This window comes from Coregonus lavaretus, assembly GCF_964263955.1.
Source record: "Coregonus lavaretus genome assembly, chromosome: 1".
NCBI classification, from domain to species: Eukaryota; Metazoa; Chordata; class Actinopteri; order Salmoniformes; family Salmonidae; genus Coregonus; species Coregonus lavaretus.
Window position 1 is genome coordinate 57,603,511 of NC_139988.1, and position 59,050 is coordinate 57,662,560.

General features: G+C 43.7%; 1 pseudogene across 1 annotated transcript; it reads left to right on the top strand.

Annotated features, from left to right (window-relative positions):
* Positions 1–1,721: 1,721 nt before the first annotated feature.
* LOC311133567 (heparan-alpha-glucosaminide N-acetyltransferase-like) lies at positions 1,722–47,407 on the top strand (annotated as a pseudogene). The gene is made up of 8 exons: positions 1,722–1,827; positions 4,376–4,454; positions 8,825–8,901; positions 22,079–22,165; positions 22,449–22,524; positions 31,356–31,464; positions 40,799–40,860; positions 47,287–47,407. The product of its transcript is annotated as a heparan-alpha-glucosaminide N-acetyltransferase-like (transcript).
* Positions 47,408–59,050: the final 11,643 nt, after the last annotated feature.

Genomic DNA, 59,050 nt, shown 5'->3' on the forward strand with positions numbered 1-59,050 from the left:
AGGGGGCTGAGCCAATAACATGGTGTCATTAGAATATGTCAAAATAGTGACATTTAACCTTTGCAGTTATACAGTATGTCACCTAAGATGACATGTCACATAGTGTGGTTAGGGTTAGGGACAGGTTAATGATTAGGGTTAGGGTTAGGGCATACAACTACAATGTTTAAAGTCACCATTCTGACATATTTCGAATGAGGTACAGTATGTGTGTAGTGAACCCTGTCAATTAAGTACTTCTTAATTGTTACAAAATATGATGAACAACTTAGCACATTGTGTGTGCCAATGTTATTGATAAAATCGGAAAGGGTGATGTTTATTGAGAGGACAGTCTATACTTTTCATTCTGACATGCGTCCATGTTTGGCCACTGAAATAAGCAGCATGACATTTCCTCTCAAGTACATGACATTGGTTATGACTAGGTTGGGTTTCCATGTACTTGATGTGGCTAGCAATAATGTAAGTAACTGAATACTCAATAGTGATTGAGTGTAGCCATCCATTTGCTTTAAGGCTAAAGAGGCGGTGTATTGAATTTAAAGCCTAATTGCTGATGCATGTAAAGAGATCAAAATCCAAGAAATGGGATGGTATTATCGTCCAAAAGCATCTATTAGTCATGACGTTGTGTCTGTGTTTTGTATAGAAGCTAGGTGGTGTTTTGTGTTCATTCACCTGTATCTGTCTGGTGTTCATAGAACTGTTTATCATCAAAAAACTTTATTAGAATGCTGAGAGGCTTGACCTATTCAATTTGCTGATAAAGTGGTAAAAATGAGTCGTATGATATTTGGGACAACAATCAAGTCTATTCAAATGAGGTGCTTTACACTGACAATCTTTTGAATTTGAACTAAGTGTATATTTAGTTTTGTATTGTAAAGTATCTTAATAAATCACAATCTGTGTCCCTCTATCAGGTCAATTTCATAAGGCAACGGAAGGTTTAAGAATTGGTAATTTAGTCTGACTAAGATGGTTCTCTCATAGAAGTAGGCCAGAGAGTCGGACACCAAAAGCTTTTAATTAAAAAGATTGGCTAGTTACTATATTGCAGCAATTTACACACCGCTCATCTGGAAAATGACTTAACCTTTGTCTCTGTTTCTATGATGACTAATGGACGTATTTGTTACAATCTGAATGAGGATGCACAGGACGTGTGTGTGTGTGTGTATGTGTGTGTGTGTGTGAAAGAGTGTGTCACGACTTCCGCCGAAGCTGCCTCCTCTCCTTGTTCGGTCAGTCTTCGGCGTTCGTCGTCACCGGCCTTCTAGCCACTGCCGCTCCTCTTTTCATAATTCCATTTGTTTTGTCTTGTTTTCACACACACCTGGTTCATATCCCCTCATCAGTGTCTGTATAAGTATTCCCTCTGCTCCCCATGTCTTTGTGAATTATTGTTTCCATGTGGAGGTGTCGCTAGCTCGGTGGAGCATATTGTACTTTATCGCCGGGATATTTACCCGTGTTTTGTTTTTCCCAGTGCGCCGTTAAGTCGCACTGTAGTTGTTTTACGCATTGCTGCGAACCGCTGTATTGGCCGAATAAACCATAATTCTGTGATTTACACCTCCTGCGCCTGACTCCGTCCAAATCACCCGCTACAGAACAACACACCCAACAGCATGGAGTCAGCAGGAGCAGGGAATATGCCTGGAGTCTTTGAGTGGGTCCGGGTGCATTTCAACATATTAGCCAGCTTGGGCGAAGCGATGGATCGGGTTCTCCAGGCCGTCCAGCGCCTGGATAAGAGAGGACCCGACCCTGCGGAACCAGCTGAGCGACCGGATCCAGCCACCCACAGACCAGCACCCAGAGGTATTCACCTGTCTCGACCGAGGGAATACGACAGGACAGCGGCCCGCTGCCAGGGTTTCCTCCTGCAGCTGGTCCTCTATTTCAACACCATCAGCCCTGCTCCATCGGCTCTGGAGAAGGTGTCCGCCCTCGTCTCCTGTCTCTCTGGGAAAGCCCTGGAGTGGGCCAATGTGGTCTGGAGTGAAGGAGGAGACGCGTTGGACAACTACGGAGAGTTCGCTCGCCTCTTCCGGGCAGTCTTCGATCATCCCCCCGAAGGAAGAGAGGCGGGCGAGCGTCTGGTCCATCTGAGGCAGGGTCCGGGTGGAACGAGTGGGCCCTCATCGACCACTTCCAATGCAGCCTGCGTGAGGACGTCCGAAGGGAGCTAGCCTGCCGAGATACCACGTTGACCTTCAACCAACTGGTGGACATGGCCATCCGGTTGGACAACCTGCTGGCTTCGAGAGGACGTCCTGGAAGGGGCCTGCCCGTTTCACCCCCCTTCAACCCGGATCACGTTCCGATGGAGCTGGATGGTGCAGCGTTCCGGGAGAACGGAGGACGACAGATCCAGTGTCACTCTTGTGGCAAGAGAGGACATTCTGCTGCACAATGTCGTCAGAGTTCTTCTGGTTCTGGAGGCGGCAGGCAGGGCACTCTCGCGTCACCCCAGGTAGCGCAAACCCACACTCGTTCAGAGCCCTCTGCTGTGCATTACACCATCCACGTCAACTTCCCTTATTACACGGTAGTTCCCCAATGTAAGGCGCTGGTAGATTCAGGCGCAACTGGGAACTTTATGGACAGGTCTTTAGCTCTTAGTCTATGTATTCCATTGGTTCCCCTGTCCATTCCATTACCCATCAAAGCCCTTGACAATCGACCATTAGGGTCAGGTTTTGTTACGGAGGTTATAGCACCAGTCACTATGATTACGCAGGAGACCCATAATGAGCAAATCACGTTTCACATTATTGAGTCCCCTGATTTCCATGTTGTGTTGGGCCTTCCCTGGCTAGCACTACATGACCCCACCTTTTCATGGCCACAGAGGGCTCTCACTGGGTGGTCGCGAGATTGTCATGGTAGGTGTCTAGCTGTTTCCGTTGGTGCGACCACGGTGGAAAGTCCAGACACTACCTCCACCGTGCGCATTCCGCCTGAATAACTAGATTTGGCGCACGCGTTTTCCAAAATGCAGGCGACCAAATTACCACCCCATCGAGGGGGGGATTGCGCAATAAACCTCCTGTTAGATGCTGTTTCTCCCAGGAGTCATGTATATCCCCTGTCGCAGGCTGAAACGGAGACATACGTCTCCGAGTCCCTGCGTCCGGTATTCATACGTCGCTCCACTTCACACGCCTCCTCAAGTTTATTTTTCGTGAAGAAGAAAGACGGGGGTCTTGCATTGATTACCGTGCACTTAATCAAACTACCATTCGCTATAGTTACCCTCTACCCCTCATTTTCTCTGTTATCGAATCAATGCATGGGGTGCGCTTCTTCACGAAATTAGATCTCAGGAGTGCGTACAACCTGGTGCGTGTCTGGGAAGGATAGCATTTAGCACAACCACGGTGCATTATGAATACCTGGTGATGCCGTATGGTTTGATGAATGCTCCATCAGTCTTCCAGTCCTTTGTGAACGAGGTGTTTCGGGACATGCTTGGTCACGGTGTGGTGGTCTACATCGATGACATCCTGGTGTATTCTGCTACTCGCGCCGAGCATGTGTCCCTGGTTCGCAGAGTGCTTGGCCGACTGTTGGAGCATGACCTGTATGCTAAGGCTGAAAAATGTCTGTTCTTCCAACAATCCGTATCCTTCCTCGGATACCACATCACCACCTCAGGTGTGGAGATGGAGAGAGACCGCATTTCAGCCGTGCGTAATTTGCCGACTCCAACCACGGTAAAGGAGGTGCAGCGCTTCATTGGCTTTGCCAATTACTATCGGAGGTTTATCCGGGGCTTCGGCAAGGTCACAGCCCCCATCACCTCTCTGTTGAAGAGTGGGCCGTCCCAGCTCCACTGCTCTGCTGAGGCTGACAGGGCTTTCAGTAACCTGAGGGCTCTGTTCACCTCAGCCCCGGTACTGGCCTATCCCGATCCATCATTACCGTTCGTAGTGGAGGTGGACGCGTCCGAGGTAGGGGTAGGCGCTGTCCTATCCCAACGCTCGTGTATGCCAGCCAAGCTCCGCCCCTGTGCCTTCTTCTCTAAGAAGCTCAGCCCGACAGAGCAGAACTATGACGTGTGGTGATCGGGAGCTGTTGGCTGTTGTCAGAGCCTTGACAGTGTGGAGGCACTGGCTCGAGGGGGTGAAACACCCTTTCCTCGTCTGGACTGAACACCGTAACCTGGAGTACATCCGGGTAGCGAGGAGGCTGAACCCCCGCCAGGCCAGGTGGGCCTTGTTCTTCACCCAGTTTGATTTCACGCTGTCCTATATACCAGGCACGAAGAACGTGAACGCAGACGCACTGTCACGGCTGTACTACACAGAGGAGAGGCCCATTGACAACACCCCCATACTCCCGGCCTCCTGCATTGTGCTGCTAGTTGTATGGGCGGTGTACGCAGACACAGAGTGGGCGTTACGCACAGAGCCATCTCCACCTCAGTGCCCCGCTGGGCTTCGGTACGTGCCGTCTAGTGTCCGTGATCGTCTTATCTATTGAGGCGTCGGGTGGGGGGCCTTCAGTACCTCGTGGAGTGGGAGGGGTACGTTCTGGAGGAGTGGTGCTGGGTCCTGGTGAAGGATGTCCTTGATCCCTCCCTGTTGCTGGATTTCCACCGTCGCCATCCGTATCGCCCTGCTCCGCGTCCTCCTGGCCGTCCCCGAGACCGGTGTCGGCGCACTGCTGGAGCTGCGTGTCAAGGGGGGGTACTGTCACGACTTCCACTGAAGCTTCCTTCTCTCCTTGTTCAGGCAGGCTTCGGCGTTCGTCGTCACCGGCCTTCCAGCCACTGCCGCTCCTCTTTTCATAATTCCATTTGTTTTGTCTTGTTTTCACACACACCTGGTTCATATCCCCTCATCGGTGTCTGTATAAGTATTCACTCTGCTCCCCATGTCTTTGTGTGTTATTGTTTCCATGTGGAGGTGTCGCTAGCTCAGTGGAGCATATTGTACTTTATCGCCGGGATATTCACCCGTGTGTTTTGTTTTTCCCAGTGCGCCATTAAGTTGCACTGTAGTTGTTTTACGCATTGCTGCGAACCGCTGTATTGGCCGAATAAACCATTATTCTGTGATTTACACCTCCTGTGACTGAATCCGTCCAAATCCCCCGCTACAGAGTGTGTGTGTTTGTGTGCATGTGTTTGCAAAAGTGCATGCATGTATTCATGTATGTGTGTGTGTCTGTGTATATGCATGTGTGAATGCATGTGTATGCATGTGTGTGTATGCAACAGAGTTTGCTCGGCTTTAATATCCCTTTTGAGGTGATAGTGCCAGATTAAAATCTTGAATCAGCAGGATACGGCTAAACAGAGCTGTACTGGCTTCTGGTGTACTTCTTAATTGAATCTGGACAGAAAAACAAGGGGAGGCTCAAGCTTAGGTAGACACAGTGCAACTTACAGTGCTATGAAAAAGTATTTGCCCCCTTTCTAATTTTCTCTACTTTTGCATATTTGTGATGCTGAATGTTATCAGATCTTCAACCAAAACCTAATATTAGATAAAGGGAACATAAGTGAACAAATAACACAACAATTACATATTTATTTCATTTATTTAATGAACAAAGTTATGCAACACCCAATTCCCCTGTGTGAAAAAGTAATTGCCCCCTTACACTCAATAACTGGTTGTGCCACCTTTAGCTGCAATGACGCCAACCAAATGCTTCCTGTAGTTGTAGATCAGTCTCTCACGTCGCTGTGGAGAAATTTTGGACCACTCTTCCATGCAGAACTGCTTTAACTTAGTGACGTGTGGATTTTCAAGCATGAACTGCTAGTTTCAAGTCCTGCCACAACATCTCAATTGGGATTAGGTCTGGACTTTGACTAGGCCATTCCAAAACTTCCAATTTGTTGCTTTTTAGCAATTTTCATGTAGACTTGATTGTGTGTTTTGGATCATTGTCTTGCTGCATGACCAAGCTGCGCTTCAGCTTCAGCTCACAGACGGATGGTCTGACATTCTCCTGTAGAATTCTCTGATACAGAGCAGAATTCATCACCCCAAACCATCACACCACCACCACCATGCTTGACCTTTGGTATGATGTTCTTACTGTGGAATGCAGAGTTTGGATTTCGCCAGGCATTACTGGAACCATGTCATCATAAAAGTTATACAGTGAGGGAAAAAAGTATTTGATCCCCTGCTGATTTTGTACGTTTGCCCACTGACAAAGAAATGATCAGTCTATAATTTTAATGGTAGGTTTATTTGAAAAGTAAGAGACAGAATAACAACAACAAAAATCCAGAAAAACGCATGTCAAAAATATATTAAATTGATTTGCATTTTAATGAGGGAAATAAGTATTTGACCCCCTCTCAATCAGAAAGATTTCTGGCTCCCAGGTGTCTTTTATACAGGTAACTAGCTGAGATTAGGAACACACTCTTAAAGGGAGTGCTCCTAATCTCACTTGTTACCTGTATAAAAGACACCTGTCCACAGAAGCAATCAATCAATCAGATTCCAAACTCTCCACCATGGCCAAGACCAAAGAGCTCTCCAAGGATGTCAGGGACAAGATTGTAGACCTATACAAGGCTGGAATGGGCTACAAGACCATCGCCAAGCAGCTTGGTGAGAAGGTCACAACAGTTGGTGCGATTATTCGCAAATTGAAGAAACACAAAATAACTGTCAATCTCCCTCGGCCTGGGGCTCCATGCAAGATCTCACCTCATGGAGTTGCAATGATCATGAGAACGGTGAGGACTCAGCCCAGAACTACACGGGAGGATCTTGTCAATGATCTCAAGGCAGCTGGGACCATAGTCACCAAGAAAACAATCGGTAACACACTACGCCGTGAAGGACTGAAATCCTGCAGCGCCCGCAAGGTCCCCCTGCTCAAGAAAGCACATATACAGGGCCATCTGAAGTTTGCCAATGAACATCTGAATGATTCAGAGGAGAACTGGGTGAAAGTGTTGTGGTCAGATGAGACCAAAATGGAGCTCTTTGGCATCAACTCAACTCGCCGTGTTTGGAGGAGGAGGAATGCTGCCTATGACCCCAAGAACACCATCCCCACCGTCAAACATGGAGGTGGAAACATTATGCTTTGGGGGTGTTTTTCTGCTAAGGGGACAGGACAACTTCACCGCATCAAAGGGACGATGGACGGGGCCATGTTCCGTCAAATCTTGGGTGAGAACCTCCTTCCCTCAGCCAGGGCATTGAAAATGGGTCGTGGATGGGTATTCCAGCATGACAATGACCCAACAACACACGGCCAAGGCAACAAAGGAGTGGCTCAAGAAGAAGCACAATAAGGTCCTGGAGTGGCCTAGCCAGTCTCCAGACCTTAATCCCATAGAAAATCTGTGGAGGGAGCTGAAGGTTCGAGTTGCCAAACGTCAGCCTCGAAACCTTAATGACTTGGAGAAGATCTGCAAAGAGGAGTGGGACAAAATCCCTCCTGAGATGTGTGCAAACCTGGTGGCCAACTACAAGAAACATCTGACCTCTGTGATTGCAAACAAGGGTTTTACCACCAAGTACTAAGTCATGTTTTGCAGAGGGGTCAAATACTTATTTCCCTCATTAAAATGCAAATCAATTTATAAAAATGTTGACATGCGTTTTTCTGGATTTTGTTGTTGTTATTCTGTCTCTCACTGTTCAAATAAACCTACCATTAAAACTATAGACTGATCATGTCTTTGTCAGTGGGCAAACGTACAAAATCAGCAGCGGATCAAATACTTTTTTCCCTCACTGTACTTTTGAATCATCTGTCCATAGAACGTTCTTCTAAGAGTCTTGATGATCATCCAGGTGCTTTTTGGCAAACTTGAGTCAACTTTTTGGACGAGATGGGTCCCATTATGCCTGGCGAAAAAAAAGACTGATCAACAACTACAGGAAGCATTTGGTTGGAGTCATTGCAACTAAAGGTGGCACAACCAGTTATTGAGTGTAAGAGGGCAATTACTTTTTCACACAGGGCAATTGGGTGTTGCATAACTTTGTTTATGAAATAAATGAAATAAATATGTAATTGTTGTGTTATTTGTTCACTTATGTTCCGTTTATCTAATATTAGGTTTTGGTTGAAGATCTGATAACATTCAGTATCACAAATATGCAAATGTAGAGAAAATTAGAAAGGGGGCAAATACTTTTTCATAACACTGTATCTGACCACCTCTACTGGGAGCTTGCTTTAATCTCTTTATGGTCCTTAAAGACAGCCTAATGTTTTATTTCTTCCATTAAAATGACTCTTGAATCAAAAGCAGAAATGGCATTTTATAGCTGAGGAAAGGAGTCAAGCTGCCATAGAGAAAGCCACCGCACTATACCTTCCACTGGGCATTTTGTATTCCACATAGCAAATCTGTGCAATGTAATGCAAATACACATTTTCTGACACGTGAAGCAAACACCCATCTCCCGTAGCAGCTGATTCAGTGTAGTATTCCATCATGCATGCTGTGTTTCAGTGGCTCTATCGCGAGCACTAAGTTATAAGTGTATCATAAATTAGAGCCAAAGTCTTAAGTCAGCAGTCCTGCACGAGGAGATCTGGAGGACAAGTGTTCATTTCCTGAGTGATTCATAATGCTTGGATTGCATTACCTTGTATTGCGTTTCCTTTTGTGACAGAATATATGCCCCACCCTTGGCCTTTTGATCTTTGATTTAGAAGTTATGTCTTTATTAAAGGATGGAAACTGAGTGGTGTTCTAAAACCGTTATACAGTATACAGTAAATACATTTTCTTTATAATTTCATGTTAGGTGTCAAAGTCAAATAATAACAATGTTCGCCTACCAACTGAAATCTATATTTTCCCAATATTTTATAGACTTTCCCTGACAATCATGTTTTTTGTAAACTATGGAGGTGTAGGGTACTGGAGATTTGAACATGGACCATGGAATGGTTAGTATACAATTCTAACATACAGTGGGGAAAAAAAGTATTTAGTCAGCCACCAATTGTGCAAGTTCTCCCACTTAAAAAGATGAGAGAGGCCTGTAATTTTCATCATAGGTACACGTCAACTATGACAAACAAATTGAGAAAAATAAATCCAGAAAATCACATTGTAGGATTTTTAATGAATTTATATGCAAATTATGGTGGAAAATAAGTATTTGGTCACCTACAAACAAGCAATGGCACCTGTTTGAACTTGTTATCAGTATAAAACACACCTGTCCACAACCTCAAACAGTCACACTCCAAACTCCACTATGGCCAAGACCAAAGAGCTGTCAAAGGACACCAGAAACAAAATTGTAGACCTGCACCAGGCTTGGAAGACTGAATCTGCAATAGGTAAGCAGCTTGGTTTGAAGAAATCAACTGTGGGAGCAATTATTAGGAAATGGAAGACATACAAGACCACTGATAATCTCCCTCGATCTGGGGCTCCACGCAAGATCTCACCCCGTGGGGTCAAAATGATCACAAGAACGGTGAGCAAAAATCCCAGAACCACACGGGGGGACCTAGTGAATGACCTGCAGAGAGCTGGGACCAAAGTAACAAAGCCTACCATCAGTAACACACTACGCCGCCAGGGACTCAAATCCTGCAGTGCCAGACGTGTCCCCCTGCTTAAGCCAGTACATGTCCAGGCCCGTCTGAAGTTTGCTAGAGTGCATTTGGATGATCCAGAAGAGGATTGGGAGAATGTCATATGGTCAGATGAAACCAAAATATAACTTTTTGGTAAAAACTCAACTCGTCGTGTTTGGAGGACAAAGAATGCTGAGTTGCATCCAAAGAACACCATACCTACTATGAAGCATGGGGGTGGAAACATCATGCTTTGGGGCTGTTTTTCTGCAAAGGGACCAGGACGACTGATCCGTGTAAAGGAAAGAATGAATGGGGCCATGTATCGTGAGATTTTGAGTGAAAACCTCCTTCCATCAGCAAGGGCATTGAAGAAGAAACGTGGCTGGGTCTTTCAGCATGACAATGATCCCAAACACACCGCCCGGTCAACGAAGGAGTGGCTTCGTAAGAAGCATTTCAAGGTCCTGGAGTGGCCTAGCCAGTCTCCAGATCTCAACCCCATAGAAAATCTTTGGAGGGAGTTGAAAGTCTGTGTTGCCCAGCGACAGCCCCAAATCATCACTGCTCTAGAGGAGATCTGCATGGAGGAATGGGCCAAAATACCAGCAACAGTGTGTGAAAACCTTGTGAAGACTTACAGAAAACGTTTGACCTGTGTCATTGCCAACAAAGGGTATATAACAAAGTATTGAGAAACTTTTGTTATTGACCAAATACTTATTTTCCACCATAATTTGCAAATAAATTCATAAAAAATCCTACAATGTGATTTTCTGGATTTCTTTTCCTCATTTTGTCTGTCATAGTTCAATCAATTTTCAATCAATCAATTTTATTTTATATAGCCCTTCTTACATCAGCTAATATCTCGAAGTGCTGTACAGAAACCCAGCCTAAAACCCCAAACAGCTAGTAATGCAGGTGTAGAAGCACGGTGGCTAGGAAAAACTCCCTAGAAAGGCAAAACCTAGGAAGAAACCTAGAGAGGAACCAGGCTATGAGGGGTGGCCAGTCCTCTTCTGGCTGTGCCGGGTGGAGATTATAACAGAACCATGCCAAGATGTTCAAAAATGTTCATAAGTGACAAGCATGGTCAAATAATAATCAGGAATAAATCTCAGTTGGCTTTTCATAGCCGATCATTAGAGTTTAAAACAGCAGGTCTGGGACAGGTAGGGGTTCCATAACCGCAGGCAGAACAGTTTAAACTGGAATAGCAGCAAGGCCAGGCGGACTGGGGATAGCAAGGAGTCACCACGGCCGGTAGTCCCGACGTATGGTCCTAGGGCTCAGGTCTCTCAGTTGGCTTTTCATAGCCGATCATTTAGAGTTGAAAACAGCAGGTCTGGGACAGGTAGGGGTTTCGTAGCCGCAGGCAGAACAGTTGAAACTGGAATAGCAGCAAGGCCAGGCGGACTGGGGGCAGCAGGGTGTCATCATGCCCGGTAGTCCTGACGTATGGTCCTAGGGCTCAGGTTCTCAGAGAGAAAGAGAGAACGAGAGAATTAGAGAGAGCATACTTAAATTCACACAGGACACTGGATAAGACAGGAGAAGTACTCCAGGTATAACCAACTAACCCCAGCCCCCCGACACATAAACTACTGCAGCATAAATACTGGAGGCTGAGACAGGAGCGGTCCGGAGACACTGTGGCCCCATCCGAAGAAACCCCCGGACAGGGCCAAACAGGAAGGATATAACCCCACCCACTCCGCCAAAGCACAGCCCCCGCACCACTAGAGGGATATCCCCAACCACCAACTTACAATCCTGAGACAAGGCCGAGTATAGCCCACAGAGGTCTCCACCACAGCACAAACCAAGGGGGGGGGGGGGCGCCAACCCAGACAGGAAGATCACGTCAGTAACTCAACCCACTCAAGTGACGCACCCCTCCCAGGGACGGCATGAAAGAGCACCAGCAGGCCAGTGACTCAGCCCCTGCAACAGGGTTAGAGGCAGAGAACCCCAGTGGAGAGGGGAACCGGCCTGGCAGAGACAGCAAGGGCTGTTCGTTGCTCCAGCCTTTCCGTTCACCTTCACAAGTTGACGTGTACCTATGATGAAAATTACAGGCCTCTCATCTTTTTAAGTGGGAGAACTTGCACAATTGGTGGCTGACTAAATACTTTTTTTCCCCACTGTACATCACCACACCAAACTCTCTCCATTATCAATGCTACCGTAAATTCAGGCTCAAACCAACAAGAAGGGCTGTGATGTAATTTCTTATCTGGGCCATATCAAGGACCCTCCCAATGGATCAATAACACTAACAACCTAGGGGGAGATGAGGAGGGAGGCTTGCACGTTACATTTGAATGGGGACTATTACCAAATACATCTCCAACAGTATTTAATAAAGGTGAACTCAATTTAAGTTTTATAATAGCCCCTTCATCACATCCGTTGAATCGTATTGATTCGAGAGGATAGTTGATGGATTTTGACATTACGACAAGGCTCCTACTGTCATGGAGGTTTGGACGTTTATAAATCACTCAGTCTGAAAATCCAACTATAATAAGAAAAGCAATATTTTAGGGGCATTGAATAAATTATTATTAATCACACGCCCAGGCGGTTTTGGAGTGTAGCCTAGTTTGTACATAGCAAGCCCTGATTATCTGGATATAAGACCAATAACTATACTGTATACCTGTAGGAATATAGTATTGTAGATATACCGTATGTTTTGTTTCTCACCAGTATACAGTGAGGGAAAAAAGTATTTGATCCCCTGCTGATTTTGTACGTTTGCCCACTGACAAAGACATGATCAGTCTATAATTTTAATGGTAGGTTTATTTGAACAGTGAGAGACAGAATAACAACAAAAAAATCCAGAAAAACGCATGTCAAAAATGTTATAAAATATAAAGAAATAAGTATTTGACCCCTCTGCAAAACATGACTTAGTACTTGGTGGCAAAACCCTTGTTGGCAATCACAGAGGTCAGACATTTCTTGTAGTTGGCCATCAGGTTTGCACACATTTCAGGAGGGATTTTGTTCCACTCCTCTTTGCAGATCTTCTCCAAGTGATTAAGGTTTCGAGGCTGACGTTTGGCAATTCGAACCTTCAGCTCCCTCCACAGATTTTCTATGGGATTAAGGTCTGGAGACTGGCTAGGCCACTCCAGGACCTTAATGTGCTTCTTCTTGAGCCACTCCTTTGTTGCCTTGGCCGTGTGTTTTGGGTCTTTGTCATGCTGGAATACCCATCCACGACCCATTTTCAATGCCCTGGCTGAGGGAAGGAGGTTCTCACCCAAGATTTGAAGGAACATGGCCCCGTCCATCGTCCCTTTGATGCGGTGAAGTTGTCCTGTCCCCTTAGCAGAAAAACACCCCCAAAGTGTAATGTTTCCACCTCCATGTTTGATGGTGGGGATGGTGTTCTTGGGGTCATAGGCAGCAGTCCTCCTCCTCTAAACATGGCGAGTTGAGTTGATGCCAAAGAGCTCGATTTTGGTCTCATCTGACCACAACACTTTCACCCAGTTCTCCTCTGAATCATTCAGATGTTCATTGGCAAACTTCAGACGGCCCTGTATATGTGCTTTCTTGAGCAGGGGGACCTTGCGGGCGCTGTAGGATTTCAGTCCTTCACGGCGTAGTGTGTTACCGATTGTTTTCTTGATGACTATGGTCCCAGCTGCCTTGAGATCATTGACAAGATCCTCCCGTGTAGTTCTGGGCTGATTCCTCACCGTTCTCATGATCATTGCAACTCCACGAGGTGAGATCTTGCATGGAGCCCCAGGCCGAGGGAGATTGACAGTCATTTTGTGTTTCTTCCATTTGCGAATAATCGCACCAACTGTTGTCACCTTTTCACCAAGCTGCTTGGCGATGGTCTTGTAGCCCATTCCAGCCTTGTGTAGGTCTACAATCTTGTCCCTGACATCCTTGGAGAGCTCTTTGGTCTTGGCCATGGTGGAGAGTTTGGAATCTGATTGATTGCTTCTGTGGACAGGTGTCTTTCATACAGGTAACAAGCTGAGATTAGGAGCACTCCCTTTAAGAGTGTGCTCCTAATCTCAGCTCGTTACCTGTATAAAAGACACCTGGGAGCCAGAAATCTTTCTGATTGAGAGGGGGTCAAATACTTATTTCCCTCATTAAAATACAAATCAATTTATAACATTTTTGACATGCGTTTTTCTGGATTTTTGTTGTTGTTATTCTGTCTCTCACTGTTCAAATAAACCTACCATTAAAATTATAGACTGATCATTTCTTTGTCAGTGGGCAAACGTACAAAATCAGCAGGGGATCAAATACTTTTTTCCCTCACTGTATGCACTGAATAGTTTAGTCCTATGTTTATTTGACACAAAAGGCTATTGTGCAGTCTAATTGATCTCATTAGATGTGGAGCTTCATAGTCAGGAACTTTATATGGGCGGTGTATCACTGTAACAGTATAGCCTATCGAGCAGACCAATAAGTATGTCAGTGCAATTTGGATAAACATTACAAAGAATACAGGGAATTATAGATTGATATTTGATATCAGGAAATGCTATTAGACCCTTTATCCAGCATGATTCTCCTTTATCCTTCAGTATTGTGACTAATTAAAGGGATATTACACTCCAAAATCAAAGTTTGTCAGGTGTTGTTTTTTTACCTGAAGATTGGTCTGTTAAGAAGTCCACAGCCTAGGTCATTTGTTTTGAAGATTCAGCTATATGTCACAATCCAAAATGAATGTACAAGATAAGCACTATGTAACTTCCATTCATTTGGGGTTGAAGCATAGCTGGACATACACAAGTAAAGCTGTGGGACGTAGATTTATCTTGATATTACACTACTTTTGAGGTCAGAAAACATCTGTCAACCATTGATTTTGGAGTGCAATGTCACTTTCATTTCATTGTCTATGAGTACTGTAATGTTACCCTGTGTGTTTCATTCAGGTTTGTGTTCATCATTGGGGCGTCTGTGGTATTGGCCTTCCCCTCTATGTGGAAAAAGGAAGTTAGACGTTGGCGCTCATACACAACCATCCTTATCAGCTTTTGTTTCATGAACTCCTCTCCAAGGGATGGATTATGTAGGTACACACTTTTTTACATTACATAAAGAAAGAAAGAAATGTTCACACTATATATGCAGTATAAATACAGTGCATTCGGAAAGTATTCAGACCCCTTCACTTTTTCTACATTTTGTTACGTTACAGCCTTATTCTAAAATGGATTTAAAAAAAGAAATCCTCATCAATCTACACACAATACCCCATAATACAAAGCGAAAACCGGTGTTTAGACATTTTTGCACATTTGTTAAAAATAAAAAACAGAAATACCTTATTTACATAACTATAAAAACCATTTGCTATGAGACTCGAAATTGAGCTCAGGTGCATCCTGTTTCCGTTGTTATTTTTTTATTTTACCTTTATTTAACTAGGCAAGTCAGTTAAGAACAAATTCTTATTTACAATGACGGCCTACAATCCTGTTTCCATTGATCATCCTTGAGATGTTTCTTGATTGGAGTTCATCTGTGGTAAATTCAATTGATTGGACATGATTTGGAAAGGCACACACCTGTCTATATAAGGTCCCACAGTTGACAGTGCATGTCAGAGCATTATTATTAGGCTATTTGTAGCCTAATAACAAGTGATAAGTATGACTATTAGGCATAGGCAACATTTGAAGCGTTTGGAGTGCTCTTCGTGGTGCTGAAAGGACAGTGCCAAGATCGTGCAATGATGTTAAAGAAGTTGAACCAACTTGTGGTTCTGAAGGATAGCTGAAGGATAGTTCTGCGCATTCGGTCAGTTCAGGAACAAACCTTGTATCGCTATTTGTAGTCTATAGCCTAATGTAATTACAAATACATTTAGCTTAATACCGTTGCACTGTTTGCGAGGAGAGCTTTATTGCGACTAGGCATTTCATTGTATTGATTTGAATAGCTTGAACACATGGTTATTATACAGTGCCTTGCAAAAGTATTCATCCCCCTTGGCGTTTTTCCTATTTTGTTGCATTTCAAGCTGTCTTTTAAATAGATTTTTATATGGATTTCATGTAATGGACATTTACACAAAATAGTCCAAATTGGTGAAGTGAAATGAAAAAAATAACTTGTTTCAAAACGTTCTAAATAAAATAAATAATGGAAAAGTGGTGCATGCATATGTATTCACCCCCTTTGCTATGAAACTCCTAAATAAGATATGGTGCAACTAATTACCTTCAGAAGTCAAATAATTAGTTAAATAAAGTCCACCTGTGTGCAATCTAAGTGTCACATGATCTGTCACATGATCTCAGTATATATACACCTGTTCTGAAAGGCCCCAGACTCTGCAACACCACTAAGCAAGGGGCACCACCAAGCAAGCGACACCATGAAGAACAAAGAGCTCTCCAAACAGGTCAGGGACAAAGTTGTGGAGAAGTACAGATCAGGGTTGGGTTATAAAAAAATATCAGAAACTTTGAACATCCCACGGAGCACCATTAAATCCATTATTTAAAAATGGAAAGAATATGGCATCACAACCAAACCTGCCAAGAGAGGGCCGCCCACCAAAACTCACAGACCAGGCAAGGAGGGCATTAATCAGAGAGGCAACAAAGAGACCAAAGATAACCAAAGATAACCCTGAAGGAGCTGCAAAGCTCCACAGCGGAGATTGGTGTATCTGTCCATAGGACCACTTTAAGCCGTACACTCCACAGAGCTGGGCTTTATGGAAGAGTGTCCAGAAAAAAGCCATTGCTTAAAGAAAAAAATAAGCAAACACGTTTGGTGTTCGCCAAAAGGCATGTGGGAGACTCCCCAAACATATGGAAGAAGGTACTCTCGTCAGATGAGACTAAAATTGAGCTTTTTGGCCATCAAGGAAAATGCTATGTCTGGCGCAAACCCAACATCTCTCATCACCCGAGAACACCATCCACACAGTGAAGCATGGTGGTGGCAGCATCATGCTGTGGGGATGTTTTTCATCGGCAGGGACTGGGAAATTGGTCAGAATTGAAGGAATGATGGATGGCGCTAAATACAGGGAAATTCTTGAGGGAAACCTGTTTCAATCTTCCAGAGAATTGAGACTGGGACGGAGGTTCACCTTCCAGCAGGACAATGAACCTAAGCATACTGCTAAAGCAACACTCGAGTGGTTTAAGGGGAAACATTAAATGTCTTGGAATGGCCTAGTTAAAGCCCAGACCTTAATCCAATTGAGAATCTGTGGTATGACATAAAGATTGCTGTACACCAGCGGAACCCATCCAACTTGAAGGAGCTGGAGCAGTTTTGCCTTGAAGAATGGGCAAAAATCCCAGTGGCTAGATGTGAGAAGCTTATAGAGACATACCCCAAGAGACTTGCAGCTGTAATTGCTGCAAAAGGTGGCTCTACAAATAATTGATTTTGGGGGGGTGAATAGTTACGCACACTCAAGTTTTCAGTTTTTTTGTCTTATTTCTTGTTTGTTTCACAATAAATAATATTTTGCATCTACAAAGTGGTAGGCATGTTGTGTATATCAAATTATACAAACCCCCAAAAAATCTATTTTAATTCCAGGTTGTAAGGCAACAAAATAGGAAAAATGCCAAGGGGGGTGAATACTTTCGCAAGCCACTGTTTACCCTGTTACAGAACAAAAGAAAACAGAGGTGAACTTTCATTTCATATAATTAATTTGCTTAGATTAAACATTCTATCAAATCAATTGACTAAGTATTGAACATAAGTCATTACTATGTAGAATTGCAGGAAATTCATTTAGAACAACCATAAAATCAATATTTTGGTGTGCTGTATTCATGCATTTCAATAAACTATAACCTAAATGCATTATTACCTCCAACTTGGCCCAATTAACATTTCCAATCGCCCACCCTGACATACCAATCTAAAACGGGCCCTGCGTCTCAACAAATAGCCAATGTATGCTAAATATCCCAAGCAGGGCTACAGCAACTTCCACTTCCAGAGAGGGTCAGGCTCCTTGGGCTTTGCTTGGCCACTCCGGTTTGGTTGTCCTCAGCAGAGTGGTGTCGCCGTAACCAAGTGGTCACATATCGTTCTGGGTTCCGTGGAGTTTTATGAACATCAAGGCAGACACACTGAATGATGATTTTTTTTCAACATTCTGATTGGCCAAAGTGGTCAAGCTTCCGACGAGCCTCCGCAGTGCACACATGTAGCCTATATAGTTCATCATTCTCCCCACCGCCAGAGAAGACATGGAAGAAACCACCATCTACCTACCTCTAGGCTGCTATACATATTTATTTGGTTTGTCATTGTATCGTTTTTCCATGGAAATGTTGTGGTAATTAAATATGATTTATTTAGAATGTATCAGAATTAATTTTCCAGGAATAGTTTTACCAGCTCTGTGTACTCTCAAATTGAAAAAAAGTGAGGGAGAGCCGCTCCTCCGCACTCTGGCAGCACTACACCCCTGCACTTAATCAAGAGTTGTGCAACACTTTGCAGAAGATAGGGAACAGTAACCCATATGGTGTGCTGATAAACTCCTCATTGGTAATTCCAAAAGGTAAAATGTACAGTATTATACTCAAACAAAGTATACGAGGAAATATAGTTTTGTGAAAATAAAAATGTATAAATCTGTCCAGGATAATAATTAATGAGTACAAAATTACTTTTTCAAGACATGATTTTGAAGCTACAAATGCTTTATATTTTCTTTGCAAATCATCAAATGACAACAAAACATTAACAGGTTTTTGACATTTTTATATTGATAAAATAAGACAGTTCAAAGATCTGAAAGGTATTTATCATATTAATATTCTTCAAAATCAAGGGAAATATTGCAATATATTTCAAATTCCTAGAAAAAAAAATACAGGCAATGACTGCAAATGTTAACAGTAGCACTCATACAAAACTTGTACAAAACTTCAGTCGTCTAATTATGCTAATGTATCTGACCTGAGTCTTTAAATTCAGAAATGTCTAAAATGTCATTGGCTATTTAGTGTAGCATATAGCATGTGGGGCAAGCGTCGAATAAAATATAAAGCTCATAAAGCTGGTAGGCAAACAAACCTGCAGTATTAACTCCAAAACAGGCCTTAATTTGCATAAAAAACAAGTACACAAACAGTGCAAACCATGACGTGTTAATTAACAACTACATGTAGCATCAAGAAAACTGATCAATTAATCAAAATGGATGTTTGACTTGGACTATAAGCATACAGTGACCATTGGCAGCCGAAATGCTACACAAAATAAATGTTCTTGTTGAGTGAATTCCTTTTCTGTTTCCTTCTTCAGTGTAATAACATGTTATACTCACGTTGTCATTGACGCATACTTTCTGGAATTGTTTTGGAGTGTTTCACCTTAGCATTTTACATGCTGTTTACTGTCTGAGTTTGTGAAGGCCCTGAATACAGGGGAGGCGCCCGCAAACTTGCCTGTTTTTATACTTGACCATAGAGTTTGCTAGAAGGCACACCTGACACGAATGCCCTCTCTCCACCTCCATGCCCCAGACTGGGGGAATTCTGAACAGTACGGCAGCACAATGTTTGAAGTTCACATTTTGCCTGTAATCAAAACATTTGTCTTCTGATATGGGGGCCCAAATTCTTCACACAATGTTTTGTTGAGTGGGTAAAATTCCAAATAAATTTGCCATCTTACTGCCCCAAAAGTAATGGGTTAAATTCCTGCTTCCGCCTGTCCCACTTTCACTCCTTCTCTGTGTCCTCCTGCTTCTAATCTGTCTAAACAAAGCATAGAAAAAAATAAAGGTGGAATTCTTATTGAGATTTTAGTTGATTTAGCATTTAATATTTTTTACTTAAGTCCGTGTTTTATTGAGTCCCATGTTGTCTACTTATCTAAAGTCTGAATCTGATGCTGCCTATTACATGCACTGAAACACCAACAATGGTTTTCACATGACTCTCTTAAAAATGCCAATATTCAGATTGAAGGACCACGGTGTTTCAGAGTACTTCCATTCTGTTTAAAAATAAATTCAGTGTATTATAACACTTACATTGGGTTTAGATTCAAACACCCTCCAAACACCAGATCTCAGCTTAGGTGCACTACTTTTCACGGTTTCACTACACAATGATGGTGTTTTGAGTCTTTCTATTTTAACAGTGTACAAGAAGGTAGCAATGCGTTTCTCTGTGACATAGAATTGGTGAGCCTACATGTCTCCATTTGGAATCATGGTAGTGCTATTTTAATGCTAAAGCATTGTAAACCATGCATTTCAATAATGCCTGCATGCAACAGAAATATACGGGAGTAATGTAACATGCAATAATTAATTAAAGTTATACTGTATATCTAAACCTTACTATTCAAGTAGGTCAGGAGCTGAATCTGTGGCAAGTCATTACAAACTTTCACCACTAGCATCTTCCTGTTTCCATTTGACCTTAAAGTGATGAGTGTGGAAGACTATTATTTAGCTCCCATTAGATAACTTAATAACCATTCCAATTATTCCTGCTTTTTGCCTGGCAACCAAAAACAAGAGCTAGGATGGATTGAACTCTACAGTTTGTAATGAAGTCTGGCAGCGTGGGGTGGCGGGCAGCAGCTGACTGCCAGAGACGTGACAGGGTTAAATGAGTGAAGCTGTCAGGACGGCGTGGAGTTATTGCTGTCCACCGAGGACCAGAACAGGCGCCCTTCACACATTAGCCAACCCCTGCGCTAATGTACTTTCCTGGGTGGATGTCTCTGTAACCGGTTTAACAAAAATATTGTTATTCCTTGCAGTGGCGAAACACAGCATCAGGGGACATTTAACAAAGACGGATTTGAGCAAAAACAACCAGTGTTGCAGTAATAGACAATTACAACAGATAGTGTTACATGGTACCAGCTGTAGCCAGTGGATGCTGTATAGTGTAAAACCTCTCATAATAGGATGATGAGTTTTACCATCAACCACTGCAGACAGTGTTGTTTTGCCCCTGTCTCTCTCCCTCTCTTTCCATGATGCCCTTGCTAGTCTAACCCTGGATTTGATCTAATAAGGAAATGGAGGTGCTTCGCTCTGTTCAATATGTTGAACTGCTCTTGTGGTCACATGTGTCACATGAAGATGTTATGACCTTTGACGTGTTTTACCCATTAGAAATGGCCAGTCCCTTGTTGAAATGCCAAGGTCAGCTTTACTGCCCATATACAGGTTGGTTTTAGTTTTGGAGCGTAAGTCAGCTAATAGCTGTTATGAGGTGATTGCATGTACAGCAATAGCTTATTGCAGGGTTTGGATTAATTTCTGTATTCAACTTTGATTCAAGTCCCACTCCATAAAATGTCCTTCTGTTTGATTCTTTATCAGGATGCTTTATTGCAGGACACCCATTTATTTCCACTTTGCAATATATCGCCACTTCCAACTGTAAAAACTTTCTTGACCTCCTATATAATATTGAGCTTTAACAGTCAAAATTATAGGTTACTACCCAGAAGACTCATTACAGTTATTTATCTTGATCAAAGCCATATGCCACCAGAAAATGAACAAAAAAGTGTGTAATTCTTATATTGATGCATGACTCATTCAGGTAAAATACAAGCAGTAGCCATAATTATTCATTTCAAAGTAACTTTCGTAGATGCTTGCATATTGAACTTGATAATGATGAATGTCGTGAGAGATAGCAGAGACAAGGGACCAATCTCGGAGAGGTGTAATTTACGGACTTAACAAACGTGTCATTAGTCACCCAAAGCGTTTCCTCCTTTCCTGTGAAAAAATAAATTTCCGCTTCTTATTTGATTTGTCCAGATCAATGATTGGGATTATATTGTTTTTTACAGCACTTTGTGCCGCCAAGAGGTTTTCAATTAACTAATGTGGAGATTACCATCAATCTCTGAACTGAAGGCCATTCCCATCTTCCCCAATTTGCCTGGGCCTGGAGATAACTGGGAATCTTTGATGAGCTTTCCACCTCCCTGATAGACACATCGACATCCAAAGACTGACACCCATTTCCTCCCATATCCTCCCATAATGCATCCTGTCATCCTCCCTCAGGGAAAAGTATTATTGTGGTCTCCCAGCTGTCGGTGGGTGATGCTATTAATTTCCTTGGCAAAGATTAGCTTAAGTCATCAGAAATAGTTTTGCACCATTTAAAGAACTTCAGTATTTCATTTTCTCATTACATCTATGCTCAGTGTATAGTTTATAACCTCAGTATAAAATTATAACTCTAGACAGCCATACAGTTGGAGCTCTTGTACTGTACATGTATTTGTTGCAGGTCTATGTGATGGGTCATTTTTGTGTCCAGAATATCACCTTATTCCCTATATAGTGCACTACCTTTGACCAGAGTAGTTCCTTGTGAGAATATGACCAAAAGTAGTGCCCTATTAGCGAAATAGGGTGCCATTTCAGACACAGAATGCAGCCATTCTCTCTGTGTTGGCTATGCTGACTGTATTACAGTGTTCTGGTCGATGTTCTGATCTATTACCACAGGTACAGTATGTGTGAAGGGTCATTCTCTTTGTGTTACAGTATCTTGGTCTTGGCTGAGTATCCCTGGAGTCCTACATCGTCTGGGATTCACCTACTTCATACTGTCTCTGATGTAGACTTTCTGGGGCCAGAGAGAGATCCTGCTGAGCGGGGAGAGACACTGACTTAGTCAGGTTCATTTTAATCTGTAATTACACACTGGAAAGCAACCTTATAAGACCATAGTGTAGCTGGTTGCCAAGCACAGGTTTATGCAATATATAACTCCAGGCAAACTAGGGTGCTACTCCCTAACATAGCATCCTGCTGACTAAGCCAAGTTTAACGTGACAATTACATGGATTATGCTTGATCTCACTATAGGATTGCTGGTGGAACCCTGTCCAGGACATGGTCTTTTATTGGCCAGAGTGGATCTTCATTATTCTCTTGGAGACATTATGGCTGTGTCTCACCTTTCTATTGCCCGTGCCTAACTGCCCCACGTAAGTCAAATCTGCCTGAACACACTCAACGGGCATTTTAGTTTATCATGTGATTATCACCATAAAGATCAACTACTGGTCGGGTGAGGTGAGGTTGTGTTTCTCTAGCGGGAGGTAAGCTTCTTATATGGTGTCGAGTAAAGCTTAAACCATGTATTTAGATTGTAGGTAGGTATTATAGTTAGGTATTGTAGGTCGTTTATCTAGGTAGTTATTGTAGGTTATTGTAGGTAATTATTGTAGGTAAGTATTGTATTTGGCTGTCACACCCTGACTCAGAGGACGCTTGTATGTTGAGTGAGGGTGTGTATTTTCCTTGCTGTGTTTGTCCATGTTGTACATTCTAGTATGTATAGATCTATGTTGGCCTGTGTGGTTCCCAATCAGAGGCAGCTGTCGCTCGTTGTCTCTGATTGGGGACCATACTTAGGCAGCCTATTGGCACTAGTGGGTTGTGGGATCTTGTTCCGTGTTAGGTATGTTGTTTGTGTACCTTGGACTTCACGTTTCGTTTCTTGTTTTGTCGTTGTGTTTAATATTCAAATAAACATGTATGCATATCACGCTGCGCCTTGGTCTGACCCGTCGATGAACGAACGTGACAGAAGATCCCACCAAACGAGGACCAAGCAGCGTGCCCAGGAAGAGCGAATTGCCATGTCACAGGTGGGCAAATGGTGGTCATGGGAGGAGATATTTGCGGGGAAAGGGCCTTGGGCAAAGGTAGATGCCCAGGCAGGAGAGGAGCAACGGCAGCACAGAGGAAGCCATGAAAAAAAAAAAAAAAAAAAAGGAAGCCGGTCGAGGAAAAAGCCAGAGAGACAGCCCCAAGAGAATTTGGGGGGGGGGGGGGGGGGGGGGGGCTAAGAGGGTGGTTGGCGGAGCCTAGGGTTAGAGCAGAGCCAACTCCCCGTACTCACGCGAGAAGGCGTATGACTGGGCAAGCTTCATGTTATGCGGAGCTACGTACTGTGTCGCCAGTGCGCCGGCACAGTCCTGTACGTCCTGTGCTTGCACCACGCACGTGCCGTGCGAAGATGGGCATCCAGCCAGGACGGGGTGTGCCGGCTCAACGCTCCTGGTCTCCAGTACACCTCCTCGGTCCCGCGTATCCTGCGCCAGTTCTACGAGCTGTATCGCCAGTGCGCGTGCACAGCCCAGTGCGTCCTGTGCCAGAGCCCCGCACGTGTAGTGCGAAAGTGGGCAGCCAGCCAGGACGGGTTGTGCCAGCTCTCCGCTCCAGACCTCCAGTCCGCCTTCGCAGTCCGGTCCGGCCCGTTGCTGCTCCTCGCACCAGGCCAGTGGTGCGCGTCGCCAGCCCGGTCCGGCCTGTTCCTGTCCCTCAACCAAGACAGTGGTGCGCGTCGCCAGCCCGGTCCGGCCTGTTCCTGACCCTCGCACCAAGCCAGTGGTGCGCGTCGCCAGCCCGGCCCGGCCTGTTCCTGCCCCTCGCACCAAGCCAGTGGTGCGCGTCGCCAGCCCGGCCCGGCCTGTTCCTGCTCCCCGCACCAGGCCAGTGGTGCGCGTCGCCAGCCCGGCCCGGCCTGTTCCTGTCCCTCGCACCAAGCCAGTGGTGCGCGTCGCCAGCCCGGCCCGGCCTGTTCCTGCCCCTCGCACCAAGCCAGTGGTGCGCGTCGCCAGCCCGGCCCGGCCTGTTCCTGCTCCCCGCACCAGGCCAGTGGTGCGCGTCGCCAGTCCGGTACGGCCCGTTCCTGCTCCCCGCACCAAGCCAGTGGTGCGTGTCGCCAGCCCGGTCCGGCCCGTTCCTGCTCCCTGCACCAAGCCAGTGGTGCGTGTGTCCAGTCCGGCACGGCCCGTGCCTGTTCCACCGGTGCCTGGTCCGGCACCGGTCAGCTGCTCCACTCCGGAGCCAGAGCAGTCCGCTCCACCGGTGCCCAGTTCAGCTCCGGTCAGCTGCTCCACTCCGGAGCCAGAGCAATCCGCTTCATCGGGGTCCAGTCCAGCTCCGGTCAGCGGCTCCACTCCGGAGCCAGAGCAGTCCGCTCCACCGGTGCCTGATCCAGCTCCGGTCAGCTGCTCCACTCCGGAGCCAGAGCAATCCGCTTCACCGGGGTCCAGTCCAGCTCCGGTCAGCGGCTCCACTCCGGAGCCAGAGCAGTCCGCTCCACCGGTGCCTGATCCAGCTCCGGTCAGCTGCTCCACTCCGGAGCCAGAGCAGTCCGCTCCACCGGGATCCAGTCCAGATCCGGTCAGCGGCTCCACTCCGGAGCCAGAGCAGTCCGCTCCACCGGTGCCCAGTCCAGCTCCGGTCAGCGGCTCCAGTCCGGAGCCTGTGTAGTCCGCTCCACCGGTGCCTGGTCCAGCTCCGGTCAGCGGCTCCAGTCCAGACCCAGACGTCAGCCCCTCTCCAGGTTCGGGGTCTCCCACACCAGGGTCCAGACAGGGCTTGGTACTTCGTGGGAGGAAGGAGAGGGGAAGCAGCGCGCCGAGGTCCAGACCAGTCCAGGGGCGCAACAGGGAGGCGGAGAGTAAGTGGTCGTCACGCCCTGAGCCGGATCCGCCTCTGAGGTGGAATGCCCACCCGGCTCCTACCCTGTTATGTTTATGTTGTGCGGTCGGAGTCCGCACCTTTGGGGGGGGGTACTGTCACGTCCTGACTCAGAGGACGCTTGTATGTTGAGTCAGGGTGTGTATTTTCCTTGCTGTGTTTGTCCATGTTGTACATTCTAGTATGTATAGATCTATGTTGGCCTGTGTGGTTCCCAATCAGAGGCAGCTGTCGCTCGTTGTCTCTGATTGGGGACCATACTTAGGCAGCCTATTGGCACTAGTGGGTTGTGGGATCTTGTTCCGTGTTAGGTATGTTGTTTGTGTACCTTGGACTCACGTTTCATGTTTTGTCGTTGTGTTTAATAGTCAAATAAACATGTATGCATATCACGCTGCGCCTTGGTCTGACCCGTCGATGAACGAACGTGACATTGGCTGAGCCCGGTGAAGTACGAGGCTAGCTAACCCACTATCTGGACCAATAAAGCTAGCTAGCTAGCGGGTAGCTGCTGGTAACTATTAGCAACTGTGGATAGTTGTTTCCAATGTTATTTCACGCTTAAGAGTACCTGTAATTATGCCAGCTAGCTACCTACCATTCAGCTGTTTTTCTAACCTCATTATCTGAAGCGTTAACGTTAGGTAGTTAGTAGCTACTGTACTCGAAATGTAGCTAACTTGTTGCTACCTGGATAGCTAACTAAACAATAGCTGGAACGACCTAGCTGTAATATTTGGAGACGTTTTCTCTCCGTTGGGACAGATGCGAACTGGCTGAATCGATTAAGTGGCTAGCTTTGCACTTAACTGGCTAACAGTAGCTACTAAGGGTAAGTTATAACATACATTTATTTTTGTTTTTACATACTGGTAACCAGAGAATTCGGGACATGGGTGACTAGTTAACGTTAGCTTATCTCTCTCTGTGTTCCGTGCCGTGGAAGGAGGGGTTGGTTCATTGGCAGAGAGCAATGGCTAGCTAGTATGCTAAACTATTCTAGCTAACTAACTGGCTGATTAAGTTGATGACATACTCACTCAAACTGTCAAAACTAACCCAAAACTTTACACAACATTAGATACGGACACAAATTATCTGTTTGGCGTGTTAACACACTGGTGGTTTGTTGTAACCGAGTGTTGGTGCTAAACCGTGTTATTGGAGGCTGGCATGCTAGTTGGCTATGGCGTCATAGGATTCGGTGTCCTGGACGGTTTTCACAGAAGAATACTGTACCAAGTTAGCTAGCTGAATAAACTAAGTTAGAGTCTATTCCTAGAAAACATTGAACCGCTGTAGTTTACAACAATTATAATTTCTAAAGTGGAAGTTGGGAGAGTTATATTTGAGTGTTTCAGTGAAACGTAAGTGAGGGAGGCCCCGCTCTCTCGCTTTCCCAGATGTTTAGTTCATTTCGTTCCGATCTCCTTTGCATTATTGTAGCCTTTTTCTGTAGCCTGTCAACCATGTGTCTGTCTATCCCTGTTCTCTCCTCTCTGCACAGGCCATACAAACGCTTCACACCGCGTGGCTGCTGCCACTCTAATCTGGTGGTGCCTGCGCACACGACCCATGTGGAGTTCCAGGTCTCCAGCAGCCTCTGGAACTGCCGTTCTGCGGCCAACAAGGCAGAGTTAATCTCAGCCTATGCTACCCTCCAGTCCCTCGACGTCTTGGCGCTGATGGAAACATGGATTACCACAGAAAACACTGCTACTCCTACTGCTCTTTCCTCGTCTGACCACGTGTTCTCACATACCCCAAGAGCTTCTGGTCAGCGCGGCAGTTCACAGGAATCCTCATCATTCCCAAGTGGACATACTCTCTTTTTCCCCTGACCCATCTGTCTATCTCCTCATTTGAATTCCATGCTGTCACAGTCACTAGCCCATTCAAGCTTAACATCCTTGTCATTTATCGCCCTACAGGTTCCCTTGGAGAGTTCATTAATGAGCTTAACGCCTTGATAAGTTCCTTTCCTGAGGATGGCTCACACCTCACAGTTCTGGGTGACTTTAACCTCCCTACGTCTGCCTTTGACTAATTTCTCTCTGCCTCCTTCTTCCCACTCCTTTCCTCTTTTGACCTCACCCTCTCACTGTCCCCCCCTATTCACAAGGCAGGCAATACGCTTGACCTCATCTTTACTTGATGCTGTTCTTCTACTAATCTCACTGCAACTCCCCTCCAAGTCTCCGACCACTACATTGTATCCTTTTCTCTCTCACTCTCCTCCAACACTACTCACTCTGCCCCTACTCAGATGGTAATGTGCCGTTGCAACCTTCTCTCTCTCTCTCCTGCTACTCTCTCCTCAACCCTCCTCTCCTCCCTTTCTGCATCTTTTGACTCTCTATGTCCCCTATCCTCCCGGCCGGCTCGGTCCTCCCCTCCTGCTCCGTGGCTTGACGACTCATTGCGAGCTCACAGAAGAGGGCTCCGGGCAGCCGAGCGGAAATGGAGGAAAACTAGACTCCCTGCGGACCTGTCATCTTTTCACTCCCTCTCTACATTCTCTTCCTCTGTTTCCGCTGCTAAAGCCACTTTCTACCACTCTAAATTTCAAGCCTCTGCCTCTAACCCTAGGAAGCTCTTTGCCACCTTCTCCTCCCTGCTGAATCCTCCTCCTCCTCCCCCTCCCTCCTCCCTCTCTGTGGATGACTTCGTCAACCATTTTGAAAAGAAGGTTGACGACATCCGATCCTCATTTATTAAATCAAATGACACCGCTGGTCCTGCTCAAACTGCCCTACCCTATGCTTTGACTTCTTTCTCCCATCTCTCTCCAGATGAAATCTTGCGACTTGTGACGGCCGGCCGCCCAACAACCTGACCGCTTGATCCTATCCCCTCCTCTCTTCTCCAGACCATTTCCGGAGACCTTCTCCCTTACCTCACCTCGCTCATCAACTCATCCTTGACCGCTGGCCATGTCCCTTCCGTCTTCAAGAGAGCGAGAGTTGCACCCCTCCTCAAAAAACCTACACTCGATCCCTCCGATGTCAACAACTACAGACCAGTATCCCTTCTTTCTTTTCTCTCCAAAACTCTTGAGCGTGTCGTCTCTAGCCAACTCTCCTGCTATCTCTCTCAGAATGACCTTCTTGATCCAAACCAGTCAGGTTTCAAGACTGGTCATTCAACTGAGACTGCTCTTCTCTGTGTCACGGAGGCTCTCCGCACTGCTAAAGCTAACTCTCTCTCCTCTGCTCTTATCCTTCTAGACCTATCCGCTGCCTTTGATACTGTGAACCATCAGATCCTCCTCTCCACCCTCTCCGAGTTGGGCATCTCCGGCGCTGCTCACACTTGGATTGCGTCATACCTGAAAGGTCGCTCCTACCAGGTGGCGTGGCGAGAATCTGTTTCCGCACCACGTGCTCTCACCACTGGTGTCCCCCAGGGCTCAATTCTAGGCCTTCTCCTAGTCTATCTATACACCAAGTCACTTGGCTCTGTCATATCCTCACATGGTCTCTCCTATCATTGCTACGCAGACAACACACAATTAATTTTCTCCTTTCCCCCTTCTGATAACCAGGTGGCGAAACGCATCTCTGCATGTCTGGCAAACATATCAGTATGGATGTCGGATAACCACCTCAAGCTGAACCTCGGCAAGACGGAGCTGTTCTTCCTCCGGGGGAAGGACTGCCAGCTCCATGATCTCGCCATCACGGTTGACAACTCCATTGTGTCCTCCTCCCAGAGTGCACAGAACCTTGGCGTGACCCTGGACAACACCCTGTTGTTCTCCGGTAACAACAGGGTCTTGTCATCTCCCGTCTGGATTACTGCAACTCGCTGTTGGCTGGGCTCCCTGCCTGTGCCATTCAACCCCTACAACTTATCCAGAACGCTGCAGCCCATCTGGTGTTCAACCTTCCCAAGTTCTCTCATGTCACCCCGCTCCTCCGCACACTCCACTGGCTTCCAGTTGAGGCTCGCATCTACTACAAGACCATGGTGCTTGCCTACGGAGCTGTGAGGGGAATGACACCTCCTTACCTTCAGGCTCTGATCAGACCCTACACCCAAACGAGGGCACTACGTTCATCCACCTCTGGCCTGCTAGCTCCCCTACCTCTACGGAAGCACAGTTCCCGCTCAGCCCAGTCAAAGCTATTCGCTGCTCTGGCACCTCAACGGTGGAACAAGCTCCCCCACGTTCGCCAGGACAGCGGAGTCACTGACCACCTTCCGGAGACACTTGAAACCCTACCTCTTTAAGGAATACCTGGAATAGTATAAAGTAATCCTTCTTCCCCCACCCCCCATTTTAAAAAATGTGGTTGTCCCACTGGCTATCATAAGTTGAATGCACCAATTTGTAAGTTGCTCTGGATAGGAGCGTCTGCTAAATGATGTAAATGTAAATGATAGATTATGACTATGTGATGTATCACATCCAATAAACAATTATTTTCTCTATACAATATACAGTACCTATGCCATGGAAGTTGGATGTGTGACTCTGTTGGATGTGTGACTCCTAATATGGACACTGTATTAATCCTTTTTAAACCAAGGAGAGATGAAAATAAATACAATGATATTGTACATTTCTACATGCTGTGGTGATGTGATAATTGTGCCATTAAACTGGGGTGATGCTGTGACTGTGGATGTTGCTCAGCTGCTGTTAGTGTGCACTGTGCAGCATGTGTTGCGCTAGCTAGCTGGTGTTATGAGCCACTGTGATTTATGGGTCTGTGGTGGACGCTTCAGAGGGCATAATTAGCCAATCTCATTCTGTCATGTGCAATAAGTGGAGGCGAGGCAGAGGATCCATCTTCCTCTCTCTCCCTCATCCCTGTCTATCCCTTCTCTGTGCTCCACTCCTATTCCTCCTTTTCAGTTTTTCTGTGCTCTTCTCTCCTCTGTGCTTGACCCTGCCTGGCATTGTTTTGCTACTAAGGCAGCTTAGTACGTTTGAGTATATGTTGATTGTCAGAGTGAATAAAGACCATGTTTACTATTGTCATTGTCTTTCTCATAAACATATACTCTAAAATATGTGTTGTGATTCGATTTGGATGTGGCAAATACCTCGTACCTCTGCACATTGCTCTGGTTCTGGTACTCGGTGTATATACTGTGCATTCGGAAAGAATTCTGACCCTTTCCCTTTTTCCACATTTTGAACGTTACACCCCATAATGACAAAGTGAAAACAGGTTCCTAGACAGGATTGTGTCGAGGCATAGATCTGGGGAAGGGTACCAAAGATGGTCACTCTGACAGAGCTCCAGAGTTCCTCTGTGGAGATGGGAGAACCTTCTAGAAGGACAACCATCTCTGCAGTCCTCCACCAATCAGGCCTTTATGGTAGAGTGGCCAGACGGAAGCCACTCCTTAGTAAAAGGCACATGACAACCCGCTTGGAGTTTGCCAAAAGGCACCTAAAGGACTCTCAGACCAAGATTTTCTGGTCTGATGAAACCAAGATTGAACTATTTGGCCTGAATGCCACGTGTCACGCTCATCGCCTGGCCAATACCATCCCTATGGTGAAGCATGGTGGTGGCAGCATCATGCTGTGGGGATGTTTTTCAGCGGCAGGGACTGGGAGACTAGTCAGGATCGAGGGAAAGATGAACGGAGCAAAGTACAAAGAGATCCTTGATGAAAACCTGCTCCAGAGTGCTCAGGACCTCAGACTGGAGTGGAGGTTCACCTTCCAACAGGACAACGACCCTAAGCACACAGCCAAGACAACGCAGGAGTGGCTTCGGGACAAGTCTCTGAATGTCCTTGAGTGGCCCAGCCAGAGCCCGGACTTGATCCCGATCTCCGGAGAGACCTGAAAATAGCTGTGCAGCGACGCTCCACATCCAACCTGACAGAGCTTGAGAGGATCTGCTGAGAAGAATGTGAGAAACTCCCCAAATATAGGTGTGCCAAGCTTGTAGCGTCATACCCAAGAAGACTCGAGGCTGTAATCACTGCCAAAGGTGCTTCAACAAAGTACTGAGTAAGGGTCTGAATACTTATGTAAATGTGATATTTAAGTTTGTCATTTTCTATACATTTGCAAAACTTTCTAAAAACCTGTTTTTGCTTTGTCATTATGGGGTATTGTGTGTAGTTTAGAATAAGGCTGTCATGTAACAAAATGTGGAAAAAGTGAAGGGGTCTGAATACTTTCCGAATGCACTGTAGCTCCATTCTTCTGTATTTCATTTTATTCCTCTTGCGTTACTATTTTGTTGCTAGTTTTTAACTCTGCATCGTTAGGAAGGGCTCTTAAGCAAGCATTTCAAATTGGATTTTATTTGTTTGGCAGTAGAAGTCTAATCTAGATTTCTGCATCCAATACAGGTTATTTGGGTGCTGGTGGGATTGGGGATAATGGCCTATATCCTAACTGTACTGGAGGAGCAGTCGGGTACATTGACAAGTGGTTATTAGCTAAATCCGGTGCAATGGCATATTGACAAATAGATAAATAACATCTACCATTGACCAACATCCAGGGTAAGGAGCATTACAGTTTCTCTTTACCATTTGTGATATATAGTATTTAACATTTGAACACTTTTTTAAAAGACAGTAAAGGATGAAGAGATCAACTAAAAGCAGGGAATCTAATAGCGAGCACATTGTTACACAACAAATTCAACATTAGAGAGATTATTTCACATTAGTGAAATTCTCTTTACATTAACCTGCTCCATAGGAAATGGCTTGCTTGTTAGTTCTTCTCATGTTGTGTTTTTCAGGCAATGTATCATACTACCCAGCCCTTTGACCCAGAGAGGGTTCTGGGTCACAGGAGGCTGCTGAGTGGAGGACGGCTTATAATAATGGCTGGAACTGAGCGAATGGAGTTGCATCAAACACATGGAAACCATGTGTTTGATGTATTTTATATAAATCAAATCAAATCAAATTTTATTGGTCACATGCGCCGAATACAACAGGTGCAGACATTACAGTGAAATGCTTACTTACAGCCCTTAACCAACAGTGCATTTATTTTAAACAAAAAAGTAAGAATAAAACAACAACAAAAAAGTGTTGAGAAAAAAAGAGCAGAAGTAAAAAATAAAGTGACAGTAGGGAGGCTATATATACAATAGAATAAAGTGACAGTAGGGAGGCTATATATACAGGGGGGTACCGTTGCATAGTCAATGTGCGGGGGCACCGGCTAGTTGAGGTAATATGTACATGTGGGTAGAGTTAAAGTGACTATGCATAAATACTTAACAGAGTAGCAGCAGCGTAAAAAGGATGGGGTGGGGGGCCAGTGCAAATAGTCCGGGTAGCCATGATTAGCTGTTCAGGAGTCTTATGGCTTGGGGGTAGAAGCTGTTGAGAAGTCTTTTGGACCTAGACTTGGCACTCCGGTACCGCTTGCCGTGCGGTAGCAGAGAGAACAGTCTATGACTAGGGTGACTGGAGTCTTTGACAATTTTGAGGGCCTTCCTCTGACACCGCCTGGTATAGAGGTCCTGGATGGCAGGGAGCTTTGCCCCAGTGATGTACTGGGCCGTACGCACTACCCTCTGTAGTGCCTTGCGGTCAGAGGCCAAGCAGTTGCCATACCAGGCGGTGATGCAACCAGTCAGGATGCTCTCGATGGTGCAGCTGTAGAATTTTTTGAGGATCTGAGGACCCATGCCAAATCTTTTTAGTCTCCTGAGGGGGAATAGGCTTTGTCGTGCCCTCTTCACGACTGTCTTGGTGTGTTTGGACCATGATAGTTCGTTGGTGATGTGGACACCAAGGAACTTGAAGCTCTCAACCTGTTCCACTACAGCCCCGTCGATGAGAATGGGGGCGTGCTCAGTCCTCTTTTTTTTCCTGTAGTCCACAATCATCTCCTTTGTCTTGGTCACGTTGAGGGAGAGGTTGTTGTCCTGGCACCACACGGCCAGATCTCTGACCTCCTCCCTATAGGCTGTCTCATCGTTGTCGGTGATCAGGCCTACCACTGTTGTGTCGTCAGCAAACTTAATGATGGTGTTGGAGTCGTGCCTGGCCATGCAGTCATGGGTGAACAGAGAGTACAGGAGGGGACTGAGCACGCACCCCTGAGGGGCCCCCGTGTTGAGGATCAGTGTGGCAGATGTGTTGTTACCTACCCTTACCACCTGGGGGCGGCCCGTCAGGAAGTCCAGGATCCAGTTGCAGAGGGAGGTGTTTAGTCCCAGGATCCTTAGCTTAGTGATGAGCTTTGAGGGCACTATGGTGTTGAATGCTGAGCTGTAGTCAATGAATAGCATTCTCACGTAGGTGTTCCTCTTGTCCAGGTGGGAAAGGGCAGTGTGGAGTGCGATAGAGATTGCATCATCTGTGGATCTGTTGGGGCGGTATGCAAATTGGAGTGGGTCTAGGGTTTCTGGGATTATGCTGTTGATGTGAGCCATGACCAGTCTTTGACCAGCCATGACCAGTCTTATAATTCCACTAATTCCGCTCCAGCCATTACCACAAATCCATCCTCCCCAATTAAGGCGCCACATTGGGATGCAAGTAAGCAACATTTTGCCCCAATATTTTTGTACTGTTTTACCAGATGAATATATCTGTACCTCAGTCTTAATTTAAGAAAAGGCCAAAGGTTTTACGGCCCTCTTATGCATGTGTTTTCAAGATATATCAAGACTTAATGGAAGTTACAGTATGGATATCATGTAAACTCAAACTTATAAACAATCTTCATTTCAGCCTTTTATTTCGTTTCAGTTTTTCATTTCGGTCTGTCAATTCATTTTAGTTTTTTATGATTTTCCCTGCAACATGACACGAAGGTTGAGTCACTAGTCTACTAAAATGGAGGTTGGCTCGGGGACATTTTCCCGCCTCATGTCTGCACAGCTGCTCTCCGTTATTGACACAGAATGTCGTACGAAGTTGAGGACGGAGCTTTGGGGTCTTTAGGGTGAGAGTCTTTAAAACAGCTCACGCACTTTGACGGTGACAGTGTGCTGTTAAACCATTTTCGCAGTGGTAAGTTGCCATGCGAAAGCAGCCGCATAGCTCAATTCCCTGTGTGCGGTTAGCGCTGAGCCCTTCAGTCAGCGAGTCTTAAACGACACGCCAGGTGTCCACTCCCCTTGTCTGTGTTTGCCCATGTTAATGTCCTCAGCTGAGACGTATTCATCATCACCAAATTAATCAGAGCGCGCCGGTGACTTACACGCCACATCTGGCACCATGGGGATATGAGAAATATCTATATACTATTTAATAAACTATCTTCAATGGATTGAACTAACATCCATGCCTCCTGTCGGAGAGCTATAGGCCTACATGTGCACACATTGCTTAATGCTCATGGAACGAGAGATGCGATTTATGATATCATGCTTCTGACCCGATCCTGTTTAGATATATTTTTTATTTCATAGATTTATTGTATTTTGTTTAATTTGATTAAAAGACAAGCTTATTAGAAAGATTCACCTTCCATGGGTTTATGTTGAGAACACACCTGGCTTGAATGCAATGTAATTTCCATGATGGTTCCATGATGTTAATTAAGCATTACATTTGGGAGCAGTATAATGGTGAGTGAACATTCCCCCTTTCTCATTATATTGGATCTTTGTCCAGCTCCTGTGAAAAGTTTGAATGTGCGTAAAATCTCCATAGTTTAAATTGCCTTGTCTGTATTATACGCCCATGGGGAGCAATTATGGTGACTGTACAGATGTCGGATCTTAATTTGACCCCTTTCGTCGTAGGAGGAGAATAATCCTGCAGCAGGAGGATTTTAATATCTGCCAGGGGGCAGTTGAAAGCGGTGTTTGCATACAGTGCAGTACCGTGCCTACAGTGTAGGCTACCTTCAGTAGGCTGTGTGCAGGCTACAGCGTGCCTCGTGTGAATTCTTATATGGATTATACAGTGTCTTCGGAAAGTATTCAGACCCCTTGACTTATTCCACATGTTGTTATGTTACAGCCTTATTCTACAAAAATGATTGTTGTTGTAATTATCCTCAGCAATCTACACACAAAACCCCATAATGACAAAGCGAAAACAGGTTTTTAGAAATGTTTGCTAATTTTTTACAAATAAAAAACAGAAATACCTTATTTACATAAGTATTGAGACCCTTTGCTATGAGACTCGAAATTGAGCTCAGGTGCATCCTGTTTCCATTGATCATCCTTGAGATGTTTCTACAACTTGATTGGGCTCCACCTGTGGTAAATTCAATTGATTGGACATGATTTGGAAAGGCATACACCTGTCTATATAAGGTCCCACAGTTGACAGTGCATGTCAGAGCAAAAACCAAGCCATGAGGACGAAGGAATTGTCCGTAGAGCTAGGAGACAGGATTGTGTCGAGGCACAGATCTGGGGAAGGGTACCAAAACATTTCTGCAGCATTGAAGGTCCCCAAGAACACGGTGGCCTCCATCATTCTTAAATGGAAGACTGAGCAATCGGGGGAGAAGGGCCTTGGTCAGGGAGTTCCTCTGTGGAGATGGGAGAACCTTCCAGAAAGACAACCATCTCTGCAGCACTCCACCAATCAGGCCTTTATGGTAGAGTGGCCAGACGGAAGCCACTCCTCAGTAGAAGGCACATGACAGCCCGCTTGGAGTTTGCCAAAAGGCACCTAAAGACTCTCAGACCATGAGAAACAAGATTATCTGGTCTGATGAAACCAAGATTGAACTCTTTGGCCTGAATGCCAAGAGTGACATCTGGAGGAAACCTGGCACCATCCCTTCAGTGAAGCATGGTTGTGGCAGCATCATGCTGTGGGGATGTCTTTCAGCGGCAGGGACTGGGAGACTAGTCAGGATCGAGGGAAAGATGAACGGAGCAAAGTACAGAGAGATCCTTGATGAAAACCTGCTCCAGAGTGCTCAGGACCTCAGACTGGGGCAAAGATTCACCTGCCAATAGGACAACGACCCTAAGCACACAGCCAAGACAAAGCAGAACTGGCTTCGGGACAAGTCTCTGAATGTCCTTGAGTTGACCAGCCGAGGTGCTTCAACAAAGTACTGAGTAAAGGGTCTGAATAGTTATGTAAATGTGACATTTCCGTTTTTTAAAATATAAATTAGCAAACATTTCCAAAAATCAGTTTTTGCTTCATTATTATGGGGTATTGTGTGTAAATTGATGAGGGGAAAAACGAATTAATCAATTTTAGAATAAGGCTGTAACGTAACAAAATGTGGAAAAAGTCAAGGGGTCTGAATACTTTCCGAATGCACTGTAAGTATCTTCCGTTCCAGTGGATAGTCTCTTTCTCTCATTTCTTGTGTGTCTCTCATGTGTGGTTTCAGAATTTACAAATCCTGCAAATGAGTTACATTGAGCTCCGACATTATGGCAAAGAGCTCATGTTCTCCTCCGTTTACGTTGCTCTGCTGAAGTCTACAATTATACCCTACCCTAAGACTCAATACATTGTAGCAGTAGTCCAAACACAAAGATCTTGGATTTATGCTAGGCCTACAGTATAAACCAGTCTTCCACGCTATTCAACGACTGTAGTGTGTTGACATTTGTCCTTGTTATAATATTGTTAGCTAACATTAGCTTTTTTTTAAATCTACCAATCATGAAGTCCAAGATAAGCTGAATGCATTGTTTTAGTGCTGCGCTTGGGCAAAAGCCTATGCATGGACCAGAATTGGGCGGCAGGTAGCTTAGTGGGTAAGAGCGTTGTGCCAGTAACCGAAAGGTCGCTGGTTCTAATTCCTGAGCCAACTAGGTGAAAAATCTGTCGATGTGCCCTTAAGCAAGGCACTTAACCCTAATTCAGGGTTCTTCAATTCCGGGCCGAAACACTTCTGTTTTTTATTTCTACCTGGTAGTTAATTGCATTCACCTGGTGTCCCAGATCTGAATTAGCCCCTGATTAGAAGGAGAGGATGAAAAACAGAGGTGTTTCGGCCCTCCGGGACCCTAATTGAAGAACCCTGCCCTAATTGCTCATGTAAGTCGCTCTGGATAAGAGCCTCTGCTAAATGACCAAAATGTATAATGTAATTGAAGTACGCTGGTGGTATTGATGTAAAGATAAGTCATTATGAAATAAATGTGATTCTTAAATACAGAGCGGATCATTTAGGGTTAATGTTATTGTTTTGGTGGGACAGTGCTCAGTGTGGGTGGTCTCAAAATATAAAGGGCCACAAGCTGGCCGCTATTTCATTTGGGGGGGGGGGGGGGGATCTATCCCTCTTTGCATCTGTTCTCCAACAAAGGGAAGACCTTCCACTCAAACCAGATTGACAAATCCCATGTAGTGATTTTATGTTTAGCCTAATCATGTGGACTATGTTAATTATGTCAAGTATAGGGTAAAATGCATGCTGCAGAGCTTTCAGAGTTGCATGGCATTGGCTGTAGTGAGAGGTTCCATGTTACAGTGGGAGGGAAGGTACCTTGAGTTTCAGGACCCGGTGACCAGGGGTGGTGATGGAGAGGTTTTAGCTGGATCAGAAACCCTTTGAAGTCTGACTACAGCAAGGAAAAACAAGGAACCAAACAGACTTGAGGCCTCTTTAAAAACAGTTGGAAGAGGAATTTGCCTTGTTATAGAGTTTTATTAAGTCTTATTATTAAGTCTTATTCCAAATATTCAAATTTGCATGTGTTAGATTTTCCATTAAATCATGATTCCTTTTGTGTTGAAAGATCCACCTTCTATTTAATAGAATAGATTATGTTAACATGAAGCAATTATTTAGATAATTATCTAGAACAAAACAGACCCTAATTTCGGTACAATGATACCTTATTAAAAGCAGCTTGTATAATGGGATTGAGATGCACCTCCCTATAAAAAAAGGAATGTATTTGTGTGTTCTGTGAACCAGTTCAACATCATCAGAGGCCCCATCAGGGGCATTTAAATGTTATTATCATCAACACCTATGACAAATCTATCCATTATGTTTCTTGTGTTGAATCTTATTAACTATTATTGTAGGGGCGAGTGGCTTGGGGGAACCGAAATAAATTAGATCAATTTTGCTCTTCCCAGAGGCACAAGGTGATAAAGTAAACCTTCAAGTAAAAACATGATCAGCCTATGTTTGTTCCATTTTGATATTTCTATCACATATTTTACCAGTCAGCGATAGCAGCATGAAAATATTAGGCTACAATACTCTTCACTATATGCTGTTGTTATGTTGGAGGTGTCCCATAGAATAGGCAAGTGTACAGAATCTGTTGTCTTCAAAATGTGTTTACAGAAATACAGATTTTAAAAAAGGACACTGCCAATTGATTTTTGGAGGTCTTGGCAGCAAAGCTCACATGAGACATACACTATATATACAAAAGTATGTGGACACCCCTTCAAATGAGTGGATACGGCTATTTCAGCCACACGCAGGGTAGCCTGGCGGGTAGCAGCATTGGGCCAGTAACTGAAAGGTTGCTGGATTGAATCCCCGAGCTGACAAGGTAAAAATATGTCGCACTGTCCCTGAGCAAGGCAGTTAACCCACTGTTCCCCGAAGACGTGGATGCCGATTAAGGCAGCCCTTCGCACCTCTCTGATTCAGAGGGGTTGGGTTAAATGCGGAAGACACATTTCAGTTGAATGCATTCAGTTGTACAACTGACTAGGTATCCCCCTTTCCCGTTGCTGACAGGTGTGTAAAATCGAGCACACAGCCATGCAATCTCCATAGACAAACATTGGCAGTAGAATGAAGAGCTCAGTGACATTCAACATGGCACCGTAATAGGATGCCACCTTTCCAACAAGTCAGTTTGTCAAATTTCTGCCCCGCTAGAGCTGCCCCGGTCAACTGTAAGTGCTGTTATTGTGATGTGGAAACGTCTAGGAGCAACAACGGCTCATCCACGAAGTGGTAGGCCACACAAGCTCACGGGACAGGTGAGTGCTGAAGCACATAGCACGTAAAAATCATCTGTCCTCGGTTGCAACCCTCACTACCTGTCAGCACAATACATTTTTGTCAGGAGCTTCATGAAATGGGTTTCCATGGCTGAGCAGCCGCAATCAAGCCTAAGATCACCATGCGCAATGCCAAGCATCGGCTGGAGTGGTGTAAAGCTCGCCGCCATTGGACTCTGGAGCAATGGAAACGCATTCTCTGTACTGATGAATCAGTTTGGCGAAGGCCCTTTCCTGTTTCAGTATGACAATGCCCCCGTGCACAAAGGGAGGTCCATACAGAAGTAGTTTGTCGAGATCGGTGTGGAAGAACTTGACTGGCCTGCACAGAGCCCTGACCTCAACCCCATTGAACACCTTTGGGATGAATTGGAACACCGAATCAGTGCCCGACCTCACTAATGCTCTTGTGCCCGACCTCACTAATGCTCTTGTGGCTGAATGGAAGCAAGTCCCGCAGCAATGTTCCAACATCTAGTGGAAAGCTTGATTTTGGAATGAGATGTTCACGAGCAGGTGTCCACATACTTTTGGTCATGTAGCATAGATCTGTTTCCTCATGTCAGAGAAGTTGAGGGTGTAATGCTTGTTCTGTAGAGGTGTCTCTTCTGCCTTCATTTTCTCTAAGTATCTCTGAGATATAAACATGCTACAATTGAAGTCATTGCATTTTGGTGTTGGGTTGATGATGAACTTTTTATTGGAATTCTAGCCCGTCTTACTTACAGTCACGTGGAACAGTGTTAAGTGTCTTTCCCCACATGGCTAGTGAAATGAGTCAGACTGATTGACCAGCTGTTATTGTTGACTTGTCTGATAAGAGGTGACCTAGGAGAGGTTTGAAGCTGTCCTTGAGGAGCCTCTTGAATCAGAAATGTGCTCTTGACATTACTGGATAGCCCTGCCTGGTAGAGTACGGAGCTAATTGATGCAGCCAGACAACCACAGAGTGTTTCATACAAACCTATAATATACTCATGGACCAGAGACAGTGTTATACACAGACTCAGCTTCAGGCAGAACAGTAACACAGTTGGCGGCCGAAACCTCATGTTTTTTTTTTAACTTAAAGTGTAATAATGTCCTCCTCTTTTAATTGTGAATGAGAATTGCGCCTATTCTTTCTGATACACAGACTCAGCTACGGACAGTTGACCACTAGGAGGGACAGACAGGATGTTTCAGTAATGTTGTTGTGGCATGTTTTCTGGCTGACTGAGGGTGCCTTGATACATCCTCAGCCCAATAAACAGCAGCCAGAGTGAATTAAAGCTCAATGATCAGGGCTGGGGAGTGAGAGATGTAAATTGAGCGATTGCCCTACATACCAGCCCGTCACACATCTTGCTTGCCTGCATAGCCTGGAGACTCAATCTAGCCACAGCCAGGAGATTTCCACACCATCGATTCTGTCATCTATACAAATTATGGCTATCCACCTAACAAGCATGTTTGGGTTCGGATCTACAGGGTTTCTTACAGGAATGCAAAAGCCCAACAAAAAAATTGAAATAAAGCTAAATTATTCATATACTGTAGGTGAATACATAGATGATGCTATAAAAGTGTGTATTGATATTTGATATACAGTATATATGCATATTTGTTTATAAGAATTGCTAAGACAGAAGAATAATTATTCTTCTAGGCTACCAGTGGATTCACCATGAGCTGGGAGTGATCCAACTAAAGCTCTTTCTTCCAGTTGGTTTGCAGTTCTGTATTTCATGTGGGCATCTGGGCGAGACCTTGGAGACCTTGTTGATCTGAGGCTTAATCGGTTAACATAATCGGTTAATCTGCCTGACTCGCTTGATTCTGTTGGCCCACGTTTTAGCAGGCCCAATACTGCTTGCTTTATCGCCCGCATCGATTTGAAATCTGTTTCGTTTCCACCCTCAGGGAATCTCCGCAGCCATCCTTTCTAAGTGCACGCGAGACAAAGGATTTATACCTGTCAATAAATGACTTTGGTAAGTGCTTCCTGACCCTCTAAATCCAACCACTTTTCCTCACAAAAGAAAGGATGAGTTTCCAGCAGGCACAAATCAAGGCCTGCTAAAACACGCGTTTACTTACCTTTAACGACAGATACGACTGTAAATAATCACCTCGGCTGTCAGGGAGTGTGAGGCAAGCCGGGAGATACATCCTCCACCAAGATCACTCTTCTTTACAGCCAAGAGAAAAACTGGCTGTTTTACACTCCCTCCCTACCCACCATCATGGCAGGAAAACTGTCCCTTCACTGGCACACTGTAAAAGGTTCTACCTGGAATCAAAAAGGGTTCTCCTACAAGGACAGCTGAAGAACCCTTTATGGTTCTAGGTAGCCCCTCCTTTTCTAAGAGTGTAGAGGGATAATACTGGGTTCAGGGGACAATATCACCATAGGAAATTCACACACAGCTCACACAGAGCTCACTGTATTCCCATAGAATATATCCCATCGGATGCTATTTGATGAACATTTCAAACACTGTAATGATTTTGCATGACAGTATATACACTACATGGCCAAAGGTATGTGGACACCCCTTCAAATGAGTGGATCAGCTATTTCAGCCACACCCGTTGCTGACAGGTGTACGAGCCCACAGCCATGCAATAAACAAACATTGGCAGTAGAATGGCCCGTACTGAAGAGCTCAGTGACTTTCAACGTGGTACCGTCATAGGATGCCACCTTTCCAACAAGTCAGTTTGTTCAATTTCTGCCTTGCTAGAACTGCCCCGGTCAACTGTAAGTGCTGTTATTGTGAAGTGGAAACGTCTAGGAGCAACAACGAGTCAGCCGCAAAGTGGTAGGCCACACAAGCTCACAGAACGAGACCGCAGAGCGCTGAAGCGCATAAAAATTGTCTGTCCTCGGTTGCAACACTCACTGACGAGTTCCAAACTGCCTCTGGAAGCAACATCAGTACAATAACTGTTCGTCGGGAGCTTCCTGACATGGATTTCCATGACCGAGCAGCCACACACAAGCCTAAGACCACCATGTGCAATACCAAGCGTCGGCTGGAGTGGTGTAAAGCTCACTTCCGTTGGACTCTGAAGCAGTGGAGCAGTGAATCACGCTTCATCATCTGGCAGTCCAGCGGACAAATCTGGGTTTGGCGGATGCCAGGAGAACGCTACCTGCCTGCAGTGGTGGAAAAAGTACTAAATTGTCATACTTGAGTAAAAGTAAAGATACCTTAATAGAAAATGACTCAAGTAAAAGTGAAAGTCACCCAGTAAAATACTACTTGAGTAAAAGTCTAAAAGTATTTGGTTTTAAATATACTTAAGTATCAAAAGTAAATGGAATTTCTAAAATGTACTTAAGTATCAAAGGTAAAAGTAAAAGTATAAATCATTTCAAAATCCTTATATTAAACAAAACATACGGCACCATTTTCTAGTTTTTTTTAATTTACAGCTAGCCTGGGGCACAGTCCATCACTCAGACATAATTAACAAACAAAGCATTTGTATTTAGTGAGTCCGCCAGATCAGATGCAGTAGGGATGACCGGGGATGTTCTCTTGATAAGTGTGTGACCATTTTCCTGTCAAAATGTAAGGAGTACTTTTGGGTGTCAGGGAAAATGTATGGAGTAAAAAGTACATTATTTTCTTTAGGAATGTAGTGAAGTAAAAGTAGAAGTTGTCAAAAATATAAATAGTAAAGTAAAGTACAGATACCCCAAAAAACTACTTAAGTAGTAGTTTAAAGTATTTTTACTTAAGTACATTACACCACTGCCTGTCTGAATGCATAGTGCCAACTGTAAAGTTTGGTGGAGGAGGAATAATGGTCTGGGGCTTTTTCATGGTTCGGGCTAGGCCCCTTAGTTCCAGTGAAGAGAAATCTTAATGCTACAGCATACAATGACATTCTGGACGATTCTGTGCTTCCAACTTTGTGGCAACAGATTGGGGAAGGCCCTGTCCTGTTTCAGCATAACAATGCCCCCGTGCACAAAGCGAGGCCCATACAGAAATGGTTTGTCGAGATCGGTGTGGAAGAACTTGACTGGCCTGCACAGATCCCTGAACTCAACCCCCATCGAACACCTTTGGGATGAATTGGAACGCCGACTACGAGCCAGGCCTAATCGCCCAACATCAGTGCCCGACCTCACTAATGCTCTTGTGGCTGAATGGAAGCAAGTCCCTGCAGCAATGTTCCAACATCTAGTGGAAAGCCTTCCCAGAAGAGTGGAGGCTGTTATAGCAGCAAAGGGGGGACAAATGTTATATTAATGCCCATGATTTTGGGTTGAGATGTTCGACCGGGGCAAGTGTCCACATACTTTTGGTCATGTATTGTATGTTATAGCCAACGTATTTCTTCCACGCTCACACTACATGTAATATGAATATAAGTAATTTTAATGTCATGTCAGACAGAGTATCATTTTATCTCTGATATGTAAGCAGAATCTCTCATGATTTTCCCACAGGGGCTTCTTCTCTATAGCCATGCTTATGCTTAGCCATTATACCCACCCTGGTTTTATAGGCAGTTCATCATGCGCAGGTTATTGAGCTCTTGAGTATGAGTCCCTGCCTGAATGTCTCAAAGTAATTAACTCCCAGCCTTAGTATATTTTTTGGCCCTCCTTCAGATGAGATAAAAGATGCCTACTGTTGCTGCTGCAAGGATCTGGGATGTGGCCATTTTACATTAGATGATATTACATCAAACATTCTTGCACTTAGGAACAGACAAGGACATGACTCGCTGGCATGGCTCCATGGGGCACGTGCCAAGGATCCACTACTAACACTAATGCATCATACTATCCTAGCATACTGTACTGTATCTCAGCATCAGCAGCAAAATCTATTATTTATTTATATGGCTGCTCAGTGTTGTTTACGCTTTGTTGTTCGCACTTTGTACTGGTCATCCAAACTCTTAATCACAAGTGCCGAGCTTCCCCATGGAAAAGTGTACACATAGTGCACTCCTCATACATACACTGGATTCGGAAAGTATTCAGACCCATTGACTTTTTCCACATTTTGTTACGTTAAAGCCTTATTCTAAAATGGATTAAATACATAAAAATCCTCATCAACCTACACACAATATCCCCTAATGACAAAATGAAAGGAGGTTTTTAGACGTTTTGTCTAAAAACAGAAATAGCTTATTTACATAAGTATTCAGACCCTTTGCTATGAGACTCGAAATTGAGCTCAGGTGCATCCTGTTTCCATTGATCATCCTTGAGATGTTTCTACAACTTGATTGGAGTCCACCTGTGGTAAATTCAATTGATTGGACATGATTTGGAAAGGCACACACCTGTCTATATAAGGTCTCACAGTTGACAGTGCATGTCAGAGCAAAAAACAAGCCAGGAGGTCGAAGGAATTGTCCGTAGATCTCCGAGACAGGATTGTGTCGAGGCACAGATCTGGAGAAGGGTACCAAAACATTTCTGCAGCATTGAATATCCCCAAGAACACAGTGGCCTCCATCATTCTTAAATGGAAGAAGTTTGGAACCACCAACTCCCTTGGTCACTCTGACAGAGCTCCAGAGTTCCTCTGTGGAGATGGGAGAAGCTTCTAGAAGGACAACAATCTCTGCAGCACTCCACCAATCAGGCCTTTATGGTAGAGTGGCTAGACGGAAGCCACTCAGTAAAATGCACATGACAGCCCGCTTGGAGTTTGCCAAAAGGCACTTAAAGGACTCTCAGACCATGAGAAACAAGATTCTCTGGTCTGATGAAACCAAGATTGAAATCTTTGGCCTGAATGCCAAGCGTCACATCTGGAAGAAACCTGGCACCATCCCTACGGTGAAGCATGGTGGTGGCAGCATCATGCTGTAGGGATGTTTTTCAGTGGCAGGGAATTGGAGACCAGTCAGGATCGAGGGAAAGATTTGATTTGATAAGTGTTCAATTGGGTTGAGATCTGGTGACTGAGAGACACACACACCCTTTAAACCACCATATGCTCCTTTGAGACCGCTCTTTCAAAGTCACTGAGATCTCTTCTTCTAGCAATGCAGTCAAAATAATGGGCAACTGGGCATTTTTATACATGACCCTAAGCATGATGGGATGTTAATTGCTTAATTAACTCAGGAATCACATCTGTGTGGAAGCACCTTCTTTAAATATACTCTGTATCCCTCATTTACTAAAGTGTTTCCTTTATTTTGGCAGTTACCTGTATATATCTATATACAGTGCCTTCAGAAAGTATTCATACCCCTTGACTTATTCCACATTTTGTTGAGTTACAGCCTGAATTCAGAATGGATGACATTCTTGTTTTTTCTCACTCAACTACATATAATACCCCATAATGACAAAGTGAAAACATGTTTTTAGAAATTCTTGCAAATTTATTGAAAATGAAATACAGAAATATCTTATTTACATAAGTATTCACACCCCTGAGTCAATGCATGTTAGAATCACCTTTGGCAGCGATTACAGCTGAGAGTCTTTCTGGGTAAATCTCTAAGAGCTTTGCACACCGGGATTGTACAATATTTGCCCATTATTCTTTTTAAAATTCTTCAAGCTCTGTCAAGTTGGTTGTTGATCATTGCTAGACAGCCATTTTCAAGTCTTGTCATAGATTTTCAAGCCGATTTAAGTCAAAACTGTAACTAGGTCACTCAGGAAGATTCAATGTCGTCTTGGTAAGCTACTCCAATGTATATTTGGCCTTGTGTTTTAGGTTATTGTCCTGCTGAAAGGTGAATTTGTCTCCCAGTGTCTGTTGGAAAGCAGACTGAACCAGATTTTTTGCTAGGATATTGCATGTGCTTAGCTCTATTCCGTTTCTTTTTATCCCCCAAAAATCCAGAGTCCTTGCCAATGACAAGCATTCCCATAACATGATGCAGCCACCACCATGCTTGAAAATATGAAGAGTGGTACTCAGTGATGTGTTGTGTTGGATTTGCCCCAAACATAATGCTTTTTATTCAGGACATAAAGTTCCTTTCTTTGCCACATTTTATGCAGTTTTACTTTAGTGTCTTATTGCAAACAGGATGCATGTTTGGGAATATTTTTATTCTGTACATTTTAGGCTAGTATTGTGGAGTAACTACAATATTGTTGATAAATCCTCAGTTTTCTCCTATCACAGACATTAAACTCTGTAACTGTTTTAAAGTGGAACTGACAGCGGTTTAAGTACTTTGTAGATGTGAAACAAACAGACAATCATATAATAATAAAAAAATATCAAATTCCCAGTTAATGCTACAAAACCAACTTTATAAGAGGTTTTAAAAGTAGGTTCTATTTGCCTCAACATTCCATGATGTAAACTAAGGCGTTGTTGGCAAAATAGATGGATGCAGTACAATGCATGATTAATATAATTCACCAATACATTTCTTGGTACTCCAAAAAATATTGCTATCAGATTGTAAATCACAGCTGGCTTTGTAAATTGTTTGCTGCCTCCATTCGGGATGCACTGTTTCAGTTTCAACGGCTCAATATTTTGGACAAAAACTGACAAATGTAACTAAGGCTGGAAATGTCAATACAATCAAACTAGCAAGGGCAATGATTACAAGTCAGTCGTGACATGGCTAATAGGCTAGCGTATCTATCTATTTATGTAGCAAGCTAAAAACACGGAGCCTAACGTTAGCGAGATAGCTAGCTAGCTAGCTAGCTGCTAGGAGGATGTCATGTCATGTCATGTCATTGGAGGAGTGGGTGAGTGACTGACTTTTTCCCCTCATTTCAGAAGAATAATGGGGATCCATAATAAATACAAATACATACAAATAGCACAATAAAGTGAATTTGTATTGTGCATTTATATACAGTGAGCTCCAAAAGTATTGGGACAGTGACAATTTTGTTGTTGGTTTGGCTCTGTACTCCAGCACTTTCGATGAGGTTACTATGAGGTGTGCAGACTGTCAGCTTTAATTTGAGGGTATTTTCATTCATATTGGGGGAACCGTTTAGAAATTACAGCACTTTTTGTATAGTCCCCCCATTTTAGGGGACAAAAAGTATTGGAACAAATTCACTTACAGTATATGTATATTAAAGTAGTAAAAAGTTAAGTATTTTGTCCCATATTCATAGCACGTAATGACTACATCAAGCTTGTGACTCTAAGAATTTGTTGGATGCATTTGCTGTTTGTTTTAGTTGTGTTTCAGATTATTTTGTGCCCAATAGAAATGAATGGTAAATAATGTATTGTGTCATTATGGAGTCACTTTTATTGTAAATAGGAATACAATATGTTTCTAAACACTTATACATTCATGTGGATGCTACCATGATTACGGATAATCCTGAATGAATCGTGAATAATGATGAGTGAGAAAGTTACAGAGGCATTAATATCATACCCCGTTGGCCACTCTCTCCTGGGGTCCTACATCCCCTTCAGCTGGGAGATGCGCTTTACGGACTGCCACTGTGAGAGGCTGATCCAGAGCCTGTGGGCCACCTCTCTCTGGGTCTTCATCACGGTCCTGCTCTACAGGAAGAAGTTATTTCTCAAAATCTAAAAGCACTACAATACCACTCCTTTCATTCACAGTCGGCTTTCATTCTGAGCCATTGTTGTGGGAATTATTGCAAATGCTTGATTTACTGTTAACTGTAAAGTGTGTTGCGATTTTAAATGCACGTTAAATAAAGTTTGATTTGATTTGAAAGTGCATAAGTGGATTATTATTTTATATGTGTAATGAATTATATTGTGTACAATGGTATATTGTATGTAGTAGACCCATGTGTATAACCACACTAGAGTCTCTTCTTGATAATGGCATGGAATCTGGCCTATACTATGGCTCAATTTACTCAAAAAGGGTATTGAAAGTAGATGTTTGATTTACTGTCTTGTATGGACACCCCAGGATGTTTTATTTGGTGTCAGTTGTGTTAGGCACTGAATATAGTGATTAAATCAAATATACTGAGGTGGTACTTAACAAATTAGAGCCAGCGATTCCCCTACACCAGGGTAGCCATTATTAGTCTGTTGCCATGGCAACTCCACCTCTCTTAGGTGGAGTGTGTGTACCATCTGCTCTCCAAGTGACAGCACTTTAATGGGGGGTCAAGATTGACAGCTCACTAAGGAGTGTCATTATGACCAACACCTCTTGCACTCATATTAATGCAAAATCTGGGCAATAACACATCCGCTCAATTTGCCCACTGATATCAAAACTGCCCAAAATGTCCCAGAAAGGAAACTGTAATTTCAATTAGTATTTCAATAAATGTATGCAAAGTTGTTGGTTGGGGAGTTATATCAGTTGGCCCAGCACGAGCAAGAATAAAGCTTTTAGAACTAGGCATACATTGCTCCAAGCACTCAGCAATAACTGTATTGTAAGGGTCGGTTAGCTAAATAGAATTTGAATGATTGATTGATGTTGTCTTGTGGAATTCCTGTGTTCCATCTCTGCATTACTGAGATACAAAAGGGAATCTGTCATGATGTTAAGATTTAATCTCCCTTCCTGAGAGGACTGTTCTGAATCATCTCTGAGTAATTGCACTCTAAAACAATTATTTCACTATGTAAGTTTCTATAAATGAACATGAAAAAGTACTAAAATGGTTTCATGAACATAATGTAATAATTTGCATCTTGAATAGCTGTCATATTTCAGTGTGTAAAGCTTCATATTATCTTCTTGTAATGAAATAATGCGATATTTTCCATCTATGGGTAGTTGTGCAATCTCTTTAATAGCAGTAACGATATGGTGTAACATGGTGTAGTGGTTTTGGTAATTTGTTGTTGGTTGAAATCCCAGGAGGAGCATCCTGCCTTTTTGAATGAAGCACAACATTGTAATTTCCTCGCAAAGTACACTGCCTACCTACTGGGCACAGAAGTCAGTTCAACGTCTAGTTTTGATTTACATTTGGTTGAGTTGCCAACTAACGCGAATTCAATGTGAAATAGACAATTTTCAATGTGAAATATCATTTGATTTAGGTTAAAAGTTGGGTGAAAAAAATAAGAAATTCCCTTAAGTTTATGACTTTTTGTAAATCCAATCAGTTTTCCACATTGATTCAACATCATCACATTAAATTATTTTGTTGAAATGACGTGGAAACAACATTGATTCAACCAGTTTTTGCCCAGTGGGTAGTGCCTAGCTATAGAAATGCTTAACAGTTCAACATAAGAAAGGATCATCCATATGCATTCCCCACACAATAATGAATGAATTAAAACATGAATGAGTGAGTGAATTAATTAATGAATTAATGAAAATCACAAGAATATAAATATACAGTATTGTACAAACGTCAACATATACTAAGGCACATGCTTTCTATGGATCTGATCTGATGCCATACTAACTCTCCAGAAAGTAAAACCTCAGATAATATAATATGCCATTTAGCAGACGCTTTTATCCAAAGCAACTTACAGTCATGCGTGCATACATTTTTGTGTATGGGTGGTCCCGGGGATCGAACCCACTACCTTGGCATTACAAGCGCCGTGCTCTACCAGCTGAGCTACAGAGGACCAGATAATGTTGTGGTTCCACATGTCATGAGATCGTTGCCGCATTTCCTTGTTTCCATATTGATTCACATCGACCATATGTCTCTGGATATATATAGTCTGACATATGGTAACTTTAGCTTTGTTAATACGTTCTAATGGAAATGAGCTACATTCGCTTCTATATAATTTTTATATTAGGTCTACATAATCTTCATCACATAGTCCCCTGATATAATAATATTACCCTTTCTTTCTTTTAATTATTTTTTTTACACAACATTGTTTAGATGTATTTAAAGTAGTATTTGCGGTACAGGCAATATTGACAGGGATAGTGAACAGTTGCCCAATGTGTTGTCTGGCTGAAAACCAGAGGTTACAGCAATGTTAGGGCGAGTCCAAAATTCTAAAACACATCCGACACATATCTGGTTCAACAAACAGACACTCTGAACCAACCGACTTGATACACAACACATGGACTGATTCCCTGAACTGTGTTAAAAACACGTAGGCCTGCAGCTAAAAAGCTTGTTGCATAAAATCACCTTTTTATATTTATATATATATAAAAAGGCACTTGTCATCTCCCATCTGGACAACTGCAACGCGCTGTTGGCTGGGCTTGCCGCTTGTGCCATCAAACCCCTGCAACTTGTCCAGAACGCTGCAGCCCGCCTGATTTTCAACCTTCCCAAGTTTTCCCATGTCACCCCGCTCCTCCGCACACTCCACTGGCTTCCAGTTGAAGCTTTCATCCACTACAAGACTATGGTGCTTGCCTACGGAGCAGCAAGAGGAACTGCCCCTCCATAACTTCCAGCATTGCTCAAACCCTACACCCCAACCCGAGCACTCCGTTCTGCCACCTCTGGTCTCTTGGCCCTCCCGCTCAGCCCAGTCCAAGCTCTTCTCTGTCCTTGCACCCAAATAACTGGTTGTGCCACCTTTAGCTGCAATGACTGCAACCAAATGCTTCCTGTAGTTGTTGATCAGCCTCTCACATTGCTGTGGTGGAATTTTGGCCCATTCTTGCATGCAGAACTAATTTAACTCAGCGACATTTGTGGGTTTTCAAGCATGAACTGCTCGTTTCAAGTCCTGCCACAATATCTCAATTTGGATTAGGTCTGGACTTTGACTAGGCCATTCCAAAACTTCAAATTTGTTGCTATTTAGCCATTTTCATGTAGATTTGATTGTGTGTTATGAATCATTGTTTTGCTACATGACCCAGTTGCACCTCAGCTTCAGCTCACAGACGGATGGCCTGACATTCTCCTGTAGAATTCTCTGATACAGAGCAGAATTCCTGGTTCCTTCTATTAAGACAAGTTGTCCAGGTCCTGAGGCAGCAAAACATCCCCAAACCATCACACTACCACCACGTTTTTACGTTTTACGTTTTAGTCATTTAGCAGACGCTCTTTTCCAGAGCGACTTACAGTTAGTGAGTGCATACATTTTTCATACTGATGCGCTACAAATGCCAATATCGGTCAAATGACTTGAATGAGATTTGTGCCACAAATGCCAAAACGCTACCATGTGACAACAGTGCAAGGGAAACCAAACCAAAGCATGTTGTTGTCATACCTTGTCCATAGACTGGCTTACAGGGCAAGGAAACCAATGTCATTGTAATTTGAGTGAACTAACTGGCCAAGAAATACACCCATGCTAATGTAAAGCTTATGGGAGGGTCAAAATTCCAGTCGGGATCAGAACAAATGAATTTACAGCCAGAATTCCAGACTCCTAAAAGATGTTGAGCAGATCATGGTCCTGGGGAAGAATAGCAACACACACACATACACACACAGAGATCCGCTCAACTGAGTCTCCTACACAGACAGTAACAACTGGCTATGCTCGATAGCACATTTTCACCCTTCATACAATATAGAAATGTGTTTATATTCATATTCAGAGAGATGTATCCCGTTCTCAGTTTATTGTCGATTCATTTAGTTTGTTCCTAAAACCGACAATTTTGGTCACACAGAAGGAATCTCTGCAGCACTTAGACAGAAAACGACAGGAACCACAGATAAAGAATCTTCATGATTATATCTGCGTCAACAGAGGAATCATGACACTAACAGCTATTGGAAATAGTAGAGGACTTGAGTGCAGGAAAAGACAGCGAGAGAGCGCGATGGAATGGGGGCCAGAGAGCTTTAGAGCAGCACAACAAAGCACTAAGTACAATAACATGACGATTCATGACTAATATACTCAGGGAAGGCGGGGTGTTATAAAATCAAAAAGTATAAAATGGCATGACACTTAATGGATGCATCTACACTGCATACTTCTGCAAACTACTCACTAGGCTAAATATACAGATACAGGGGCAGGGCTGGGGAGAGAGAGGTGGGACAGGAGACGTGTTAGTTGCAACAGGAGAACAGAAGCGCGACACAACATATACACAACATGCCTACCACTTTGTAGATGCAAAATATTATTTATTGTGAAACAAACAAGAAATAAGACAAAAAAACGGAAAACTTGAGTGTGCGTAATTATTCACCCCCCCAAAATCAATTATTTGTAGAGCCACCTTTTGCAGCAATTACAGCTGCAAGTCTCTTGGGGTATGTCTCTATAAGCTTGGCACATCTAGCCACTGGGATCTTTGACCGTTCTTCAATGCAAAACTGCTCCAGCTCCTTCAAGTTGGATGGGTTCTGCTGGTGTACAGCAATCTTTAAGTCATACCACATATTCTCAATTCAATTGAGGTCTGGGCTTTGACTAGGCCATTCCAAGACATTTAAATGTTTCCCCTTAAACCACTCAGGTGTTGCTTTAGCAGTATGCTTAGGGTCATTGTCCTGCTGGAAGGTGAACCTCTGTCCCAGTCTCAAATCTCTGGAAGACTGAAACAGGTTTCCCTCAAGAATTTCCCTGTATTTAGCACCATCCATCATTCCTTCAATTCTGACCAGTTTCCCAGTCCCTGCCGATGAAAAACATCCCCACAGCATGATGCTGCCACCACCATGCTTCACTGTGGGGATGGTGTTCTCGTGGGTGATGAGAGATGTTGGGTTTGCGCCAGACATAGCATTTTCCTTGATGGCCTAAAAGCTCAATTTTAGTCTCATCTGACCAGAGTACCTTCTTCCATATGTTTGGCGAGTCTCCCACATGCCTTTTGGCGAACACCAAACGTGTTTGCTTATTTTTTTCTTTAAGCAATGGCTTTTTTCTGGCCAGTCTTCCCGAAAAGCCCAGCTCTGTGGACTGTACAGCTTAAAGTGGTCCTATGGACAGATACTCCAATCTCAGCTGTGGAGCTTTGCAGCTCCTTCAGGGTTATCTTTAGTCTCTTTGTTGCCTCTCTGATTAATGCCCTCCTTGCCTGGTCCATGAGTTTTGGTGGGCGGCCCTCTCTTGGCAGGTTTGTTGTGGTGCCATATTCTTTCCATTTTTTAATAATGGATTTAATGGTGCTCCGTGGGATGTTCAAAGTTTCTGATATTTTTTTATAACCCAACCCTGATCTGTACTTACATTTACATTACATTTACGTCATTTAGCAGACGCTCTTATCCAGAGCGACTTACAAATTACTTCTCCACAACTTTGTCCCTGACCTGTTTGGAGAGCTCTTTGGTCTACATGGTGCTGCTTGCTTGGTGGTGCCCCTTGCTTAGTGGTGTTTCAGACTCTGGGGCCTTTCACTGACTTCTGAAGGTAATTGGTTGCACCAGATCTTATTTAGGGGCTTCATAGCAAAGGGGGTGACTATAATTTTCTGTTATATATTTTTTAGAATATTTTGAAAAAATGTATTTTTTTCATTTCACTTCACCAATTTGGACTATTTTGTGTATGTCCATTACATGAAATCCAAATAAAAATCCATTTAAATTACAGGTTGTAATGCAACAAAATAGGAAAAACGCCAAGGGGGATGAATACTTTTGCAAGGCACTGTATGTCATTGTTGTGTTGTTTGTTCACTCAGGTTCCCTTTATCTAATATTAGGTTTTGGTTGAATATCTGATAACATTCAGTAGAGTAGAGAAAATTAGAAAGGGGGCAAATACTTTTTCACGGGACACTGTATAGAGTATATATAATTATATAATTATAATGGTATTTTATTTTATAACATTTGTATTATTATTATTATTTTTTTAACAGGGTCATACATTTGTTGGTAGGCATGCTGAAGAGCATGGTGTTCCATAGTGACATCACCATGCAGTAAATTGGTCAATAGACCAATAACAAAGAGAGTTCCAAACCACTCTGCCAATAACAGCTAGTTTTCAATTTTCCCCTACCCACTCAGACCACTCCGAAGTTCAAGCAACAATTTTGCTTGAGAAATAGTTTTTTGCTAAAAAGCTATTTCTGCCCATTTTAATGGAAATCTATTAAACTAAGGTACTTAATTGTTACCCAGAAATGATTTGATATTGATATAAAAACAGCTGCATTAGGTCATTAACATACATAGATAGATACTAGCTGATTTGTGTTCTGAAACGACAGTATACAAAAAAGAGTGCCACTTATGGCAGAGCATTAGTATCTAAATCACCAGCAATTCATAGTGATCTTTTCTTTTTTACACCATGTGTCCAAACCTCCCTCCCATCCACCTACCCTTCCCACCCTCTCCCAATGTTCCTAAATTATTTTCTTTACTTTGTGTCCTCATATTGAGGTTCACGTCATATAGACATCAACATACATCAGTAGACACAAACGATCAGGTACATAATCAATCAGACACTAGTATTGGTTTCAACAAAATAAATACAAGGTTACCATGTCATGTTGTGGATCCGCGTAATGTACATTCATTTTCTCCAAAGTGAGACTTTGCAACATGCTATTAATCAATTGAATGTAAGGATTGGGTTTGGGTTTTTCCAGTGGGTCAAAATCACATTTCTAGCAATCAGACAGGCATATGCCAAGGCAATATTACATTTCTAATAATGATACACTACATGACCAAAAGTTTGTGGACACCTGCTCGTCGAACATCTCATTCCAAAATCATGGGCATTAATATGGAGTTGGTCCACCATTTGCTGCTATAACAGCCTCCACTCTTCTGGGAAGGCTTTCCACTAGATGTTGGAACATTGATGCAGGGACTTGCTTCCATTCAGCCACAAGAGCATTAGTGAGGTCGAGCACTGATGTTGGGCAAGTAGGCCTGGCTCATAGTCGGCATTCCAATTCATCCCAAAGGTGTTCGATGGGGTTGAGGTCAGGGCTCTGTGCAGGCCAGTCAAGTTCTTCCACACCGATCTTGTTAAACCATTTCTGTATGGGCCTTGCTTTGTGCACAGGGGCATTGTTATGCTTAAACAGGAAAGGGCCTTCTCCAAACTGTTGGCACAAAGTTGGAAGCACAGAATCGTCTAGAATGTCATTGTATGCTAAAGCATTAAGATTTCTCTTCACTGGAACTAAGGGGCCTAGCCCGAACCATGAAAAACAGCCCCAGACCATTATTCCTCCTCCACCAAACTTTACAGTTGGCACTATGCTTTCAGTCAGGTAGCGTTCTCCTGAGAACCGCCAAACCCAGATTTGTCCGTCGGACTGCCAGATGGTGAACCGTGATTCATCACTCCGGAGAACACATTTCCACTGCTCCAGAGTCATGGTCATGAGGAGTGAATATCAAAGCAAGTAATATTTAATAACTTTGTAAAATGAATGGATTCACATACAAGGCATAACGCTTAAGTTACAAGGCAATACTGACATTAACATAGCATAATTCTAGGCATGGATCATAGCCTCGACAGCACCCCCACCACAAAACATCTTCCCACAGCCATGGACTGGATACAGGATAAGAGAGAGAGAACAAAACCATTTAATTCCATTTATAACATCTGAAGGTGTAACTCTTTCAACCCAAAACCAACCACCACTGACCAATCAAACGATACCAAGTTTACAGTAACTTGAACACCAGGCCCAATCTACACAGGGTGTCACAGCATCTAAAGGCTTGAGTGCGGGATGAGACCAATGTAAATATGACAGAATTCTGAGAGGACCATAAAACCCCTTTGAACAGAGTAATATAGAGTCCAGACATGGATACTATAGTATTATTCTACCACACATTCAATAGTCAGTCCTCTAGATACTTTAACAAAGAGATACATTTTGTCCCCTCAGAGGAGGAATGGCTGACTAGACCTTGGGCATTGTGCATTGTGCTTTCCTTGTGTTTCTGGTCCATTTGCCATGCAGCTCCAGGTGACAGAGAGCACATAAATTAGGGCTGAGCCTACATTAACAATACACAAACAATGTGATTTAAATGAGTGTGATATTGAACACGTTGCGCTGCTTTTTTGAAAGTCTTGCTGAAATCACTTCTTGCAGTGTGTGTGCGTGTGTGCGTGTGTGCGTTCGTGAGTGTGGCTGGGCATGTGTGATTCTCTCGGTGTGTGTATTTGTCTCTGTGCCTTTCTCTCTCTCTGGTGTTTGGCTGTAAAGACATTGATTGAAGTGATTGGTGTGTGATTGACTGGTGGGCTGCCCTGGGGCAGAGTAATGCATCACTCCACAGAAACCAACAGAAACCAAGATAATCAGCCAGCCTGAGAGTAATCCCAGACTAAGACACAAAGTCTTCAACTTCAGAAACACTCCTCAGTCTGAGGGTAACAAGGGCCTGCTCTCACTATAACCCTTGCCTTGGGCCTGAGCTACACAGAACATAGCTTAGACAGAGCACAGCTCCCATTCACAGGCTTGGACGCTTTGTGTAAGAAATGCCTGTTGGTTAAAAAAAGTATAATTGTTCTGTAACGCCACCAGGGGAAATATCCTAATGGATTAAATAAAGGTCATCATCATCATCACGGCCTAACACACCTCATATGAAATATCCTTGAAACGAATGGGAGTCTTCTGTATTGGGCCCCCAGTGGAATGGATACATCAATGGAGGACTAACCATGCCATCCACATGTTGGCAGAAGTCCAGTAAGTGTGCACACTCACAGAGCTGACTGGTTATCAATCTATCATATCACTGGTAAACAGATGGTTTGAAATGCTCAGATATATAAGTTTCATTTTGTCATGAGTCTTTTAATGTAGATGCAGAGAGTCAGGAAGCAGGTGCAGTTGGAGAGTTTAATATGTGTACGAACACGTAACGATACAAAAACAAGGAATGCGTCTGAACATGGAAACAGAGACAACAACGCCTGATGGGAAATAACAATGGAGTGCTATATATATGGGGAGTAATCAGGGAAGTGATAAGGTCCAGGTGTGCCTGATGATGAGGCGCAGGTGTGCGTAATGAAGGGTTGCCAGGACCAGTGGTTAGTAAACGGGCGACGTTGAACGCTGGAGGGGAGGAGCAAAAGTAGACGTGACAAGTCTGAGAGAACATTTTGCCATTTTAAAGCTAATTTCCTGCAATTCTACACATTTTGCTATGAGTATGACAGAAAATGTTGCTGTTTTATAGCTTATTTCCTGCTACTCTACACATTTTGCCATGAGGCTGAGAGAAAATGTTGCAGTTTTAAAGTAACTGTCCAGTGAAAATCTAACTTTTAAATGTTCGTATTCTGTTAACTCATACCCAAATACCCATACTTGTGGCCCAAGCATAAATTGGAGAAAAAAACACTTCATCCTCTATGAGGAAATAGCAAGCATTTTTTAAATGGTCTGTTTGAGATACAAGTTTGAGGTGCGGTTTTGGATGTTATCCTCCTGAGGAGGATGAGCTGGCCAATCAGCGTTCTACTCGCATTCATATTTTTTATGACCATTATACAACCACACCATTCTGTTGTTGGGGTACGCCCACACCATTCCAACACAGAAAAGCTGCTTTTTAACATACTTAATTTAAAACATTTGTAAGGAAAACTATTTCACTCATATTGTAATTAATTATAGGCCGTATTTCATAGAAATCTGGAAACACTGAATAATTACTTTAAAGGTCGACTTTGGGCAAAAACGCAAAAATAACGGCTTTAAACTGTATAACTGATCAATGCACCATCATACCAGGTCATTTCATGCGGAAAAACTTAATGGATGAATAAGATATTTGGCTACAGAAGTGCCATTTCTCTTCAGAGGACAAAAATAAACTTTGTTTTTACAGATTTGTATATTGTTGTTACATGTACATTCTACACACATTTTACATACATGTCTCTTTTTTACTTTTTTTTTTACAGTAGTTACATAGCAAGAATAAAGTAATGTTATATTTTTATCTACATTACATCTAGATAGATAGTACTTATACATTATACATCGTGTTTTCAGTCATAACTATTATTGAACATGAGCTTTTAAACCCACCCCTCAGCTACTCTCAGTCCATCCCAAGTGCCATTTCTTACTGATCTCTATAGCTTCTGTCCAAAAACAAATCATGTGAAATGACATCAACACATACTGGAGGAGTTACTGGCTAGCTACAAGTGGCAACGAACTAGCTACGCCGTCGCGGCGCATGACCAGAATGACACTTCGATGAACCATCAAAGGCACACCCCATTTCTGTTAGAAACTTGAGAAAGAGAAGGAGTTGGACCGTTTTTTGTGACCAAACTTTACCTTTAAAGCAAATTTCATGCAATTTTGCCATTGCTTATGAAGTGTTCATATGCTATCCGACATGCAGCCCCCCCAAAAAAGTATATATACAGTTGAAGTCGGAAGTTTACATACACTTAGGTTGGAGTCATTAAAACTAGTTTTTCAACCACTCCACAAATTTCTTGTTAACAAACTATAGTTTTGGCAAGTCGGTTAGGACATCTACTTTGTGCATGACACAAGTAATTTTTCCAACAATTGTTTATAGACAGATTATTTCACTTATAATTCACTGTATCACAATTTCAGTGGGTCAGAAGTTTACATACACTAAGTTGACTGTGCTTTTAAACAGCTTGGAAAATTCCAGAAAATGATGTCATGGCTTTCGAAGCTTCTGATAGGCTAATTGACATCATTTGAGTCAATTGGAGGTGTACCTGTGGATGTATTTCAAGGCCTACCTACAAACTCAGTGCCTCTTTGCTTGACATCATGGGAAAATCAAAATAAATCAGCCAAGACCTCAGAAAACAAATTGTAGACCTCCACAAGTCTGGTTCATCCTTGGGAGCAATTTCCAAATGTCTGAAGGTACCACGTTCATCTGTACAAACAATAGTACGCAAGTATAAACACCATGGGACCACGCAGCCGTCATACCGCTCAGGAAGGAGACACGTTCTGTCTCCTAGAGATTAACGTACTTTGGTGTGAAAAGTGCAAATCAATCCCAGAACAACAGCAAAGGACCTTGTGAAGATGCTGGAGGAAACAGTTACAAAAGTATCTATGTCCACTGTAAAACAAGTCCTATATCAACATAACCTGAAAGGCAGCTCAGCAAGAAAGAAGCCCCTGCTCCAAAACCACCGTAAAAAAGCAAGACTATGGTTTGCAACTGCACATGGGGACAAAGATCGTACTTTTTGGAGAAATGTAATCTGGTCTGATGAAACAAAAATAAAACTGTTTGGCCATAATGACCATCGTTATGTTTGGAGGAAAAAGGGGGTTGCTTGCAAGCCGAAGAACACCATCCCAACCGTGAAGCACGGGGGTGGCAGCGTCATGCTGTGCGGG